At 45.7% G+C, this 72,089-nt stretch overlaps 2 protein-coding genes and 1 long non-coding RNA gene across 5 annotated transcripts; 2 read left to right on the top strand and 1 right to left on the bottom strand.

Annotated features, from left to right (window-relative positions):
* Positions 1-5,050: 5,050 nt before the first annotated feature.
* Positions 5,051-22,294, top strand: LOC103638408 (uncharacterized). Its single transcript, XM_035962827.1, has 5 exons — positions 5,051-5,350; positions 15,715-15,838; positions 18,535-19,026; positions 19,129-19,212; positions 22,148-22,294. Exons 1-5 carry the CDS (start codon positions 5,051-5,053, stop codon positions 22,213-22,215), a joined length of 1,068 nt encoding a protein of 355 aa, XP_035818720.1. The 3' UTR covers positions 22,216-22,294.
* A 3,517-nt stretch (positions 22,295-25,811) lies between these two features.
* Positions 25,812-30,346, top strand: LOC103638407 (uncharacterized). Its single transcript, XR_002265056.2, has 3 exons — positions 25,812-27,077; positions 27,180-27,263; positions 30,200-30,346. It is a non-coding gene; the product is annotated as an uncharacterized lncRNA (long non-coding RNA).
* Positions 30,347-42,586: 12,240 nt separating this feature from the next.
* LOC103638405 (golgin candidate 2) lies at positions 42,587-44,836 on the bottom strand. Of its 3 annotated transcripts, XM_035962543.1 has the most exons (7): positions 44,584-44,836; positions 44,401-44,479; positions 43,806-43,909; positions 43,670-43,729; positions 43,138-43,195; positions 42,868-42,923; positions 42,587-42,718 (listed from the first exon to the last, which is right to left on the bottom strand). In XM_035962543.1, exons 3-7 carry the CDS (start codon positions 43,893-43,895, stop codon positions 42,602-42,604), a joined length of 381 nt encoding a protein of 126 aa, XP_035818436.1. In that variant the 5' UTR covers positions 43,896-43,909; positions 44,401-44,479; positions 44,584-44,836; the 3' UTR covers positions 42,587-42,601. The 3 variants fall into 3 exon arrangements, with proteins under 3 accessions (XP_035818436.1, XP_008659555.3, XP_008659556.3); XM_008661333.3 differs by lacking the exons at positions 44,401-44,479; positions 44,584-44,836 and having other exon boundaries at positions 43,806-43,930; XM_008661334.3 differs by lacking the exons at positions 44,401-44,479; positions 44,584-44,836 and having other exon boundaries at positions 42,596-42,714; positions 43,806-43,930.
* Positions 44,837-72,089: the final 27,253 nt, after the last annotated feature.

Below are 72,089 nucleotides of genomic sequence, written 5' to 3' on the forward strand. Positions count from 1 at the left end.
CATGTGGCCACTTCCCTCTAGGTTGATTGAAGATTAGCTTCATTATTCCTGTCTTTATAATGTCATTTGCTCTTTCTACCAATCCGTTTGATTATGGATGTCTTACTCATGCAAAATGAATCTTCGTGCCAATTTGGTCACAGAAATCTTTGAACGTTTCAGCATCAAACTGTGGTGGAACCGCCCGAATTATTCCAGCTTAAGTGCCCAAGTCGCACCCTTAAGGGCAGCAACACACTTAAACAGGAATAACCCGTCAGTCCCTCGGATCTAGTCCGATAAAGCCACTTATCCAGGATCGAATACCACTAGCTCACACGAAGGTGAGGCACAGAGAAATACAATAAAACATAATACCACAAATTTAATAAGTATCATTAGTGATTACATTATCGGAGTTTCAGAAATAATAATCATAAATTTTAATGCAACGGAAATAACTAATGGAGAAAACCGAGTAACATGGCGAAGCCTAGCCACGCTACTCCTCCTGGTCCTCTCCTGCGGAAGCAATAACCCACTTGACCGTCTATCCCAGTGGCAGGGATGGAGGCCAAGTCACACCAGCAACCAATCATCCTAAGGAGTACCTGCAAAAATTGTGCCACAAGCAAGGCTGAGTATACTAATACTCAGCTAGACTTATCCGGTGTGAGGAGTCTACTCCTCTACCTCTAGACATGCAGTTGTTTGGCTGAAGGGTTTGGTTTGCCAAAAGCACTAGCTGAGTCTAAAATCATGTTTTAGCTTTTCAAGTTTTAGTATGATCATTTTTAACTAGATGTGTACCTAGCTAATCATACATGGTATCAAACATTTTTAGCAATCAACATCGTTTTGCCAGTCACCTCATTTTCACTTATTACTCAATGCAGTACAATGGATCAAGAAGTTTCATTAGCTGCGAGAAGCAGACGATTCGAATCGAGTTTTTATCCTTGCAAGGTAAACCTAAACACACGACGTGGCGAGGCACTCCGTCCCCACACACATCAACCGTCCCCATCGATTCCCTAGCAACAGAAAGGGGCTCACCGCCTTGGCGTACAATGCCTCACTGACCCCGACTGCCGTCGTGCAGTGACCGCACTTGTACCCACCATAACCGGAATGGGAGACCACGTCTCAGGTCGCGTGAGGAGGGCAATCTGCGGGCAGGTTCACTCAGGTACTAGGCTTACCGATTTACCATATTTCTCGGCATGTGTTTAGTACGTTCAAACGCTTGACACATGTATCCGCACGTTAATCCTTATTCCAATTTCATCTCGTAGACCACACGTCCCCATGGACCCGTGTCCACAGACCATCACCATTCTCTTATCAAAGTGGATACAACCAATTTCTGACCTCGCGCGAGTGCTAGAAAAATCACTCGACTTCTACCGAGATCCCTAATTATTAAAGCAGCTACTCGACCTAGCATACTAGTATACATCTCAAAGGAATCCTGAGTTCATGCAACTAGGGTTTCAGGCAACTCCTACACTTAAGTGTACAGTACAAGCCTACAAACATTAAGTGTAGTAAAATAGCATATATAAACGGTTATGCATAAAACCAGGGCTTGCCTTTAATTTAACACTTAGGTAGTGTTTGCTGGGGGAGGTGCTCGCTTGGCGAGCATCCACTGGTTAAGTCCATCCTTCCTTGGGTCGTCCACCGACTGCATCTTGTGGTTGGCACCACATCAGTTGCTCGATCATCATCTCTCGGTCCTAAATGAGATGCAAGATGCATATGTATGAATATAATGAAAGTAGCACAAGTCATATAAATACATGGTAGCGAACTAACACTTAATTGTAAGACACCGTAAACAACCACACACTAACATTAGTCATTACACGTTATCGACGTTCAACATAACACCATTAAAAAGACGACAACATTTCATATATTTACGCAATGCGACTACGACATTACAAGTACACGCATTTACTACGCTCACCTGAATCGTTCATTTGTTCTCCTATTGACCACACAAGAGCAACCAAGACAACGTAAGTTAAATAGGACCTAGGCATCAATGTCTATGAAACTCCTATATCACAATCAACTGGAAAGAAACATATAAAACATGACACACATGCGTTATTAAGCTTAGTCATGGCAAGTCTAAATTAATTTAGTGCTAACCAACCATTTTTAGCCAAAAAGAGTGAACTAACGATTAAATGAGCACATGCATATTTTTAGGACAGCTGTACAGCAGTCACTTGTTTTAATCATAACTTTTCAAAGATTAATCCAAAAATAGCAAACTAGGACTTTCTGGAAAGCTTAAAAAGTGCTCTACAACATTGGTATTGTCATCACAGCACGATTAAACACTTAGCAATGTCGAATTGTGCAAACACAGCAGCTCTATCTAGATTTGGACAGATGCAGACTTGCAACTTCAAAAATTCACAACTGAAGATTCAGACATCCAAACAAAGTGATCTTAGACTTTCTGGAAAGCTAATAAAATGTTATACAAATTATTTATAAACATCCCTGGCTGGTTTAGCATGTATCAAGGGTAAAATATACTATGAAGGCTGTGCTGTCCAAAACTGGACAGATTCAGTCTTCACACTTCAAACACATGTAACTTAATCTTCAGACCACCAAAAAGAGTGATCTAAGACTTTTTGAAAAGCTTAGCAAAAGTACTACACAACTTTTATAATCACCAAGGGGTGATTCCATGTTGAACTGAATCAAACAATTCAGTTTTCGAAATCTGTTCTGTCAGTGGACAGAACACAGCGACCAGTTTGTAAAATACATAACTCCTAAACTGTCATGCCTATAGTTATGAAATTTTAACACAAGCAAGATAAGAAAAACATCTACAACTTTTTTATAACGACCATGAACAGATTGTAACATTAACTTAAGCAAACAATGCAGTTTCTGAAATCTGTACAGAATTTGGACAGATTTAGTTACTGAATTTGTGAACAGCACAACTTCTAAACGATCAGACTTATGGCTATCAAATTTTAACACAAGTAAGATAATAAAGTTATCTACAACTTTTCTATATGGCTTTTCTATAGAAAACATTATTTAGTTCATTAAACAGACAGCACGGCGAAAACAGCGTGTGCAGTCTAAAACAGCAACAATTAAATGTCAACTCCTATATCATTCAAGGATTGCCATGTTCTATAGACTTGAATTATTCTAACACTTTACAGTTTTTTTAGAGTTAAAACAATCAAATTAGGACCAACAAGTAGATTTACTAATTTTATACAAGTTATTTTGTGCGCTAGAATTACCGTACACCATCAACAACTATATCGATTGCGCCCTTCACACACTAATTTGCATTTTCACTTAGACATCTCATGAACACTACAAATTTTTACTCGTGAACATAACCATACACATTTAGACTACAACAAGCAATTTATTGCGATTACGCACTTAACCAAACCATCTAAAAATTTGGCTAACTAGAGCAACGACATAGCCGCTAAATAACATACACGTCGGCTTGCCTATTATCGTCGCAACCCGAGACACAACATATACTACAACATTTTTATAAACACACAGATTCACAAGTATTTTCGTACATCGACCAATTTATATGAATCGTAAACCACTAATCTCTAACTCGAAACCATCATGCGCTTACTTCCCAAATCATGAACACATAACGCGTATTGACCCGACTCAAGATATAGAGGAAGCGATGACTACTTTGGTATGTCACCACCTCTCTATATAAACCAAAACAATTTCTACTATCGACTAAGAGTTCTAAGTATTAAACATATTATTACTTTCCACACGCAAATAATCCTCAACTTAACACCAGTGACACCGATGGATTTTTACTAAACTCATCGTGCGCATAACCTCGTCTCGCATGCAACCATATTGTGGCGTGCACTCGAGACACTTCAATCAACGTGGCGCGACCACTAATATGAACTCCTACACTCACGTCTTAATAACACATCCTCCACGCAAACTAGCATTTTCTAAACTACTCGTCACATTACTAAATATATCCCCTATATAATCACGAATCTCATCACATTGCATAAAACAATTACACTTTTCACATAAACACATATCGATGCATTTCCCAAAACATAATCCGCATTTTGTAACTTAGTTTTTCGCATCAAACAACGCATCGCATAATTTTCCTATCAAAATATAAAAACATCCGAGTTCTTTTCTACTTTATTTTCTTCTATACACGCGTTCATTCATACAATTATACTTTCACGCACATATTCACACCATCGATTGAATCGTAAATAAAACAAAAGCAACCTGGTCGGATCGGTGAGTCGCATGTGCTGTCCACCGGCTAGCACTTTGTCGCATCGGCAGAGCATGAGGCACGACACCGATAGCTAGCTGCACACAACAACGTCGATTTACTGACTTAGTCATTTCATCGAGCAAGAGAAGCGAGTGACAGCGAGGAGCTCACCGCGGATCGACGGCATCGTGACGGGGACTACGCAGATTGACGGCAAAGCAAGACGCGGAGACGTCGAGGTTGCACGGATCGACGACGTGGCTACTCTCGATGCGGAGGGGATCTGGGGCTGCTGCTACAGGCTTGCTGCGGCATTATGTCGAGCACGCCAAGGGCGCGACGCAAAGGAGATCCACGTGGCTGCGCGAATTAGCGTCGCGGCTGCTGCGCGAGGTACGCCAGGGAGGCAGCCATGGGAGTCCTGGACGCGACGTGACCAAATCACAGAGTGTCCGGCACGGCTGGAAAAAGCGACCTGTGGGGAGGGTGCTCGACTGGAGCAGGGTGTGCGCGTCGGGCGCGCAGCCCTCAGAATGAAAGCTGGTGCTGGGGAGGAGATGGAGCAGAGCTGAGGCGTGAGGAGGGAGGGGTGCCACTGGGGATTGCGCGCGGGTCTAGCCTCCTGAGAATGGCGAGCTCGAGCTGTGAGCCAAGAGGACGCGCGAGGCCATGGGAGGATGGGCATCGGGCTCTGTTGTTGTGGGGAGGAGAAGTTGCAAGGGAGGGGCACGTCCATGGTAGTGAATAAGGGAGCTTGGCCATGTGGGAGCTCGGATGGCGTCCATGGTGAGGGGCGCGGTCACCAGGGCTCCATGGACGAGCAGGAGCAAAGGGAGGAAGATGGCCGGAGAGGAGCTTGAAGCTGATGCCCCGATGGCTGTGAAGGCACGAGCAAGGGCGCGCGCCGACCATGGGAAGCTCCTGTGTCGAAGGGAGGAGGGGCACAGCGAAGGAAGGGCACCTGCTCGCGTTCGGACCAGAGGAGGTCCCTGCGAGAAGGAGGTGGAAGAAGGGCGCCGGTGGTCTGCTGCTAGCGTGAGGGAGCAGTGGAAGAGCTGTCCTGGATGGAGCTCGGTAGAGGGAGGAAGAAGACAGGGAGATGCCAGGAAATGCTTCTGCGCTAAGGAACACTTCTGCTCTAAGGAACGCTGGCTGCTGGTTGATTTAATGTGGTAACGCTGGCGCTCTATTGGTCGGGATGGGGCGGTAGCCATCCACTGGCCTGCTGCAGCCATTAGCGCAGAGAGTGGCGACAAGCCACTAGCCAGCATGGGCGGTGGTGGCAGACTGCCTGCGCCACGCGGTGGCGCTGTCGGCTGTGGCGTGCGGGCACAGGGAAGAAAACAGACGCTGATGACATTGTTAAGGAGCTAAATAAACTTTATTTTATTTCTTTGAAACAAGAGCTCCCGCGGAATTTATTTCTACGGAGAACAGAGCGAATTAGAGTTCCGACGAATGGAAGGTTGAGCGATTAATTCGGCCGAGAGTTTGATTTGACTTCGCTCGGCAATAATTCCCTACGCATGATTCGAAAATAAATTGTCTCAGGATATGACCGGCTTTCGGATTTATGATAGAAAGAGACAAAGCGCGATATTTAAAAATCATTGTCGAGGTTGATTTTCAAATTTGGATCGAACACATAGGTATTAAGCCGAGTCGGATAAAAATTGATTAGAGGACGACATATTGAGTATTCCGTGCGAGAGTACGGACTCAGATTAATTTTTGGACATAGATCGAGTATCGAGAAATTGGATTCGAACACAGCTTGACTAGCAACTGTTGAGCGCTTGATTAAATGAGTTTTGAACGAGATTTATAAATCGAGAATGATTTTTGAGTTTGCGTTTGCGTCGAGAATAAAAGTTTTTAACAGGCTCCAAATTTGGCCTTTCTCGGGATCATTTAACTCAAAAATTCGAGGGCACTTTTCATGAGTAACTTGATAAACAGAGATAAACACGATTGATAAGTAGAAATTTCCACTGATGATAAGAGTTAGGGACAAATGTCACGACATAACACAAAATAGACACCTGGGGTGTCACACAAACTGTGTTTCATTGTCCACAGTTATGGCCTTCGGCACGCCGAAGCGACAAACAATATTCTGCTAGAAGAAATTTTGGATTGTGGCCGAAGTTATTGTAGCCAAAGGCTTTGCTTGAATCCACTTAGAAAAATATTCTACAACCACCACAACATACTTCAAATTACCTTGTGCTGGTGGAAGTGGACCTAACAAATCTAGGCCCCATCTTTGTAATGGCCAAGTAGGTTGTATCAGATGCTTGAGAGACGAAGGTTGCTTCTGATCTCTTGCACATTTTTGACAATTCTCGCACTTTTGAACTAGCTCTGCTGCATCCGAAGCTGCCTTCGGCCAATAAAATCCTTGTCTAAACACTTTTCCCAGTAAGGGCCTAGACCCAATATGAGATCCACACAGACCTGCATGTATCTCCTTCATTAATTCTATACCTTCGATTCTGGATAAACTCTTGAGGAGTGGAGAACAGACTCCATGTTTGTATAATTCCCCTTCTATTATCACATACGGTCTTGTCCTTGCTTCCATTATCTTATTATAAGCTTCGTCATCCGAAAGACAATTACCTTGGAGGAAAGATATAATTTCAGTCCTCCAATCTTCACTATGTACAGGGGAAATTGCAAGCACTGCTCTCTCCATAAGTTCAACCGAGGTGCTTTTATTGTCTCAAAAAATACTTCTGAAGGTAGAGGGAGCCCCTGTGCCGCTGATTTGGCTAACAGATCTGCATGCTCAGTTTCTCCTCTTGGAATATTCTTGACGGAAAAACCTTCCAAAGAAGCCTCCAGCCTTCGAACTGTATCCAGATATTTTTCAAGCTTCGCATCTCTTGCCTTACTACTTTTGTCTACATGACCAGAAATGACTTGAGAGTCAGTTTTAAGGATTGCCATTCTTATTCCCATTGCCTTTAACTTCCGTAGCCCTAAAAGAAGAGCTTCGTATTCAGCAATATTATTTGTACAACTGAAGTCAAGCCTTGCTGCATAACATGTTCTGACTTTAGAAGGCGCAACTAGGACAGCAGCCACTCCTGCACCGAAGGTTCCCCAGGAACCATCGCAGAACACTGTCCAAGCTTCGGCGTCTTTATTTGTTTCTTCTTTCTGAGCCCCTGTCGTCCAATCAGCAATGAAGTCTGCTAACGCCTAAGACTAAATTGAGGATCTATGTACATAGTCAATACTGAATTCGTTAAGCTCTGCAGCCCATTTTCCAATCCTTCTAGTAGCTTCTCTATTCCTCATTATGTCCTTCAGAGGCTGTGATGAAGGAACAATTATGTGATATGCTTGAAAGTAATGCCGAAGCTTCCTGGAGGCCATTAACACAGCATACAACACCTTCTCCAATTCTGTATGGTTTCTCTTTGATAAACTTAGAACTTCGGATACGAAGTATACTGGGGCCTGCTTTTTGATTTGGCCATCTAACTTCTCCTGTACAAGCGCCGCAGTAACTGCAGAGTGAGAAGCTGCTACATATAGGAGTAATGGAGCCCCTGGCGAAGGTGGAGTTAGAGTTGTCAGATATATCAAATATTGCTTTAATTCTTCAAAAGCCTTTTGCTGAACCGGACCCCACTGAAAAACTTCGGCTGGCTTTAGAATTTCAAAAAACGGTAAATTCCTCTCTGCTGATCTTGATATGAACCTATTCAAAGATACAAGCCTTCCTACCAATCGTTGAGCCCCCTTTTTTAAATTTGGTGGCTCCATCCGAAGGATAGCTTCAATCTTGCTCGGGTTGGCATCGATTCCCTTCGTTGATACCAAACATCCAAGGAACTTGCCCTTCTTCATTCCAAAAACACACTTTTCTGGATTTAATTTCAGGCCAGCTTGCCTAAAATTGGCAAATGTCTCTTGCAAATCAGCAATGTGATTTTCTTGCTTCGTGCTTTTGACTATGATATCATCAACATAGGTCAATACATTCCTGCCTATTTGAGAGTGAAGGACCTTGGTTGTCATTCTGCTGAAGCTTCCTCCAGCATTCTTGAGTCCCTCAAGCATCCGAAGATAGCAATAGGTGCCACTGGGAGTTATGAAGCTAGTCTTCGGCTTGCCTTCCTTCTTCATGCAAATTTGATGATAGCCTAAGTAACAATCCAGTAGACACATGAGCTCTGAAGAAGCTGTTGCATCTACAAGAGAGTTTATTCTTGGTAATGGGAACTCATCCTTTGGATAGGCCTTGTTGAGATATGTGAAATCAATGCATATTCTCCATTTACCATTGGCCTTCTTCACCATAACAGTGTTGGCTAGCCATTCTAGGTATTTCACCTCTTCGATGACACCGGCACTAAGAAGTCTCTTCACTTCGTTGTGAGCACCTTCAGCTTTGTCTTCAGACATCTTCTGAAGCCTTTGTTTTCTTGGCCTGAAAGATGGATCCACATTGAGTGAATGTTCAATAACATCTCTGTTAACACCACAAAGATCATTGGCTGACCAAGCAAAGACATCTTTGTTGTTGAATAAAAATCTTAGCAAAGTCTTCTCTTGGTCATCAGATAGCTGAGACCCCAGCAGTACCCTTTGTTCTGCTATATCTTCACATAGAAGCATAGGATTCGGCTGATCCCCCGAAGCAGCCTTCTCTCTTTTGTATTTATACTGCTGACAAGCTTCAGCTCCATCTATGTTATGGATTGCCTTTGAATCTATCCAATTACCTTCAGCCCTTCTGGCAGCTTCTTGACTCCCATGGACAGCAATGGGCCCTTGTTCCGAAGGTATCTTCATGCATAAATATGCTGGATGAAGTATTGCTTCAAAGGCATTAAATGTCCCTCGACCAATGATTGCATTATAGGGGTACTCCATGTCGACAATGTCAAAGACGACCTGTTCGGTTCTTGTGTTGTGGACGTAGCCAAAGGTAACAGACATTGTGATTTTACCAAGTGCGACAATCTGCCTTCCTCCGAAGCCACAAAGAGGATGTGTAGCATCATGAATCTTGTCCTCTGGCTCTTGCATCTGTCTAAAGGCCTTAGCAAATATGATATCCGCTGCACTGCCTTTGTCAACCAAAACATTATGGACCAGAAATCCCTTGATGATACAAGATATGACCATAGCATCATTGCGAGGGTAATCTTTGAGCTGAAGGTCCTCCTGGGAGAAGGTGATTGGAATGTGGGACCACTTGGACTTGATGAAGGGTCCTTGCACCCCAACATGCTGCACTCTTCTTTGCGCTTCCTTCTTTTGCTTCTTGTTGACTGGCTCTGAACACAAACCACCCGTGATTGGGAGCACCAGCTTCGTAGCCGAAGGTGGTACAACTTGGTTGCTGAACGAAGCCATCAGCTCAATTGTGGAAGTGAGTTCACCGGAGGTGGGCGCCAATGTTGGGGACTTGTTCTCAAACGCTATGAATTAAGAACAAGGCAACATAAAATGTTAATGGTTAAAGACCTTCGTGCTTCGAAGCATTATCTCCCTTAGGATATAATGATTTTCAGACGAAGGTCATGAAGGACGTACCTTCATCATCTCAATGTATAATAATGGAAGTAGAAGCATATGAAACATGAGAAACATTATGAACAATCATATGACATCCTTTATATTTCTTTATTATCATATCATAAATATAAACAATATTAAATTACATTTGTACATTCAGCTTGATAGAAGGCAAAAGTCCAAGCGTGACGCACGAATGAATACAAGTCAGCATGAACAGTACGGGGGTACTGTTCACCTATTTATAGGCACGGGACGCAGCCCGATCAAAATTACATTTATGTCCTTGATGACTTGTTACAATCATGACACAAATTATCATGGACTGATCGGTCTTTTCCCCTTTAAATTGGTGCAGCCCTTCGTCTCAAGGCATGTCACTATGCCGAAGCTCCCAGGACCATAGCTTCAGCGTGTACCTCACGCTGTGTTTGCTTATATACCGATCCTTCGAAGGTGTTTCTGCTTAGAGGACCTTCGGCGAAGAAGCAGGCCCCCAACAAAATACATAACAACAATCTACGCATTAAAAGAAAATTCTAGGAACGAGAATCATTAATTTTGGAGTTATAGGTTTTAAGATATGAAGTTCTGAAGGTTTTATGTATTTAATACAAGATTAAGTACTAGATAAATTTTAATGTGCCTTTCATACCAAAACAGTGGCACTAATGGGTAGACAATAATATTAAAAAAATTAGGAAACTAGGATGGACCAATTTGGAGTTCATATGAATTTTCTACAAATTAAACAAGTTTTTGCACTTAAATATGTACTAAAAATTATTTTCTAAATAATTTTCCTGGTTTTATCAATTATCTAGACTGCGCACTGATTTCTGGAAAGCGCAGGGGGTCTGGCACAAGATTCCATAGACTCAGTCTCTCCGTGATGAGGACCGCGGGTTTATTTCCCTATTCCCCGAGGGCCCTTTAACAAAATGCACCCACGAAGGGTATAGATCAATACTGGCCGTTGGATCTGAAATGTGCGCACCAGATTAAAACAACGCCCACGCGAATCGGTACATAATCCCGGTCATCGGATCCAAATCCTACGGATCGGATTCGATCACAAAAAAATAGGTATTCTGGGTCTGATCCGTCGTCTGCCAGCGATCCTACGGTCGCGATATGATCGTACGAAGGGGTATCCTAACTTCTAATCCGGACCGCCCAAGACACATCAGGCGGTCAGCAACCCTTCTTCCCCTCCTCGCGGCAGAAGAGCGATGGCGCGGAACACCGGCGCGGCGGGGCCATTAACGGTCGCCCAGATCACAGAATTAACGCGCTAAGCTTTGAATCGATGAGTGAAACATGATGCCCTACTCTAGAAGAACGCGAGGAATGGATACTTACTCCTCCACGCTATGAGGTCAGACACGGCGACAGTGGGTGGTGATTCCGCAAATCCGACGAGCAATCAGATGGACGCCAATCAACTGCTCGAGTGGACACCCACACCAACACTATCCCCGGCTTCTGTTTAACCCCCCCCCCCCCCCCGTGAACACAAATTGAGGCCCGAGCGATGAGAACCACGACAATTGCAGAGGCGGCGGCGAGGTCGCCGCGATTCGCTCTCCCCCCTCGGTTCTACGGCACTGGTGGCTGAGTAAGGTAGACACAAGGTGCCACGGACGGGTTGACTATTTTATACCCGCAGGAATAGTCAATGCACGACGCCGCCCACCCAAGATCTCCGGCGAGAACGACACGACGCGCGCGGGGTTCGTTGCGCCGATGTAGAGTTGGTATGGACCCGGCTGACGCTGCTATGGCGGCCCCACAGATCAGTGATACGACACGGCAAAGGATGCCACGCCGAGACGCTTGCAACGTGGGCTCGCAATTCATTGAGCGGAATAGTTACGTGGACGCAGAGAGATGGCTGACCAGTGGTCCCCTGTTGTCGGCGCCACCTGGTTAGATGGGCTGGCGCGCGGGTAAATGGCTATTGGGCCGAATAGGGTGTCTTAGGCCCAGTTAGGTCTTTTTCTTTTTTTATTTTTTTATCTTTTCTCATATTCAATTTGAATTCAAATTTTAAATTCAAACCTAGTGCCAAACTTATCTAAAAATTATATTGCGAAATTAGAAGTACCAATTTTTGAAATATAATTATATATATATTATTTATATTTTCATATCCATGTCATAATTGTTTTAAATGCACAATCAAACAAAATCCAATATGATGCAATGGTTTATTTGTGTCTTAGTAAAGATTTACTCCTTTTTAAACATGAGTAGTCACATGTGATGATAATTAGAGATATACACACATATAGAGGAAATACCTCTCTTTTTCCCGTTTATATTATTTCTTACAAATTACAAGTTGGGTATTACAAATCCTACCCCCCTTAACAAGAATATTGCCCTCGAGATTTAGGAAGGACTATGGAAAATATGAGGAAAATCTATGCGAAGCTCTTCTTCTCTCTCCTAGGTTGCTTCATCTTCTCCATGGTGACTCTATTGCACTTTGCACATCTTTATAACCTTATTTCTTGTAACTCGAGTGAGAGTGTCGAGAATCTTGATCGGGTGTTCTGTATAGGTCAGATCATCTTGAACACTAAGGTCCTCCATTTGTAGCTGTTCCTCATGTACCCTGAGGCACTTCTTTAGTTGGGACACGTGAAAGACATCATGTACATCTGACAGGCGATCGGGTAGTTCTAGCTGATATGCAACTTATTCCACTAGCTTTAAGATCAAGAAAGATCCAATGAAGCGAGGGGACAACTTTCCTTTAACTTTAAATCTCCTCATACCCCGGATCGGTGACACCTTCAGATACACGTGATCACCCTCCTTAAACTCCAGTAGTCTTCTCCGAGTATTAGCATAACTCTTCTGCCTTGATTGTGCAATTCTCAAATTCTCTCTTATCATTCGAACTTGTTCTTCTGCCTCTTGTTTAAGTTCAAGCCCAAAGAACTGTCTTTCTCCAATCTGATCCCAATATAGAGGAGTCCTGCACTTCCTGCCATATAAAGCCCCAAATGGTGACATCTTCAAACTGGCCTGATAACTATTATTATAAGAGAACTCCGCATATGGTAAGCTCTTATCCCAACTACCACCATGTTTAAGAGCACAAGCTCTTAACATATCCTCCAGCACTTGGTTAGTCCTCTTGGTCTGCCCATCAGTTTGAGGACGGTAGGTCGAACTAAAATTCAATTGTGTATCCAAGCTCTCATGCAACTTCTTCCAAAACCGAGAGGTAAACTGTGATCCTCGGTCAGACACGATCTTCTTAGACACTCCATGTATACAAACTATCCGAGTCATATACAATTCTGCTAGCTTGGCTCCCGTGTAATTAGTCCTCACAGGTATGAAGTGAGCCACTTTTGTCAGTCTGTCCACAATTACCCAAATAGAGTCATATCCTGCCGGAGTGCGGGGTAGTCCAACAATGAAGTCCATACCAATTTCTTCCCATTTCCACTCGGGTACCTTCAATGGGTGCAATAGTCCAGCTGATCTTTGATGTTCGGTCTTGACTCTTTGACACACATCACACTAAGCCACGTGTGCAGCAACATCTCTTTTTAATCCATACCACCAGTATTTCTGCTTCAAATCCTGATACATCTTAGTGCTACTAGGGTGGATAGAGTAATCACAATTATGGGCTTCTTTCAATATAGTCTCACGAAGGCTATCAATCTCCAAAACACATATCTGATCCTTGAACCACACAGTGCCTTGCTCATCCTCCGTGAATTCTGGACCTCTACCTTCAGTAATCAGATCCTTAATCTCTTGAATTTTAGCATCACCAACCTGACCTTTACGAATTTGTTGCTCCAAGGTAGAGTCCACTTCAATGGTGACTCCTTCAGTGTGAGCATCTATCCCCAGGTTAAGTCTCCTGAAATCCTCAACAATCTCATCGGGTAGCTGGGCAACAATAGCGGAATGAACGTGCTTCTTCCGACTCAAGGCATCTGCAGCCAAATTCGCCTTGCCCGGGTGATAGTGAATCTCCAAATCATAATCCTTAATGAGCTCCAACCAACGGCGTTGCCTAAGGTTGAGATCCTTCTGAGTGAATATATACTTCAAACTCTTATGATCTGTGTACACTTGGCACTTAGTTCCCATAATGTAATGTCTCCATATCTTAAGTGCGTGCACAACAGTTGCCAGTTCTAAGTCATGAGTGGGGTAGTTCAATTCATGTTTTCGCAACTGACGAGATGCATAGGCAATCACATGTCCTTCTTGTATAAGCACACATCCCAAGCCTTGGCCACATGCATCACAATAAATGTCAAATCCCCTCTGTAGATCTGGCATAACCAACACTGGTGGTGACATCAATCTCTTCTTTAATTGATCAAAGCTTTCTTGGCACTTCTCGTCCCACTTAAACTCTCTTCCCTTCTCCAGAAGCGAGGTCATAGGCTTAGCAATCATAGAAAATCCTTCAATAAATCTCTGATAATATCCTGCAAGTCCCAAGAAACTCCATACCCTAGTAACTGTAGTAGGTATGCTCCACGCCATTATCTCCTTAACTTTAGCAGGATCCACTAATATCCCCCCATTAGAAATGATGTGTCCAAGGAATGGCACCTCATCAATCCAGAACTCGCACTTGCTAAACTTGGCGTAGAGTTGATTATCTCGTAGTTTCTGTAGCACCAATCTCAGATGTTCCTCATGATCACTATCACTCTTGGAATAAATAAGAATATCGTCGATGAATACAATGACGAATCTGTCCAAATACTCCATAAACACCGTATTCATAAAATTCATAAAATAAGCTGGTGCATTAGTTAATCCAAACGACATAATAGTGAACTCATATAATCCATATCGGGTTGAGAATGCCGTCTTAGGGATATCTGATGGTCTAATCTTCATTTGATGGTAACTCGATCGGAGATCAATCTTTGAGAATACCCTAGCACCTCTCATCTGATCAAATAAATCCTCAATGCGGGGTAACTGATACTTGTTCTTCACAGTAACATCATTAAGGGACCTATAATCCACACACATCCGTTGTGATCCATCGTTCTTCTGTACAAATAGTACCGGTGCTCCCCAAGGTGAGGAACTCGGACGAATGTACCCAGCCGCTTGTAACTTTGTTTACTGCTTCTTAAGTTCTTTTAATTCTTCTACGGACATTCTGTAGGGGCGTTTAGAAATAGGAGCAGTCCTAGGTAAGAGATCAATGACAAACTCAACTTCCCTCTTCGGTGTCATCCCTGGCAACTCCTGTGGAAAGACATCTGGAAAATCCCTAACCACACGGATGTTGTCACCAACAAACTCCTCAGCTATAAAGAACATCACACGTCTAGAAGAGGTGGTTATTGCAATTTGAACTTTAAATATTTCTCCTTTAGGGCTGGTGAGTTCTACGGTACCCCTACCACATAATATAATGGACTTTGCCTTCCTTCACCATGACATACACAGGATCAGATCTATACTGCTTTCCTCTAATACTATAGCGGTAGCCCAGAATTCTCTTCCCATAATTGTTAATGTCAATCTATGTGTCATGTGATTTGCATCAATAGGCCCTTTAGGTGTGATTACTATCATTGGTTTTCTCATATTTAGCAGTGGTATCTCATTTGTGTTGGCATAACGAGTAGACATAAAAGAATGTGTAGCACCAGAATCAAATAATATTGTTGCAGGAATTGCATTAATATAAAACATACCCAGTGCGATGTCAGCACCATCAGGAGTAGCATTTGCGCTGACTTGATTAACACTCGCTATAGAATATCCCTTGCCAGGAGTCTGTTGCTTGTTCTGAGCTGGTGTACCAGAATTCCCCACCGGACAAGCATTAGCATAGTGCCCAACCTGACTCCACTTGAAGCATGTAGGGTCGGTCTTCTGTCCTGTAGGCCTCGTCGGGGTGGCAATGGAGGCAACCTGATGAGTGGGAGGTGTCCGTGGAGACCCCTGTGGAGCGTACTGAGCTGGACGTGGTCCTCCTCCTGGACGAGTTGGTGTACCCTGTGGTGAAACGTAGCAAGGACGAACACTGCTGCTACCTTGCCCTTGTGAGATTGCCTTCCTCTTCAAGTCTCCCAATTGAACACACTTGTGTTCAATAGCAAGAGCCTTATCAAGCATCCTCTGAAATGATGGAAATGTATGGGCAACCAATGCATATTGTAGCGGCCCATTGAGTCCTTCTATGAAGTGCTCTTGCTTCCTTTCATCATCTGCCACCTCATCACGAGCATATCTTGACAACTGGATGAACTTGTCACGGTACTCGCTGACAGACATGTTGCCTTGCTTCAATGATAGAAACTCCTTCTTCTTGATCTTCATCAATCTAGCTGCAATGTGGCAGTTTCTGAACTATGTACTGAATTCCGCCCAAGTAATAGTGTCAGCAGCATCATGGGCAGCAACATAAGAATCCCACCAGTTAGCAGCAGGACCTGTCAGACGACCAGAAGCATAAAGAACTTTCTCCGGGTTAGAGTATTGGGCGATGTTTAGCATCTTCTCAATTGACTTCAACCAATCATCAACATCTAGTGGGTCTTGCGAACTGGCAAAGGTCGGGGGCTTGTGACTCATAAATTCCAGGTGCTTGTCCCGGGGTGGTACTAGTGGTGGTGGAGGAGGCAGTGGTGCTTGCTGTTGTTGTTGCTGTTGCGCCCTTCTCTCCTGCCGTATCTCCTCTCGCACCTGGTGCATTTCCTGGCGTATCTCCTCTTGTTTCTGGCGCATCTCTTGGCATTCCTGCTGCATCTGCGCATGCATATCCACCATGGTATCTGCCATCTGTTGCATCATCCTCATCTAAGTTGCAACTGTTGGGTCAACTCCGACTGGTGGAGGCGGTGGTGGAGGATCCATCTCTGCTGGTTGTGGCTGGGGTTGTCTAAATATCCTCCAAGTGTGTCGATTGGGAGGTAGATCAATTCCACCACCCTTCCTGGTATTGACCATCTGAGTTAGAAACATATGGTAAGAAAGAAAGGATTATAGACAAGGCAGGTAATTACGAATCATGTTACTTTGGGGGATTTATTAGCTAAGTGTGTTGCCTACTAAGCTAATTCATTACCTTATGGTGGTACATGCTAAGATGCCATATATAATATTTCAATCAATCAATGAAGCAAATCAGACATTTATCATCAGAACAATCATCCAACATTTTTTTAAATATAGAAAATAGTTTTGATTTTTGTCTTAGGCCTCCTATCTCTTACGAAGGTCATAATTGTAGGATTCCAAGGTGTGAAATCCATCTTGTCTCAGAGTAGAAAAGGTAAGAATGATCAGAGTAGAACAGTAGAAGGTGAGACAGGATCAAGATAAGTATAGAAAGAATCAGAGTGAGATAAGTATACAATGAATCAGAGTAAGGTAAGTAGGTAAGGGTTTTATCCATTTCTATCTAGGTTTCGTCCTATAGTTAATATTTCCTCTGATACCACTTCTATCACACCCGGGCTTCAAGGAACAAAGCTGAGTGCATCTCATATATGTGACACCCCAGGTGTCAGTTTCGCGTTATGTCGGGAGATTAATCCTAATCTCGGATGCTCAGTAAAAATTTCTCTTTCTCGCTCGTGTATGTCTCTGATTATCCAGATTATTCCTTCACATTTCACCGAATTTGGAGTTATTCGATCGCGAGAAACAGCCAATTTTGGAGCGTGTTAAAACTTTTATTCTCGGAACGAATGCAAACTCGATGGTCAATCTCGATTTATAAATCTCATCTGAAGCTCTTTAAATCAAACTCTCGACGACTGTTATTTGATCTGAGCCCTAGTCTAATTCCTCGAACTTCGATCGATGTCTGACTATTTTAATCTGAGTCCGTACTCTCAAACGGAATGCTCAATATGTCGTCCTCTAATCAATTTTATCTGACTCGGCCAAATATCTCATGTCCGAACCGAATTCAAAACCCCGTATAGACAATGATTTTAAAATATCACGATTCGCCTTCTCTGACTAAAAATCCGCAAGCCGGTCGTATCCCAAGGCAATTTATTTTCGAACCATGCATGGGTAATTATTTTCGAGCAAAATCAAATTAGACTCTCGGCCGAGTTAATCACGCAATCGTCCGCTCGTCCGAACTCTAGTTCACGCTGTTTTGCGTACAAACGGATTCCGCGGGAGCATTTTTATTCGGGAAAATAAATTAGCGCGACCCGAGTATGTGTTTGGGCCAAATCCAGCCCAGCCCACTAGGCCCACTAAAAAAACCCTAACCCTAGGGCTGCTTCTATAAATAGGGGTGCTCACTTGGAAATTTTCCACTCCCACCCCTCTATTTTCCCTAGCCGCCACAACCCTTCTCCCTCTCTTCTACTTCAGCCGACGCACACATTTTCGTTGTCCCCTTCTCCCACACGACAGCAAGCAGGGAGCTCGGCTCCTCCTCCTCGCCATGGTGCTCGGCACGCCTCCCCACAACAGCAGATCGCCGCTGCCCTCTCTCCCATGGTGGCCTCCCTTGTGACACCTCCCCCTGTAGGGCGTGGGGAGCCTCCCTGCTCGGCCACACCGTCGGCTGGCCATGGCGCCTCCTGCAGTCTTCCCCACGCTATCTTCCTCCTTCCCCGTTGCTGTCTTCACCAACACTCGCCCTCCCATGGAAACCAGCAGCCATGGCGTCCCCCTTCCCAAGCTTCCTTGCCGAGCAGCAGCTTCCCCAGCGCCCCCTCTCTCCCATGGCTGAGCAGCAGCTCTGCTTGCCCCCTCCCATGGCACCTCCACCTCCCTGCGTGCCCTCTGCCCTTCTTCCTCCCCTGGCCGGGCTACTACGCAAAGCAGCGGCAGCAGCTTCCTTGGACGGCACCCAGAAATTCCAGCAGAGCTCGCCCTATTTTTTTTCCTCCTTGGCCGAAGTTTCCCCCTGCTGCTAGCTCAGCAACCATGGCGAGCAGTCCCCGGCAGCGAGCTCCTCCCTTGCCTTGCTGTCGGACGTTCCTGCCACTACCTCGCTCCATCGTCGCGCAGCGAACTCCATCGCCGACCTGCGCAGCAAGCTGCGCGCTGCAGCAGCAGCCATGAGATCCCGTCCGTGTCGCCAGCGTCGACCCGATCTGCGCAGCGGTGCCGGTCCACCGCAGCAGCCCCATGCTGCGCCGTTGATCTGAGCGGTTCGACTGTCTCCGCGTCTCGCTTCGCCGAATCGGCGCAGCGCCGACGTGTCATCGTGGGAACCCGTGGTGAGACCCCGCTGTCCTGCGCTTTTTGTGTTCGATTAAAAGGCCGCACCAATGAATCACATAATAAATTGTGTAATGATTGTGTATGTCATTTAATCGCAGCCCTTGTCGACGTCACGCCTTGCGCATCGCTCGTCGGCAAAGAGCCCAAACTAATGGCATGCATGCGCGGCATGAGTCGGCCAGGTTGTTCGCCTTGTATGATTGCGATTTATTTTACTTACGTATTCGGTCGATGATGTGCCTGCGTGTTTATATGCGTGTGAAAATAAATTGTATGAATGAACACGTATATAGAAGAAAATGAAGTAGAACAAGAACTCGAATGTTTTTATATTTTTGGTAGGATCACATTTGCGGTTAGAGACAAAGAGGTTGTTCGATGCGCGCGATTTGTAGTTTGTCTAATTATGTTTTGGTTGATGTGGAGTACATGGGTGTTTAATTATGTGTGGGTATAAAAATGTTTTGGGTTATATGCAGTGGCAAGGTCGCATTCACGTTTTGGTAAACAAATGTGTCGTATTGTTTTATGTGATGAGTAAGTCTGGAAATACAAGTTATATGAGGATTGAATTAGTACACGTATGTGCGTGTGAACTGTGGTGTATTTTAGTAGTGGTGGCGTAAGATAATTGATTGAGGAGTGCGGGTATATGCCGTAATATGGTTATACTCGCGACGAGGAAAGATGTATGTATTGTGTAACACGACGCTTAGATCGCTAATATATAGTCGTGCGAAGTATGCTCATAATGGTTGTGTGATTAAGGAGTGATGTAGTGGCAAGCGAGAAGTAAGTTTAGTATTTTTTTACATGGTTAGTTGATAGCCTCTATCGGTGTTGTCATGATTTTTGTGGTGTGGCAATGTGATGCTTCGCTTTATCAATCAATACATTCTATGCCCATGGGATAAATAAATATCTTGTTGGTTGATTAGAGGTCTTATATGAGCGTTATCGCAGCCCAATGATTATTGGAGGCGAGTCGCGTTCATGAGTCAATCCTTGCTAAAATTGAAGAACAGTCCGATAACATATGCACATGGGTGCTGTAGGTCCTTCAGTAGCCAGTGTAAGTCTTATGGAGTTTTATGCCATGTTCTAATGTCTCTATGTTAGACCTCCTAAAATATGGTGTTTTAAGTGACTTGTGTGTTGTCCAGCTTAAGTTGAGAAAAGGTTAAGAAACATTAATTAACCTGCTCCCCCCCATGTTTTGAGTCGCAATGTCTAAAATGGTTTGCTAAGTTTTATGTTGTGTTAGCCAACTCATGTAAGTAGGAGTCGGTTGTGTAAGTGAGTGTGATATATATGTTGTGTCTCGGATTGTGGTAATAATAGGCAAACCGATGTGTATGATGTATAGCGGCCTAGGTTGTTGCTTTGGTTAACCAACTTGCTAGATGGCTTTGGTTAAGCTCGTAGTCACAGTGATTTGCTTGTTGTAATCCAAATGCGTATGTTTATGGTCGCTGATGAAAAGTAGTAGCGCTCATGTGATGTCCAATTTAAAACGCAAATTGTTGGGTGATTATCGTAGAGAATGCGTTGTTAATTGGTTGTAGTGATTTTAGTGCACTAAATGATTTGGATAAAATTTGTAAGTCTACTTGTTAGTCCTCATTTAATTATTTTAACTCTAACAAATGTCAAAGTGTTATAATAATTCAAGTCTGTAGAACGCGGCAATTCTTGAATTGTATAGAAGCTGAAATGTATTGATTGCTGTTTTGGGCTGCACGTATTGTTTTCGGTGTGCTGTATGTTTGATGAACTAAATTGTGTTTTCTGTAGATATGTGCTATAGAAAGGTGGTAGATAACCTTATTATCTTGCTGGTGTTAAAATTTGACAGCCATAGGTCTGACGGTTTAGGAGTTAGGATTTTTACAAATTCAGTAACTGAATCTGTCCAAATTCTGTACAGATTTCAGAAACTGCATTGTTTGCCTAATTTAATGTTACAATCTGTTCATGGTCATTATAAGAAAGTTGTAGACGCTTTTCTGATCTTACTTGTGTTAAAATTTCATAAACACAGGCCTGATAGTTTAAGAGTTATGAATTTTACAAACTGGTTGCTGTGTTCTGTCCTCTGTCAGGACAGATTTCGAAAACTGTAATGTTTGATTTGATTAAACCTGGAATCACTTCTTGGTGATTATAAAAGTTATGTAGTGCTTTTGCCAAGCTTTCCAAAAAGTCTTGGATCACTCTTTTTGGTGATCTAAAGCTTAAGTTATGAATGTTTCAAATATGAAGACTGAATCTGTCCAGTTCTGGACAGCAAAGTCTTATAGTGATGTTTATCCTTAGTTAAATATTAAATCACCTTGAGATGTTTATGAATGATATGTAGACAATTTTATTACCTTTCCAGAAAGTCTAGGAGCACCTTGTTTGATTGTCTGAATCTTCAGTTGTGAATTTTTGAAGTTGCAAGTCTGAATCTGTCCAAATCTGGACAGATCTGTTGTGTTAGCATTTTTAACCTTGCTAAGTGTGGAATCTTGTTGAGATGAAAATACCAAAGTTGTAGATAACATTTTAAGCTTTCCAGAAAGTCCTAGTTTGCTATGTTTGCATTAATATTTGAAAAGTTATGATTAAAACAAGTAGCTGCTGTGCTGCTGTCCTAAAAATCTGCACGTGCTCAAATGAATATTTAGTTCACCATTTTGGTTAAAAATGCTTAGTAGCACTTAACAGACATAGACTTGTGATGACTAAACTTAGGTTAACATGTGTTCCATGATTAATGTGCTTGCTTGCTGTAGTTGATTGTGATAGAGGGGTCCATCAACATTGATGCATAGGTCCTCTGTTAAACTTGTGTTGAGATGCTTTTGTGCGATTAATATAAGAACTAATGAAAAGTCGTAGTAACTAAATAAATGCTTGCACTTGTGATGTCGTGTTGCGTTGGTTAATTATAGGTATTAATCGTCGTCCTTCCAGTGGTGTGATGTTGTGCGCTCGATGAAGTATAGATAACTAAAGCTAACATGTGGTTGTCTGCGGTGTTTTCTCATTTAATATTTATTTCGTCGCTGTGTCTTTGTATATCTTGTGTTACTTTCATTATATTCATACATATGCATCTTGCATCTCATATAGGACCGAGAGATGGTGATCGAGCAACTGACGTGGTGCCAACCACAAGCTGCAGATGGAGGACAACCTAAGGAAGGATGGACATAACCAGTAGATACTCGCCAAGCGAGTACCTACCCCAGCAAACACTATCTAAGTGTTAAATTAAAGGCAAGCCCCGGTTTTATGCATAACCGTTATATATGCTATTTTACTGCACTTAATGTTTGTAGGCTTGTACTGTGCACTTAAGTGTAGGAGTTGACTGAAACCCTAGTTGCATGAACCCAGGATTCCCTTTGAGATGGATACTAGTATGCTAGGTCGAGTAGCTGCTTTACTAATTAGGGATCTCGGTAGAAGTCGAGTGATTTTTCTAGCACTCGCGCGAGGTCAGGATTTGGTTGTATCCAGTTTTATATCATAATGATGATGGTATGTGGACAACGGTCCATGGGGATGCGTTGTCTACGAGATGGAAATTGGAATAAGGATTAAGGTGTGGTACCGTGAGTCAAGCGTTTGAACGTACTAAACACATACCGAGAAATATGGTAAATCGGTAAGCCTAGTACCTGAGTGAACCTGCCCGCAGACTTTACCTCTCACGCGACCTGAGACGTGGTCTCCCATTCCGGTTATGGTGGGTACAAGTGCGGTCACTGCACGACGGCAGTCGGGGTCAGTGAGGCATTGTACGCCAAGGCGGTGAGCCCTGATCTGTTGCCAGGGAATCGATGGGGACGGTTGATATGTGTGGGGACGGAGTGCACCTACATGTCGTGTGTTTAGGTTTACCTTGCAAGGTTTAAAAAACTCGATTCGAATCGTCTGCTTGTCGCAGCTAATGAGACTGCTTGATCCATGCTGCTACATTGAGTAATAAGTGGAAATGTGGTGACTGGCAAAAGATGTTGGTTGATAAAAATGTTTGATACCATGTATGATTAGCTAGGTACACATCTAGTTAAAAAGGATCATACTAAAACTTGAAAAGCTAAAACATAATTTTAGACTCAGCTAGTGCTTTTGGCAAACCAAACCCCTCAGCCAAACAGTTGCATGTCTAGAGGTAGAGGAGTAGACTCCTCACACCGGGTAAGTCTAGCTGAGTATTAGTATACTCAGCCTTGCTTGTGGCATAATTTTTGCAGGTACTTCTTAGGTTGATTGGTTGATGGTGTGACTTGGCCTTTATCCCTGCCACCGGGATAGATGGTCGAGAGGGTTACTGCTTCCGCAAGAGAGGACCAGGAGGAGTAGCGTGGCCAGGCTTCGCCATGTTACTCGGGTCTTCTCCGTTAGTTATTTCCGCTGCATTAAAATTTATGGTTATTATTTCTGAAACTCCGATAATGTAATCACTAATGATACTTATTAAATTTGTGGTATTATGTTTTATTGTATTTCTCTGTGCCTCACCTTCGAGTGAGCTAGTGGTATTCGATCCTGGATAAGTGGCTTTATCGGACTAGATCCGAGGGACTGACGGGTTATTCCTGTTTAAGTGTGTTGCTGCCCTTAAGGGTGCGACTTGGGCACTTAAGCTGGAATAATTCGGGCGGTTCCGCCACAGCTGGTATCGGAGCGAATACCATCATAGAGAAGTCAATAAGTCATGAATACCATCTTTTTAAAAGTAAAACTTGCTTAGAAACCAATGTTAGATAGATCGTCAGGACGATAAGGATAGACCTAGGACGTGAAGCCTTAGGAAATAGATGGGTAGCTAGGTGGCTAGTTATTTAGGCCATAAAGGCTACTACTACTATTAATAGGGATGTTGTAAAAGCACCCGAAAAATTAGTTAGGTCTGAGAAGACGACTAGAATAAGCATGCATCATGATTGTCGCATTATAATTGTCTCTTGTGCACCAACCTGCTTCTCTCACCTTTATTCCAATAATAGAAACTTGTGAATAATGTGATGTACTGCTATGTTAGAAATGCCTTACCCCGTGTCAGGTTGGTAAGTCTTGTTAGTTCGTGCTATGTGTTTGTCTTGTCTTGCTATCTAGGTGGTATTGTGATTGTTCAACCCTTGTTGCAAAAAAAAAGTGTTGTTTGTTCTGCTCATGAAAAAGACCCCCCGTCCAAACAACCTTGAGTTTCGCAAGTGAAACCTCCAAAAAAAATCATGCTTGTGTTGGTATTTTTCTTGCCCTTGTGTGTTTTACACTTGAAATTGCACCTGCACAACTTATAGACACCCACAGCTTAACCGTTAGACCAACCTAAGTCTCCCTGTGCACTTGTTGTGTCAAAAAAAATTTTCTTTGGTGTCTAGTTGCGCAAACCCTATCAAGGCCATGTTTCTTCCCATAGATCCTGTCCCGAATCTTCATAACCTTTCTGGTGCTCGTCCTAAGCGACCTCATGCGACTACCTCTCCTTTCACATGGCTCTGGTAATCCTTTTTCTTATGAATCATGTTGGCTTTATCATCCGAATCTCGGGATCCCCTATTGATTCTGCCCCGTTATCTGGTTATCTGCTATAACCCATTCTCAAGTATCGGATGTTGATCTGCCTAAATCTCTCAATTCTGATAATTCTTATACTCGTTCTTCGAGGATCATGACGTTGTTTTATCAATTTTATCTTTAAACGGCGTATCCATTTAGTTCAATGGATGTTGCTGTTATCTTTGGATCTCTCATGTCTCTAAAAGCTTATCAATCTCAATCTCATGGTTGGTTCATCCTCCTATTAAATATCGTATCAATCTTTGGTTGATAATCCCCGTGATGATCATAAAATAGTTCTCTGAGTTAAAGAAAATTCTCATGTGATGCTCTTTTGTCTGCAATCTCTGCTTCAACTCCGGTCACATTCTTATTTTCTGAGCCATACTCTCATGGGCTCCATCTATCTGTGCTATGTGAATTTCTTATTGGTTGCGTTTGGTAATGATGTCATGACTAACGACTGATGGTGCCACGACGAGACCGAGAGCCTACTATGGTGCACACATGGTTGGGCTGCTCGGCACGCGCTGGTATCGTGGTTAATAGTTGTGATCCATTACGAGACTATACTGATGTGCCATCATTTGTGGACCCTCTCTCGGAATGATCGCTGCATTTTTTCTCGATATGTCGCGATATTCTATCCAAATCTGTCTTCAGTATCTTGTCAGATACCCTCTCATAAATTTGCATCTATCTTCAGTCTGGGAGTTACATGCTTCTCCACCCTTAAATATCCTCATTCGAATCTCAGGACGAGATTCTTTTTAAGGGGGGAAGGCTGTGACACCCCAGGTGTCAGTTTCGCGTTATGTCGGGAGATTAATCCTAATCTCGGATGCTCAGTAAAAATTTCTCTTTCTCGCTCGTGTATGTCTCTGATTATCCAGATTATTCCTTCACATTTCACCGAATTCGGAGTTATTCGATCGCGAGAAACAGCCAATTTTGGAGCGTGTTAAAACTTTTATTCTCGGAACGAATGCAAACTCGATGGTCAATCTCGATTTATAAATCTCATCTGAAGCTCTTTAAATCAAACTCTCGACGACTGTTATTTGATCTGAGCCCTAGTCTAATTCCTCGAACTTCGATCGATGTCTGACTATTTTAATCTGAGTCCGTACTCTCAAACAGAATGCTCAATATGTCGTCCTCTAATCAATTTTATCTAACTCGGCCAAATATCTCATGTCCGAACCGAATTCAAAACCCCGTATAGACAATGATTTTAAAATATCACGATTCGCCTTCTCTGACTAAAAATCTGCAAGCCGGTCGTATCCCGAGGCAATTTATTTTCGAACCATGCGTGGGTAATTATTTTCGAGCGAAATCAAATTAGACTCTCGGCCGAGTTAATCACGCAATCGTCCGCTCGTCCGAACTCTAGTTCACGCTATTTTGTGTACAAACGGATTCCGCGGGAGCATTTTTATTCGGGAAAATAAATTAGCGCGACCCGAGTATGTGTTTGGGCCAAATCCAGCCCACCCCACTAGGCCCACTAAAAAAACCCTAACCCTAGGGCTGCTTCTATAAATAGAGGTGCTCACTTGGAAATTTTCCACTCCCACCCCTCTATTTTCCCTAGCCGCCACAACCCTTCTCCCTCTCTTCTACTTCAGCCGACGCACACATTTTCGTTGTCCCCTTCTCCCACACGACAGCAAGCAGGGAGCTCGGCTCCTCCTCCTCACCATGGTGCTCGGCACGCCTCCCCACAACAGCAGATCGCCGCTGCCCTCTCTCCCATGGTGGCCTCCCTTGTGACACCTCCCCCTGTAGGGCGTGGGGAGCCTCCCTGCTCGGCCACACCGTCGGCTGGCCATGGCGCCTCCTGCAGTCTTCCCCACGCTATCTTCCTCCTTCCCCGTTGCTGTCTTCACCAACACTCGCCCTCCCATGGAAACCAGCAGCCATGGCGTCCCCCTTCCCAAGCTTCCTTGCCGAGCCGCAGCTTCCCCAGCGCCCACTCTCTCCCATGGCTGAGCAGCAACTCTGCTTGCCCCCTCCCATGGCACCTCCACCTCCCTGCGTGCCCTCTGCCCTTCTTCCTCCCCTGGCCGGGCTACTACGCAAAGTAGCGGCAGCAGCTTCCTTGGACGGCGCCCAGAAATTCCAGCAGAGCTCGCCCTATTTTTTTTCCTCCCTGGCCGAAGTTTCCCCCTGCTGCTAGCTCGGCAACCATGGCGAGCAGCCCCCGGCAGCGAGCTCCTCCCTTGCCTTGCTGTCGGACGTTCCTGCCACTACCTCGCTCCATCGTCGCGCAGCGAACTCCATCGCCGACCTGCGCAGCAAGCTGCGCGCTGCAGCAGCAGCCATGAGATCTCGTCCGTGTCGCCAGCGTCGACCCGATCTGCGCAGCGGTGCCGGTCCACCGCAGCAGCCCCATGCTGCGCCGTTGATCTGCGTGGTTCGACTGTCTCCGCGTCTCGCTTCGCCGAATCGGCGCAGCGCCGACGTGCCATCGTGGGAACCCGTGGTGAGACCCCGCTGTCCTGCGCTTTTTTTGTTCGATTAAAAGGCCGCACCAATGAATCACATAATAAATTGTGTAATGATTGTGTATGTCGTTTAATCGCAGCCCTTGTCGACGTCACGCCTTGCGCATCGCTCGTCGGCAAAGAGCCCAAACTAATGGCATGCATGCGCGGCATGAGTCGGCCAGGTTGTTCGCCTTGTATGATTGCGATTTATTTTACTTACGTATTCGGTCGATGATGTGCCTGCGTGTTTATATGCGTGTGAAAATAAATTATATGAATGAACACGTATATAGAAGAAAAATGAAGTAGAACAAGAACTCGAATGTTTTTATATTTTTGGTAGGATCACATTTGCGGTTAGAGACAAAGAGGTTGTTCGATGCGTGCGATTTGTAGTTTGTCTAATTATGTTTTGGTTGATGTGGAGTACATGGGTGTTTAATTATGTGTGGGTATAAAAATGTTTTGGGTTATATGCAGTGGCAAGGTCGCATTCACGTTTTGGTAAACAAATGTGTCGTATTGTTTTATGTGATGAGTAAGTCTGGAAATACAAGTTATATGAGGATTGAATTAGTACACGTATGTGCGTGTGAACTGTGGTGTATTTTAGTAGTGGTGGCGTAAGATAATTGATTGAGGAGTGTGGGTATATGCCGTAATATGGTTATACTCGCGACGAGGAAAGATGTATGTATTGTGTAACACGACGCTTAGATCGCTAATATATAGTCGTGCGAAGTATGCTCATAATGGTTGTGTGATTAAGGAGTGATGTAGTGGCAAGCGAGAAGTAAGTTTAGTATTTTTTTACATGGTTAGTTGATAGCCTCTATCGGTGTTGTCATGATTTTTGTGGTGTGGCAATGTGATGCTTCGCTTTATCAATCAATACATTCTATGCCCATGGGATAAATAAATATCTTGTTGGTTGATTAGAGGTCTTATATGAGCGTTATCGCAGCCCAATGATTATTGGAGGCGAGTAGCGTTCATGAGTCAATCCTTGCTAAAATTGAAGAACAGTCCGATAACATATGCACATGGGTGCTGTAGGTCCTTCAGTAGCCAGTGTAAGTCTTATGGAGTTTTATGCCATGTTCTAATGTCTCTATGTTAGACCTCCTAAAATATGGTGTTTTAAGTGACTTGTGTGTTGTCCAGCTTAAGTTGAGAAAAGGTTAAGAAACATTAATTAACCTGCTCCCCCCCATGTTTTGAGTCGCAATGTCTAAAATGGTTTGCTAAGTTTTATGTTGTGTTAGCCAACTCATGTAAGTAGGAGTCGGTTGTTTAAGTGAGTGTGATATATATGTTGTGTCTCGGATTGTGGTAATAATAGGCAAACCGATGTGTATGATGTATAGCGGCCTAGGTTGTTGCTTTGGTTAACCAACTTGCTAGATGGCTTTGGTTAAGCTCGTAGTCACAGTGATTTGCTTGTTGTAATCCAAATGCGTATGTTTATGGTCGCTGATGAAAAGTAGTAGCGCTCATGTGATGTCCAATTTAAAACGCAAATTGTTGGGTGATTATCGTAGAGAATGCGTTGTTAATTGGTTGTAGTGATTTTAGTGCACTAAATGATTTGGATAAAATTTGTAAGTCTACTTGTTAGTCCTCATTTAATTATTTTAACTCTAACAAATGTCAAAGTGTTATAATAATTCAAGTCTCTAGAACGCGGCAATTCTTGAATTGTATAGAAGCTGAAATGTGTTGATTGCTGTTTTGGGCTGCACGTATTGTTTTCGGTGTGCTGTATGTTTGATGAACTAAATTGTGTTTTCTGTAGATATGTGCTATAGAAAGGTGGTAGATAACCTTATTATCTTGCTGGTGTTAAAATTTGACAGCCATAGGTCTGACGGTTTAGGAGTTAGGATTTTTACAAATTCAGTAACTGAATCTGTCCAAATTCTGTACAGATTTCAGAAACTGCATTGTTTGCCTAATTTAATGTTACAATCTGTTCATGGTCATTATAAGAAAGTTGTAGACGCTTTTCTGATCTTACTTGTGTTAAAATTTCATAAACACAGGCCTGATAGTTTAAGAGTTATGAATTTTACAAACTGGTTGCTGTGTTCTGTCCTCTGTCAGGACAGATTTCGAAAACTGTAATGTTTGATTTGATTAAACCTGGAATCACTTCTTGGTGATTATAAAAGTTATGTAGTGCTTTTGCCAAGCTTTCCAAAAAGTCTTGGATCACTCTTTTTGGTGATCTAAAGCTTAAGTTATGAATGTTTCAAATATGAAGACTGAATCTGTCCAGTTCTGGACAGCAAAGTCTTATAGTGATGTTTATCCTTAGTTAAATATTAAATCACCTTGATATGTTTATAAATGATATGTAGACAATTTTATTACCTTTCCAGAAAGTCTAGGATCACCTTGTTTGGATGTCTGAATCTTCAGTTGTGAATTTTTGAAGTTGCAAGTCTGAATCTGTCCAAATCTGGACAGATCTGTTGTGTTAGCATTTTTAACCTTGCTAAGTGTGGAATCTTGTTGAGATGAAAATACCAAAGTTGTAGATAACATTTTAAGCTTTCCAGAAAGTCCTAGTTTTCTATGTTTGCATTAATATTTGAAAAGTTATGATTAAAACAAGTAGCTGCTGTGCTGCTGTCCTAAAAATCTGCACGTGCTCAAATGAATATTTAGTTCACCATTTTGGTTAAAAATGCTTAGTAGCACTTAACAGACATAGACTTGTGATGACTAAACTTAGGTTAACATGTGTTCCATGATTAATGTGCTTGCTTGCTGTAGTTGATTGTGATAGAGGGGTCCATCAACATTGATGCATAGGTCCTCTGTTAAACTTGTGTTGAGATGCTTTTGTGCGATTAATATAAGAACTAATGAAAAGTCGTAGTAACTAAATAAATGCTTGCACTTGTGATGTCGTGTTGCGTTGGTTAATTATAGGTATTAATCGTCGTCCTTCCAGTGGTGTGATGTTGTGCGCTCGATGAAGTATAGATAACTAAAGCTAACATGTGGTTGTCTGCGGTGTTTTCTCATTTAATATTTATTTCGTCGCTGTGTCTTTGTATATCTTGTGTTACTTTCATTATATTCATACATATGCATCTTGCATCTCATATAGGACCGAGAGATGGTGATCGAGCAACTGACGTGGTGCCAACCACAAGCTGCAGATGGAGGACAACCTAAGGAAGGATGGACATAACCAGTAGATACTCGCCAAGCGAGTACCTACCCCAGCAAACACTATCTAAGTGTTAAATTAAAGGCAAGCCCCGGTTTTATTCATAACCGTTATATATGCTATTTTACTGCACTTAATGTTTGTAGGCTTGTACTGTGCACTTAAGTGTAGGAGTTGACTGAAACCCTAGTTGCATGAACCCAGGATTCCCTTTGAGATGGATACTAGTATGCTAGGTCGAGTAGCTGCTTTACTAATTAGGGATCTCGGTAGAAGTCGAGTGATTTTTCTAGCACTCGCGCGAGGTCAGGATTTGGTTGTATCCAGTTTTATATCATAATGATGATGGTATGTGGACAACGGTCCATGGGGATGCATTGTCTACGAGATGGAAATTGGAATAAGGATTAAGGTGTGGTACCGTGAGTCAAGCGTTTGAACGTACTAAACACATACCGAGAAATATGGTAAATCGGTAAGCCTAGTACCTGAGTGAACCTTCCCGCAGACTTTACCCCTCACGCGACCTGAGACGTTGTCTCCCATTTCGGTTATGGTGGGTACAAGTGCGGTCACTGCACGACGGCAGTCGGGGTCAGTGAGGCATTGTACGCCAAGGCGGTGAGCCCTGATCTGTTGCCAGGGAATCGATGGGGACGGTTGATATGTGTGGGGACGGAGTGCCCCTACATGTCGTGTGTTTAGGTTTACCTTGCAAGGTTTAAAAAACTCGATTCGAATCGTCTGCTTCTCGCAGCTAATGAGACTGCTTGATCCATGCTGCTACATTGAGTAATAAGTGGAAATGTGGTGACTGGCAAAAGATGTTGGTTGATAAAAATGTTTGATACCATGTATGATTAGCTAGGTACACATCTAGTTAAAAAGGATCATACTAAAACTTGAAAAGCTAAAACATGATTTTAGACTCAGCTAGTGCTTTTGGCAAACCAAACCCCTCAGCCAAACAGCTGCATGTCTAGAGGTAGAGGAGTAGACTCCTCACACCGGGTAAGTCTAGCTGAGTATTAGTATACTCAGCCTTGCTTGTGGCATAATTTTTGCAGGTACTTCTTAGGTTGATTGGTTGATGGTGTGACTTGGCCTTTATCCCTGCCACCGGGATAGATGGTCGAGAGGGTTACTGCTTCCGCAAGAGAGGACCAGGAGGAGTAGCGTGGCCAGGCTTCGCCATGTTACTCGGGTCTTCTCCGTTAGTTATTTCCGCTGCATTAAAATTTATGGTTATTATTTCTGAAACTCCGATAATGTAATCACTAATGATACTTATTAAATTTGTGGTATTATGTTTTATTGTATTTCTCTGTGCCTCACCTTCGAGTGAGCTAGTGGTATTCGATCCTAGATAAGTGGTTTTATCGGACTAGATCCGAGGGACTGACGGGTTATTCCTGTTTAAGTGTGTTGCTGCCCTTAAGGGTGCGACTTGGGCACTTAAGCTGGAATAATTCGGGCGGTTCCGCCACAATATATGCACCAGAGAAGACAACACATATAATAACATAGTGCATAGAGATAAATGTCATAAATATCATAAATGTACTTATTACATAGTGGAAGTCTTACAAAAATAAATATTAAAATAAAGCGAACTATATATTATTCCCTGGCACCACAAAGCTGACTAGGAAACGCCACCTAGATCAAGTCGAAAGCCTCAGTGTTAGGCGGCTCCTCTTCGACCACCTGTTCTTCTCCTGTGGGGGGTGTGAGGTAGCAAGGGTGAGCTCACACAAGTTCATCGCTCAACAAGTTGTGCGGAATAATGTGTATGAACTCACCAAAGGTGGGAGTTCATGTGAAGTGTAAGGCAAATCAATGTAATAAAAGCTGAAGCTGATCATTGCTTTTATAAGTTGGTCAAAATTTTATTAGCAGTTACTAAGTGTAAGTAAATACCAAACCATAGTAATAATAAGTAAAAGTAATAATAAAATAATCCTAGATGCAATGAAATGACAATTTGACTTTAATTTCATAAATTAATAATGTGAGTGTCCGAGCCGCTGATGACCGTGAGCATGGCTAGTATACCAGTTTTACACTCTGCAGAGGTTGCACATCTTTACCCACAAGTCGTGTTACCCATTTGCTACAGAGTTGATCAGACCCCATACACCTCTACCAAGGAAGCGAGGCAGGGTACCACTACGAGGCCTTTACAAAGTTCCACTAGCTTCAGAAAACCCGCTACAGTTGATAGGAAGCTCCAGTGCAGGAATCCCTCGCCTGTCCGCCATCGCAGCAAAATCAACCCAAGGACCTCCCTACACTAACCACTCCTCTACTGCTCTTGCCCCTTTCGGGTAAGGTAGTCATACACTAGCTTTCCTAGTTAATCAGCCAAGGGCATCCCATTAAACCCTTGTGGTAGCACTGTTTTCCCGGGTGGTTCTCCATGTTCCCATTAACATAATGATCTTATCATGAATAGTAAATAATAAACAGATAATAAAAAGTGTAATCATGAGTAATAAATATCTCTATACCCAAAACAACATAAAGCAATAGCATGTACTACCCAAAAATTCAGTAGTAAAACCAGTGGTGAAACAAGGTATAAAGATAGTCAAAATCTAGGGTAACCTATTGGATCCCATCAAAATTAACCTATGCAGATCATTATGATTAATAAGAACATGACTGGGTAAAAGAAGTGATCAAGGACACAACTTGCCTTCAACGAGCTCCTGCTCAGCAACTTCTATCTGCTGAACACCAGGATCCTCAGTGACTTGCTCGTCTACTCGCATCAACACAATACATACATAGTATAGCAAAAATTAACATCACACCAAACATGTAAATAAAATATATAACAATAATCTACGCATTAAAATAAAATTCTAGGAACGGGAATCATTAATTTTGGAGTTATAGGTTTTAAGATATGAATTTCTGAATGTTTTATGTATTTAATACAAGATTAAGTACTAGAAAATTTTTAATGTGCCTTTCATGTCGAAACAGTGGCACTAATGGGTAGACAATAATATTACAAAAATTTAGGAACTATGATGGACCAATTTGGAGTTCATATGAATTTTCTACAAATTAAACAAGTTTCTGCAATTAAATATGTACTAAAAACTATTTTCTAAATAATTTTCCTAGTTTTATCAATTATCTGGACTGCGCACTGATTTTTGGGAAGCGCAAGGGGTCTGGCGCAAGATTCCACAGACTCAGTCTCTCCTTGATGCGGACCGTGGGTTTATTTCCCTATTCCCCGAGGGCCCTTTAACAAAATGCACCCACGAAGGGGTACAGATCAATACTAGCCGTTGGATCTGAAATGTGCGCACCAGATTAAAACAATGCCCGCATGAATTGGTACATAATCCCGATCATTGGATCCAAATCCTACGGATCGAATTCGATCACAAAAAAATATGTATTCTGGGTCTGATCCGGGCCGTCTGCCAGCGATCCTACGGTTGCGATACGATCGCACGAAGGGGTATCCTAACTTCTAATCCGAACCGCCCAAGACACATCGGACGGTCAGCAACCCTTCTTCCCCTCCTCGCCGCAGAAGCGCGGCGGCATGGAACACCGACGCGGCGGGGCCATTACCGGTCGCCTAGATCACAGAATTAACGCGATAAGCCTTAAATCGATGAGTGAAACATGATGCCCTACTCTAGAAGAACGCGAGGAATGGATACTTACTCCTCCACGCTATGTGTCGGGTTAATTAGGGGTACCCCCAACACTCCTAAACTCGGCTCGCAATCACCATCAGCGCAAGCCGCAGAGACTGATGGGCATGATTCAGGTCAAAGCTTCGTCCACTCAAGGGATGCGATCTCGCCTCGCCTGAGCTCAGCCTCGGGCAGGAACAGTACTCCTAGACGAATCCATGCCTCGCCCGAGGACCTCCTCAAGCAACGGGCGCACCCTCGACTCGCCTGAGGCCCAGCTCGGGCAGGCTTCGTAGTGAAGCAACCTTGGCCAGATCGCCTCGCCAACCGACCGTATCGCAGGAGCATTCAATGCGAGGATCACCTGACACCTTATCCTGACGCACGGTCCTCAGTCGACAGGGCCGAAGTGACCGCAGTCACTTCACCCTTCCACTGATCGACCTGACAGGAAACCAGCGCCGCCTGCCACGCTCCGACTGCTGTGCCACCCGCCAGGGTGAGGCTGACTGCAGCTGAGTCTCGCCTCGCCCGACCTTGGGCCTCGGCCTCAGGAGAAGTCTCCGCCTCGCCCGACCCCAGGGCTCGGCCCCCGCCTCGGCCTCGGAAGATGGACTCCGCCTCGCTCGACCGCAGGGCTCGGCCCCCGCCTCGGCCTCGGAAGATGGACTCCGCCTCGCCCGACCCCAGGGCTCGGCCTCGACCTCGACCTCGACCTCGGAAGATGGACTCCGCCTCGCCCGACCCCAGGGCTCGGCCTCGACCTCGACCTCGGAAGGTGGTCTCCGCCTCGCCCGACCCCAGGGCTCGACCTCGACCTCGACCTCGGAAGGTGGTCTCCGCCTCGCTCGACCCCAAGGCCCAGCCTCAACCTCGACCTCGGGCGGAATCGCGTCCTCACCCGACCCTGGCCTCGGCCTCCGGAGGAGTCTCCACCTCACCCGACCTTAGACTCGGACCCACCACGCCGCAGGGGGTACATCATTACCCTACCCCTAGCTAGCTCAGGCTACGGAGGAACAAGACCGGCGTCCCATCCAGGCTCGCCCCGGTAACAAGTAATGATGGCTCCCCATGCGTGTCCATGACGACGGTGGCTCTCAGCCCCTTACGGAAGCAAGGAGACGTCAGCAAGGTCCTGACAGCCCCGACAGATGTGCTTCTACAGGGCTCAAACGCTCCTCCAACGGCCACGACACCGCGTACATAGGGCTCTAGCACCTCTCCGATCGCCACATTGGCATGTACATAGGGCTCTGGCTCCTCTCTGCCGGACACGTTAGCATATTGCTACACCCCCATTGTACACCTGGACCCTCTCCTTGCATCTATAAAAGGAAGGGCCAGGGCCCTCATACTCGTCGCGCGGGACTCCCTCTCTCCCTCGCGAACGCTTATAACCCCTACTGCAAGCGCACCCACTCTGGCGTAGGATAACACGGAGCCGAGGTTTTTCCCCCTTCGTGTCCCGTCTTGCGCCAACCCATCTGGGCTGGGGCACGCAACGACAATTTACTCGTCTGTCTAGAGACCCCCCAGGGTCGAAACGCCGACAGTTGGCGTGCCAGGTAGGGGCCTGCTGCGTGTTGACGAACAACTTCCCGTTGAGTTCCAGATGGGTAGTCTCCAGCGACCTCTTCAGCCCAGGACGCTGCTCCGTTTTGGGAGTCTCGAGTTCATGTCCCTCGACGGCAGCTACGACATGGTACTCCTTCCCCCGCAGCGCGACAGTGACAACGACGGCCGTCAGCCCGCCCGGCGGCGGCGGACTCGGCGACGTCTTCCCCCCTTGGCGGAAGAGCAGCATTCGGGTTTGTCCCATCGCGTTCCTCGCCGCAGGAGGAGGAGGCGGGGCAACCGTGGCCAAGCAGGAGGCGGCACCTCGTCGGCTGTCGAGCGAGTCGACGACACCGGCACCCCAGCAGGGGACATATCGGGCATTGACCTCTCGCCTGAGACGACGGCGAGCGTCGTTTCCCCGCAAAGTGCCAACCCCAAGCGGACAGATGACGCCAGCACTCTCGCGGAGGACTTGCTGGGCGTTTGCCTCGTACCTGAGATAACGGTGCAGTCCGTCCCCGACGCGACTTCGTCACCGTCCATCGATCGAGAGGTACCGTCCGTTTTCCACCCTGTGCCTTTTAGATTCAGCTTCGATCCACCAAGCGACTCCGCTTCGGTGAGCGCTTTCATAAAGGCATATCCTAACCTTCCGGGGTACCATATGTGGTCAACCTGGGACCGACTGATGGTCGTCTCGACCTACGGGCCCCCGGGTTTCGAGGAGGACGACGAGCCCGACTTTGGTTGGGATTTCTCTGGGCTTGGTAATCCTAGCGCCATGCGAGACTTCATGACCGCATGTGACTATTGTCTCTCTGATTGCTCTGATGATGGCCACAGCCTTGACGACGAAGGTTGTGGCCCAAGTCGTGAATGTTTCCACGTCGATCTAGGGGGTCACGACAAAGGCAACCACCTTGGTATGCCAGAGGACGATGATCCCCCTGGGCCTGCGCTTCGCATTGACATCCTGCGGGAGCTAGCTGTGGTCCCAGTCCCTGCGGGGGGTCAGGACACACAGCTCGAGCAAATCCGCGAGATGCAGGCCAAGCTCGACGAGGAAGCAGGACAACTTGTGCAGCTCCGGCAAAACATCGAGCAGGAGTGGGCAGGCCGAGCACTAGCCGGAGAAGCGCATCATCAGGCCCAGGACGTTCAGCGCCGTATCGCTGACGATGCCAGGGCAAGGCTGCCCCCGGCTTCCAGTGGGGTCGGCCAGAACCTGGCTACAGCGGCAATACTACTAAGAGCGATACCGAAGCCATCCACCACCGAGGGGCGGCGTATCCAGGGAGAACTCAAGAATCTCCTAGAGGATGCCGCGGTCCGACGGGCCGAGAGCTCTACCTCCCGAAAGCAAGGGTACCCCCCGGAGCATCGCGTCGCGACTTCCCGATTCATGCGAGAAGCCTCGGTCCACACCGGGCGCACGCGGGACACGACGCCTGCGGCCCCGGGCCGCCTCGGCAACGAGCATCGCCGCCACGACCGTCGAGCCCGCCTCGACGAAAAGGTGCGCCGAGGCTACCACCCCAGGCATGGGGGACGCTACAATAGTGGGGAGGATCGGAGCCCCTCGCGCGAACCACCTGGTCCGCAAGCCTTCAGCCGGGCCATACGACAGGCGCCGTTCCCGACCCGGTTCCGAGCCCCGACTACCATCACCAAGTACTCGAGGGAAACAAGGCCAGAACTGTGGCTTGCGGACTACCGGCTGACCTGCCAGCTAGGTGGAACGGATGATGACAACCTCATCATCCGCAACCTCCCCCTGTTCCTCTCCAATGTCGCTCGGGCCTGGCTGGAGCATCTGCCTCCTGCGCAGATCTCCAACTGGGACGATCTGGTCAAAGCCTTCGCTGGAAACTTCTAGGGCACATACGTGCGCCGTGGGAACTCCTGGGATCTCCGAAGCTGCCGCCAGCAGCTAGGGGAATCCCTGCGGGACTACATCCGGCGGTTTTCGAAGCAGCGCACCGAGCTGCCCAACATCACCGACTCGGATGTCATCGGCGCGTTCCTCGCCGGCACCACTTGCCGCGACCTGGTGAGCAAGCTGGGTCGCAAGACTCCCACCAGGGCGAGCGAGTTGATGGACATCGCCACCAAGTTCGCCTCTGGTCAGGAGGCGGTCGAGGCCATCTTCCGGAAGGACAAGCAGCCTCAGGGACGCCAGCTGGAAGACGTCCCCGAGGCATCTGCCCAGCGCGGCACGAAGAAGAAGGCCAAGAAGAAGTCGCAAGCGAAACACGACGCCGCCGACGTAGATCTTGTCGCTGCCGCCGAACACAGGAACCTTCGGAAGCCTCCCAGAGGGGCCAACCTGTTCGACAAGATGCTCAAGGAGTCGTGCCCCTATCATCAGGGTCTCTTCAAGCACACCCTTGAGGAATGCGTCATGCTTCGGCGCTACTTCCATAAGGCCGGGCCCCCGGCGGAAGGTGGCAGAGGCCATGACAACGACAAGAAGGAGGGCAACAAGGCAGAGGAGTTACCCGAGGTCCACGACTGTTTCATGATCTACGGTGGACAAGTGGCGAACGCCTTGGGTCGGCACCGCAAGCAGGAGCGCCGAGAGGTCTGCTCGGTGAAGGTGGCGGCGCCAGTCTACCTAGACTGGTCCGACAAGCCCATCACCTTCGACCAAGGCGACCACCCCGACCACATGCCGAGCCCGGGAAAGTACCCGCTCGTTGTCGACCCCGTCATTGGCAACGTCAGGCTCACCAAGGTCCTCATGGACGGAGGCAGCAGCCTCAACATCATCTACGCCGAGACCCTCGGGCTCTTGCAGATCGATCTGTCCACGATCCGGGCCGGTGCGGCGCCCTTTCACGGGATCATCCCCGGGAAGCGCGTCCAGCCCCTTGGACAACTCGATCTGCCCGTCTGCTTCAGGACCCCCTCCAACTTCTGAAAGGAAACCCTCATGTTCGAGGTGGTCAGGTTTCGAGGAACCTACCACGCGGTGCTGGGGAGACCGTGCTACGCCAAGTTCATGGTCGTCCCCAACTACACCTACCTCAAGCTCAAGATGTCGAGCCCAATGGGGTCACCACCGTCGGATCCACATACCGACACGCGTACGAATGCGACGTGGAGTGTGTGGAGTACGCTGAGGCCCTCGCCGAGTCCGAGGCCCTCATCGCCGACCTGGAGTGCCTCTCCAAGGAGGTGCCAGATGTGAAGCGCCACGACAGCAACTTCGAGCCAGCAGAGGCGGTTAAGTCCATCCCTCTCGACCCCAGCAACGACGCCTGCAAGCAAGTCCGGGTCAGCTCCGAGCTCGACCCCAAATAGGAAGCAGTGCTCATCGACTTTCTCCGCGCGAATGCCCATGTTTTTGCGTGGAGTCCCTCGGACATGCCTGGCATACCGAGGGATGTCGCCGAGCACTCGCTGGATATCCGAGCTGGAGCCCGACCTGTGAAGCAGCCTCTGCGCCGTTTCGACGAAGAAAAGCGCAGAGCCATAGGCGAGGAGATCCACAAGCTGATGGCTGCGGGGTTCATCAAAGAGGTATTCCATCCCGAATGGTTAGCCAACCCTGTGCTTGTGAAAAATAAAGGTGGGAAGTGGAGGATGTGTGTAGACTACACTGGTCTAAACAAAGCATGTCCGAAGGTTCCCTACCCTCTGCCTCACATCGATCAAATCGTGGATTCCACTGCTGGGTGCGAAACCCTGTCATTCCTCGACGCCTACTCAGGGTATCACCAAATCAAGATGAAAGAGTCCGACCAGCTCGCGACTTCTTTCATCACACCTTTTGGCATGTACTGCTATACTACTATGCCATTTGGTTTGAGGAATGCAGGCGCGACATACCAAAGGTGCATGAACCACGTGTTCGGAGAGCACATCGGCCGAACGGTCGAGGCTCACGTCGATGACATCGTAGTCAAGACGAGAAAAGCCTCCGACCTCCTCTCTGACCTTGAAACGACATTCAAGTGTCTGAGGGCGAAGGGCGTGAAACTCAACCCTGAGAAGTGTGTCTTCGGAGTCCCCCGAGGCATGCTCCTGGGGTTCATCGTCTCCGAGCGGGGCATCGAGGTCAACCCGGAGAAAATCGCAGCCATCACCAACATGGGGCCTATCAAAGACTTGAAAGGAGTACAAAGGGTCATGGGATGCCTTGCGGCTCTGAGTCGCTTCATCTCGCACCTCGGCGAAAGAGGCCTAACCTTGTATCGCCTCTTAAGGAAGACCGAGCGCTTCTCTTGGACCCCCGAGGCCGAGGAAGTCCTCGAAAACTTAAAGGCACTCTTTACGAGTGCGCCCATCTTGGTGCCCCCCACTGCAGGAGAAGCCCTCTTGATCTACGTAGCTGCAACCACTCAGGTGGTCAGCACCGCGATCGTAGTCGAGAGACGAGAAGAAGGGCATGCACTGCTTGTCCAGAGGCCGGTCTACTTCATCAGCGAAGTGCTATCTGAGACCAAGATCCGCTACCCGCAAATTCAGAAGCTACTGTACGCAGTAATTCTGATGCGGTGAAAGTTGCGACACTACTTCGAGTCTCATCCTGTGACTGTGGTGTCATCCTTCCCCCTGGGGGAGATCATCCAGTGCCGAGAGGCCTCGGGTAGAATAGCAAAATGGGCGGTGGAGATCATGGGCGAGACAATCTCGTTCGCTCCTCGAAAGGCCATCAAGTCCCAAGTCTTGGCAGACTTCGTGGCTGAATGGGTCGACACCCAGCTACCAATAGCTCCGATCCAACCGGAACTCTGGACCATGTACTTCGATGGGTCGCTGATGAAAACAGGAGCAGGTGCAGGCCTGCTCTTCATCTTGCCCCTTGGGAAGCACCTTCGCTACGTGCTGCGCCTCCATTTCCCGGCGTCAAACAACGTGGCCGAGTACGAGGCTCTGGTTAACGGGTTGCACATCGCCATCGAGCTAGGGGTTTGGCGCCTCGACGCTCGTGGCGACTCTCAGCTCGTCATCGACCAAGTCATGAAGAACTCCCACTGCCGCGACCGGAAGATGGAGGCCTACTGCGACGAGGTTCGGCGCCTGGAAGACAAGTTCTACGGACTCGAGCTCAACCACGTCGCCCGACGGTACAACGAGACCGTGGATGAGCTGGCTAAGATAACCTCGGGACGGACAACGGTTCCCCCGGATGTCTTCTCCAGAGACATACATCAACCCTCCTTCAAGACCGACGACACGCCCCAGCCTGAGGAGGCCTCAGCCCAGCCTGAGGCACCCTCGGCCGCCGAGGGTGAGGCACTGCGTGTCGAGGGAGAGCGGAATGGGGTCACGCCTAATCGAAACTGGCAGACCCCATACCTGCAATATCTCCACCGAGGAGAGCTCCCCCTCGACAAAGCCGAAGCTCGGCGACTAGCGCGGCGCGCCAAGTCGTTCATCTTACTGGGCGATGAAAAGGAGCTCTACCACCGCAGCCCCTCGGGCATTCTCCAACGATGCATATCCATGCCGAAGGGCAGGAGCTATTGCAAGAGATACACTCGGGGGCTTGCGGTCACCACGTAGCACCTCGAGCCCTCGTTGGGAACGCCTTCCGACAAGGCTTCTACTGGCCCACCGCGGTGGCCGACGCCACTATGATTGTATGCTCCTGCCAGGGGTGTCAATTCTACGCGAGACAGACGCACCTACCCGCTCAGGCCCTGCAGACAATACCCATCACTTGGTCGTTTGCTGTGTGGGCTCTGGACCTCGTCGGTCCCTTGCAGAAGGCACCCGGGGGTTCTCGCACCTGCTGGTCGTCATCGACAAAATTCTCCAAGTGGATCGAGGTCCGACCTCTAACCAGCATCGGGTCCGAGCAGGCGGTGGCGTTCTTCACCAACATCATCCATCGCTTTGGGGTCCCAAACTCCATCATCACCGACAATGGCACCCAGTTCACTGGCAGAAAGTTCCTGGACTTCTGCGAGGACCACCACATCCGGGTGGACTGGGCCACCGTGGCTCACCCCATGACAAATGGGCAGGTGGAGCGTCACTACAAGAAACTGGTTAAAGAACGTGGGTGAAAAACCGTCGAACTTAATGTAATAGGCCGTCGAACTTACCATAAGAACGTGGGTTTACCGACGAATATAGCCGACGGCGATTTTTGGACGAACTTAAAGAAGTAAGTTCGACGGTCCCCACGTTCTTAAGGTTAAGAACGTGGGTACCGTCGAACTTAACATTAAGAACGTGGGTACCGTCGAACTTAAGGTTAAGAACGTGGGTTTTTAAGTTCGACGGGGGCCGTCGAATTTTTTCCCATAAGTTCGACGGCACCCACGTTCTTACATTTAAGTTCGACGGGGCCACGTGGCCGTCGAACTTATGGGTCCTGCGTGGGTCGGCAATGGCTGCCCATTAAGTTCGACGGTACCCACGTTCTTAACCTTAAGAACGTGGGTACCCACGTTCTTAACTCTTTCCAGAAAAAAATAAAAAAATACATAAATGAAAAATTAGACACACATAATATCACATGTAACACAGAATATCACATACAATACAGATTTCAAACACGTGGATATATGTTCATATCACAAATTCACACAAGTTCAAATACATAAGTTCACAAAGTCACATAATTAAGTCCAAATACATAAGTTCACAAATTCACATAAGTTCACATCCATAGTTCACATTTGTAGTTCACAAGTTCAAATACACAAGTTCAAACATTAGCTCCATCGCTCTCGATCAGGACATCGGATTGTTGTTCGTAGCTCCACCACTAGAATTGAGACATTTGTCCGCAAAGTTATCGTGAGGGGGAGGAGTCACTTGATGAGAGCCGGAATCCTACAAAATAAACCAAAATTCTCATAAATATACAACTGGCATTAAATCACAAGTACACAAAGATATTAATTATGCGTGCAAGAACAGCTGAACCAAAAAGATCATCTACAACCTATATATATTCATTCTTGCATTGGTCGATATATAAATTGTAGCCAGCACTAGCCTCACTTTAATGTTATACCACAGTACAATGACCAAGACACTATGATATATGGGAGATCAATAAGGCAGACTAATAATATCCAATTGAGCTTATAGTTATAAAAAAATCCTGAATCAATACTACCATTTGTAAATAAGAATTAATCAATACATGAGGTCAGTCATACACGGGAAAACCTACCTTGTCCTTCAAGCTCACAATTCTGTCACATGTCAGAGTGTATTCTGCATCAATAATTTCTTCCTCCAGCTTGAACCTTCTCAAAGATTCTATCTAGACAAAAGTTAACACATATTACAAATAGATAAGGTAAAGAGACATGTTTTCGAGGAGTCAATAGTTCTACTAAAAAAGGCTCAATTAAATATTATATCAGTTGAGTGGAATGAAAAGCCACTGGCAAATGTAAGTTGATTGCTTACTTCATCAACCGGAGGGGCACTTGTCTTTTGTATCTTTGTTAGCTTTCTTCTGTATTCTTGTTCATGGAATGGTAACAAAGGTCACATACCAAAAAAAAGTGCTATTAGTCGAAACCAAAAAGAATGGCATGTCATACTTAAATAGGTTCAAGAAGAAAACAAAATAAGTCAGCATAATATAGCGTTGGCCTAAGAACGAACTAAAAGTGCTTAAAAACACAGTAAACTCTAAGCCAGAGAGCCCCCAAAAGAAGGTCATGGTCAACTTACTATCTTGAGCAAGTTTCTTCAATTCAACTTCCTCTCGAAGCTGCGCCACTTGATCTACCTATTCAAATATCAAGAATAAACAGTTTTCAGTTTAACAATAGAGCATTGTATAATTTGTGAAACACCTATGGATTATGAATCACATTCAACGCATAGCTAGCAGTTGTTATGGTAAAATATCGGACTCCAGCAATACGAAAGCAACAAAAAATAGTTAATTACATTTGTGCACAGAACTGCAGTGCAAGGTCACTCTAGACTAACCCATTATTCCATTGCCAGAATGTATCAATTTTGTCTAGTCATAGCATTGTGGACCACATGTTAAGGTGTAGGCTCTTGAAAATGTCAGCATTCTCTAAACTTGAAGGGAAGAATAAAAACCCATGCTTTCAACTATCTATGCATAGTCACATCTATAGTTTGCCTCTACATCTGCTGTCGACTCAGAGCAGGGCAGTCTGTAGATTATCCATTGCTTCTTATCTTAAGCCCAAAAACATAATATACGATGGGGGGAGAGAAAACATACTTGAACTTCCAGATTCCATTGTTCCCTGGCAAGTGACTTTGCAAGCTCACCGTTTGTAACCTGTGAAAACCCTCTTTAAGAGCATTGCTAAGACCTGTGAAGATTGGGTAGGGGTCGTTTGTAGACAGGCATATACCTCAAGTCTAGCCAAACGTGCAAGGGCTTCCATTCTAGTGCTGTGATGTTTCTGTTTCTCTATCTCCACTGCTTCCAATGTTTCAATCATACTAGTCTGCAACTCTGAAGCTTGAAACATGTTGAACAAGAAGCTGATAAGGAATCACTACTTTCTAGAAACCATCTCACCAGGATACTTGTGTGTAGAAATGGTTTTGCAAATGAATACTTGAATCTGCCTTATAAGTACTTCAGATGAACTTACAGTTCCATAACCAATGAAATATGTGCGGGATTTTGAGCTCAAATGCAGTACAGAATATGGGCATATTCTGAGATTGGGCAGATTCTGAGCGGATTACTAAAATTATTACTAAAATACTACCCGCTAGCCGCTGTGAAGTGTTGATCAACTGATAATGTGGCCCAGCAAGGAAATTATATGATACTACTTCATTTGACATAGAGGTCAATAGCTCATCTATTTCCTATCTGGCTGCACTTCAGTTGGCCTCATAATTATGCTCGTTGTGAATGCTAGCAGCTACAAGAAGTTGATATCAAACAACAAAACGGCTTCATTGTAGCAATGAACGTATTCAACTGGAACCTACCGTTGCAAATTCAGCACAGCCATGGCTGAAACCTTTTAAGTAGAAAGGCGTAGCTTCTGATAGACACCATACTATGAAGCTGAATGGAGACAAATTAGGATAGAAAACAAAATACGAAGAGCTTAACATATTCTTAGTTTAGAAGTGCTAAATAAATTAAGACAATGCCAAGCATGCATATACCTGAGAGAGTAAAGATTAGAGGATATATGACACTTGTGGTCTCGAGCTTATTCCAGTGATGCACCCTTGGACCATTCCCTTGATTAAAAGTTAAATAATGCAAAACTTCATTTGCATTCATATATATTAGGAAGTTGCTTGTGATTCATCCATGTTTTTTACCTGCTCAAAAGGCCCCAGTTTCTTTGATATGATGCTTCTTATCTGTTGAAGAATAGCCAATAGAAAAAAGATCTGTTCACATGTCTCAATGGACAAGAAAAATAAAAGACTAAGAGCGTCATTAACAAGAATTACTTACACAAGGTGTGACCAACATGCTTAATATTACACTGCTTGCGGCATGATATGGGACCTTAAACACAATGCACAACATGAAACTTAGAACAAACGATGCCAAGTGTCATTCATGATGTTGAACCAACAATGATTTTATCCTACGCCACAAAAACCAATGTGTTAAAATATAGCAATGACCTCTTGAGAAAAGGACATATGTGCTGCAATTTACTGTACATCTAGGAATAGCCACAACTGTCATCTTATGTGGTGTGTGTGTCAGATGAAAGAAATTTTTTTGTCAATTACATAGTAGTTATGGCACTATATATGGATTTATGTTTCTCCAATGGTAAGAACTAAGAACAAATGATGAAATGAAATGACGGGCAAGATTCTTGCATCCATTGCAAACATCGTCGAAAAATAATCCTCCAATAAGTGACAGTGTTACAGTGCCAATATTCAGCTAATGTATATGCACCAAACTGGGTCTCTGCTCTGGTGACAACCAAAGAAAAATAGCAGCAAGCAATGACTCCAGTTGCAATCACAAATTCGTCACGTACTAAATACAAGCATTGAGGTCATAAAGGTCATTGGTCACATATTCACCTTCAAGCTTCCCCAAAGCTGGCTTGATAAAATCGACAATCTCAGAGTGCAAAGCAGCAGTGCTAGTGCTAGCAGCAGTTTTGTCCGTGCACCAAGAAAAATTCCCATGAAAAAGGAAGTTTCTATCTGACTCATGTAATAACTTATTTTCTAAGAATAAAAGAGTACAGATGGACGAATCAAAATTGTGTGGAGAAAACAGAACCTTGTATTTTCAGGCACTTCAGTCAGTATTTCACTTCGAAGTTCTGCAAATCTGAAAATTCCACCGTGCTGAATACTCAATCAATTCTTCAACACTTCTGCTAGGACTCGAGAGAAGGAAACCCCTGATTGCCCACGCAAACTTCGGCAGCCATCATGTTCTTTTTCTAGTTTATTATGAGCATTTAGAGCACCTGCCAGCACAAACCCTTTGGACAAAAAATTGGTCCCAAATGATTCTCTTTCCTCGTTTGTGAAGCCTGCACTTCTACGATTTCCCTGGAAAACAGGTATTAAAAATGGGTTAAAGACCATGTAGAAAAGATAGGTGAAGTAGCTAAAGCAAAACCGGTAATGTTTATCACATATTCCAATCTGATGGAGGGCACCGACATATACATATAGATATGAGCAACAAGGAGTACAGGTTGCTAAAAGAACGACACCATGACAATGCAATGTAAGGTTTATCGGTTTCTTGCAACTTTGGGCAACAATTTTCTCCACTCTTCAAGCTTTCTAATAAAACTGGATCAGAAATCTCAGATCTAACATGGGTCCAAAACCACGGCTAAACTTCTGTCATTCTACTCTATTACTGGGATCAAGGTGTTTGTAGCATAAAACAAACCGCCAAATAAGGATACAATTAAGTGAGAGACTAAAAAATTACGATACAGCATAAAGAAATTCAAATAGATGGTTACTCACAGCAGGGTCATGTATATCAATCTCCTGATGCGCACAATTAAGGTCACCAGTTAGTATGACAGGCTTCGATTTCTCTAATTCCTGCACAATCATAAGAGACATGTATGGTCATCTCAAAACTTAGCAGCATGAGATACAATGTGTCGTGCTTTGATCACTACTGAAGTCCGTAAATGGAGGTGAAATTGTATTTGAAAAAATCATGCATATTTCAGCAGCATGGTATTTTTTGCACAGTACAACAACCGCGAAGAATGCAAAAGCCAGGCAAACCAAATGATTAGTGGAGGCGCCACCGCTTCCGCCTGACCGGACGGACAGACTAGTGACCACCGCATCGTCTGCGGACTGCCTGCGAAGGTGCCCGCTGGTGCTCTGCGACCTTTCCTAGAGGAAACCGTAGCCGAATTTTTCCATCCCTCGGATAATTGAACATAGTTGTGTTGACGGTAGGCCATGTCAAAATCTGGTGGTTGGAGCATCACGACTGTCAACTACTACTAAAATAAAATGCTAGTGCAAGTATAGCAGGACTATAACACGCGTACTGTAGCTCCGCTCTGCTGAACGCAGCGGCGGCTTCTCCAGAAATTCCACGGTCACTTCTCGTGTTCTAGCTTCTCGGGCGAGCAAGACTCACTGAGAGCCACAATGCGGCTGCGGTGTTTGGTTCGGACCTAACAGTGGCCTGCCTGAACTGAAAGCCAGCAATAGCCTGCTTAGTGCTTACCCATGGGAGGAGACCGGCTGACCTGCCCGTCGTCAAAGTCCTGACGGCCTTGGACTTGGACCTTGGCAACACCCGTTGTGGGAGACAAGACAAGAGGGCGCGGGGATGTGGCGCGCGCGCACGCCACGGAGGATCACGTGCCGAGCTTTGCTGGTTTGGTTTCGTGAGCGCCGGTGCGGATGAAGCCACATGGAATGGAATTAGCGAGCGCGGTGGCTGGCGGCGGCGCGGTGGAGTGCGTGCGGCAGTGGGCGAGAAAGAAGAGAGTCGTATGGGCGGGCTGGGGATTTAGGTTTTTGGGTTAAGTTCGACGGTGTCCACGTGGCCCACGAACTTAATATAAAAACGTGGGTACCCACGTTCATAATACGATAAGTTCGACGGTTTTAGCTAGTACGCACGAATTTAAACTAAGAACGTGGGTACCCACGTTCTTCAACAAACCCATGAACTTAACTCAATTAAGAACGTCGGTACCCACGTTCTTAAATTAACCCACGAACATTTATTAGTTTCTTGTAGTGCGTGCCAATGGCATGATTCTGCAGGGACTTAAGCCGAGCATCTACAATGACCTCAACAAGTTCGGCAAGCGGTGATGAAGTCTATGGGGCCGAGGCTATCTTGCCCACAGACTTAGAATACGGTTCCCCGAGGACAAAGGCGTACGACGACCAAAGCAACCAGACCAGCCGAGAAGACTCGCTGGACCAGCTGGAAGAAGCTCGGGACGTGGCCTTGCTACACTCGGCGCGATATCAGCAGTCTCTGCGATGCTACCACGCCCGAGGGGTTCGGCCCCGAGACTTGGTGCTTCGGCTGTGGCAAGACGCCCGAGGGCGCCACAAGCTTACTCCTCCCTGGGAGGGGCCCTTCATCATCGCCAAGATTTTGAAGCCCAGAACATACAAGCTGGCTAACAATCAAGGCGAGGTCTACAACAACACTTGGAACATCCGACAGCTACGTCGCTTTTACCCTTAAGATGTTTTCAAGTCGCTCATATACCTCATTTTCTATACATACACAAATAAAGTATAACCGTCAAGGAAGGGTCAGCCTTGCCTCGGCAAAGCCCGACCCTCCCTCGGGGGCTAGAAGGGGGGACCCCCTCTGCGTCAAAATTTTCCTCGGAAAATTTTTCTACTAAAACGACTTTCGTGCTTTCCGACTATATCAATAGCAGAACGAGTAATAGCGCACGTAAGCGGCAAGGCCGACCGAGCCGAGGGACTCCTACGCCTCCGGGATACGGATACCTCACTCATCACCTTCCGTGAAAAGTAACTCTCGCTCGGATAAATGATTCTGTTACCGACGAACAAGTCTTGATACTCGAAACAAGAGGAAAGGAAACGCAGCTTTACAACACGACAATGATATGTTTGGGCCTCGGCGGCCGCGAAAAACATACGCACACTACAGACAAACTCTCCCTGCAGGTTCATACATCAACAGAGGGAGCAGCAGCACCCTCGGCGTCGTCTCCACCTTCGGCGGAATCTGGCCCGGCCTCGGACGGTGACGCGGGCGAAAGGATCTCCACCTCAAAGGAGGAGGCCAGCACCAAGCTCGGGCCATCATAGCCAAGGTCTCCGTAAGGGTCTCGGCCCGGGCAGACACCTCGACCGGCCGCTCCGTAGCCTCAGCCAGCTGTCCCTCGAGGACATCAGCCCGGCTCACGGCCTCGGTAGCGCGACTCCAGGGTCGGTCCCGCTAGCGGACGACCTAGCCAAGCTCCAGCTGCCGCTGCTGCACCTCCTCGGCCAGGGAGGCCACGTGCTCCCGGGCCAACGAAGCTTCTTCTCGAGCCGACTCGGCCTCTGTCCATGCTGACACCGCTGTCTCCGGCTCCGGCTCATCACAGAGAAGCCGAGGGTTCTTTAACTGAGCAAGAGAAGCCTTGCGTGGCAAGGCCGACCGAGCCGAGGGACTCCGACGCCTCCGGGATATGAATACCTCACTCGTCACCTTCCGCACAGGGCAACTCACACTCAGTTAAGCGGTTCAGCTAGCCGACAGGCGAGTCCTAGTGCTCGAAATGAGGAAGAAACCCGGTATTACACTAAAATACCCGGATGTTCAGGCCTCGCCAGCCACAATGAATACACACCGGCACTCAAGGTGCCATTACAAACGGAACTCCGGTTCCACTACCGCGGGTATGAACAACCTCCACATCGGAGGGCCCATGGGACGACAAACTCCGGGTGGCTCGCCGCCGACCACTGCAGCAGCATCAACGACCTCCGTCTCGGACGGCAAGAAAGCTGCAGCGACGGCCTCAGGGCAAACGTTGCTGCGACAAGGCCCTCGCCAACGTCCCCACTCGAGGGACGAGGATAAGCCGCCAAGGCCAAAGAGTCGGAGGTCTGACCGCAGGTGGCGCCGACGATCTCGTCGGCAGAGAAACCTTCTATGGCTGCCACCACCTCAGCACCGACGACGGCAGTCACCTGCCCACCAACATCGCACCAGCGAGCACCGGTCGCCCCAAAGCGCACCGGCAGGTCCTCACTCACGTCCTCGCCGCAAGAACGGGAACGGGACCGTTTCAGAACACTAGTACCGCCCTCGTGGCGTACGACGTGTTGTGAGACCTTCCGGTGTGGCCGGCCATAGTCGCCCGGACAGAGGACAGAATGCTGCACCCTAGCGAGGCAGCAGCAGTCCGCCCCCTCCGCCAGACCGGTGAGCGCCCTCTCCCCTAAATGCTGAAGGAGGAGGTGGCCCGCCGGCCCATGCGGGAGGTGGAACCCTGGCTCAGCTCGCCCCCCCCCCCCGCCACAGCAAGGACGATGAAGATCCTTGAAGCTAAGGGCGGGGCAGAGGCCGCAGCCCCGACTTGCTTCTTCCCACCATCGAACTGGTGGTCACCATCCTGGGTGACCATCGGTGAGGGAATGCAGCCGGGCAGCCTGATGAAAATCCTTGAAGCCAAGCGATGGCTGAAAGGTGCCAACCTCCGCAAGGTTGCGCTCCTCCAATAGCAGCAAGACAAAAGCAACACGGGCGCACCCCATCCGGGGGCTCGGAAGGTGGAGGGATGCGATGCATGAGGGGAGTGCGAAGACATGGCTACCACTCGGGGGGTCGATCCCTTTTTAAAGGCGGCTCTCCCCACTCACGTCCTCAGGCGTCACGGACTAAGTCTTCACCAAAGTGCTCCAGGGTCCTCCCCCTACGACACGGGGGCTGGGTCCCACACGTCATGCAAGCTGGCCCAGAACAGAAGAAGCCAAACCGCCGCGCGCGGAGCGTGTAACCGCCCCGCGGTTACAAGCACTCCTCCACCCTCGCCGAAACCAACGGTTGAAAGGACAGACCGCCATGAAGGTGGCGTGCAACCGCACCACGGAGACGCGCCCCTTCGACTTCGACGCATCCAGCATGGAGGCCCAGGCCCACACATCATGAAACCAGCGCATCGGTTACTACGTGCGAAAAACTGCACCGCCACTTGCGCCAATGCCGCGCCTTCTCGACTACGGAACCGGTGCCGCGACTCGAGGCAACCCTACGCATGGCCCAACAGTGCCAACCGAGCACATCGGTCACGGGTCAGTCAGCCGCAGGAGGAGGCGCCATGGTCGATATGGCCAAAAGTGGGCCGGCAGTAATGGCGGCAGCAAGCGAACGGAAGCAGCAGTCAAATCGTCTGTGTGACGGAACCTCCCAAGTAATTAGGCCCACCTACAGTTGTCCTTGTCCAACAGACATCAGACAACCCTGTAGATGTTCCTAAATTACTTGACAAGTTCGGTATCTTCTTTTCTCACCTTTCCAGGAACGTTTCACCCGTCTTGCAGACATTACAGCACATCGGAGATATAGGAATGCGGAAGCGATTACATAAACTTTACATTTATTTAGAAAGTAAGATCAAGTTACTTATTACAGACCAGAGCTATAAAACGAGTGCTGAGTAGTATTATTACACATACCAAGGGAGGTAAAATCTCCTCCCGATAGTTTTAAACAAAAGTCCTAATGGAGGACCAAGTCCTCCCGCGGCTTCACTCTTGTTTTTCTTCCTTGGGAACCACCTTGGAGCAAAAGCAACAAAAATTTGTAGCTTCCTCACCTAAAAACAACGGAGGGATAAACCCTGAGTATGGAATTACTCAGCAAGTCTTACCCGACTAAAGAAAAGACTCTCAAGGGTATGCTGGCTTAAGGGTGTCAAGGTAAGGCTTTTCAATAATCAAAGACTCTGTTTTGCAAAAATGCTTACTAAAGTGGATCCTTAAAAATCCAGTTTTATTTGTCAAGTTGAGTAAGATTACCTGCAACTAGAGTTCTTTCTACCCTAGTTCAATCACTTGTCCGGCACTAGCCAATTTCTTAACAAAACCATCATCTTTAGTGGATTTCTACGTGTAAGTCAGTGACCAAGTCTTCATAACCACGAAGGTACGGCGATCCAAATCGATTATACTCAGCTGAGGATCTCCAATCACACGACATATGTAGCACTTAACCCTTGCATATGTCAACCCGCCACCGGGGTTCTTAAGACCAGATCAGGTTCACGCAAACCGAGAGCACAGGTACACCACCGTCCAGCCTCTTGCCACAGAGGGTACACGCTACTCTCGCCACCGCTCCACGCCTATTTCGTGTTATCTTATTCTGGCCTTAGTCTGCCCGAGGCAAGGCTTACCCATGACGAGGCATGTGACCTGTTAAAGGGTCCTCGGTCATCAAGCCTACATCGAGACGGTCCTTAATCGACTCAGACGGAGACACTACACCGAGACTCTCTTCTCGTGCAAGTCACCCGCCCGGTCTCAGCTTAATCATTTAAACCCAAATCTTGGTACCTGGCAGAGGTACATCTTTTCCGATGTTGAACCCATCATGGCCATGATGGATCCACCATCAAATTTTATTTTCGAAAACAACCCTCCCACTTTGCCAAACATCTTTTGTAAAACAAATCCTTTTGTTTTTCTAAAGCAATACTAAGCATAGAAAAACCTTTTTGTAAAACAGGGTTTCAAGGAAGGTAATCAAGTTCAAGGAAGGTAATGCAGGAATTGTTTAAGCATTCAACTCCTATCACCTAATGCAGCAATCAAGTGAGAAAGATTTTAAAAACATCAAGGAAGGTGGCAAATGCACCGGGGCTTGCCTTCGTTAGTAGGTGAGTCAGGCTCGGTCCCGCAGATATCGAAGTAGAAACAATTCTCGGCCTGAGAATCCGAAGGTGGTGGTGTCTTCTCTTCGGTCACTTCAATCTCTTCTTCGTTTTCTAAATATAACCATATAGGTATATATATAAGAATGAATGCCATGTAATGCTCATGAGAGTGTGAAGATAATAAAGATTTATTATCTAAGTCTTGAATACAACTTTCCTTCACGCAACTCCGAGAACATAGGGTTTCCGGAGTCAGTAAAGGAGTTCAAAGGGCAGGGGGGTTTTAGGTTCTAAGTATCAGACAAGGTCCAAATCAACCCAAATTCTACCCAAGGCCTCTAAATAATGTATAAAACTCATATAAAAAGTTTGGACATTTTTGGAATTACTATATGTTTTCTAAAAATCCAGAACTAATACTTTAAACTACTTAAAATGCCTTAAAATTCCTTATTTCCTCTAAAAATCATAAAACTATTTTTATTAAATTCTAGGGAAAATAAGAAGCCTAGGAAAATTGGTTTCACAATTTTATGATTTTTCTACAATTTTTAATAGATTTCCAAATTTCTTCTAAAAAAGAAAAAGGAAAAGACTCAACAGTATTGGGCTCAAACTGGCCCAAGCGGCCCAACTCCACGCAGAAGCGCGCCCGCGCACGCGCGCCTGCAGACTTTGCACGGAGACCCCCACGGTTTTGAGTATCCCGAATCGAGTCCAAAACACTATTTAAATAGTCGCTGACATTTTACACAGGGGTCCCCCAACTTCTGTTTCTTCACCAGATAAACCCTTGACGTCGAACGGCGTTGCGCAGAGCTCCGGCGAGCTCGCGCACCTGCCAAATCGCTCCAAGACCGGCGCCCCCAAGCGACTTACCCCGAATTGAGTCCCTCCCAAGCATTTCCTCCAAACCAATTTCTGAATTACAGCCCTACAGCGCCCTGCCCACGGTGACCGCAAGCACTACGGCTAACCCAGCGCGTTCCTGGTGATTGGTGACGGTTTAGTTCAATTGGGCGGGTCTATGAGCATCACGGGTATGTGAGATCACTCAAACGAGGGAGCAGAAGGTTTGAACTGACCTCAATTGCACAGGCCACGGCGAGGTTGGTTTCACGGCGGCGGAAACTATGATTGGGGGAAGTGAGCGATTCTCCGGCTATGGTGGCTAATTGAGGGTGTAGGCGGGTGCTACGGCTTCGCAATTTAGAGATGAAGTGTTGTGCTCAGTTGATTTGAACGGAGAGGGTGAGGAGGCGATGAATTTATAGGCGCAGTAAGCCACTGCCATGGCCATGGTGATAACCATTGCCGGTCTTTGCTGGCGATCAACGGCGGCGTCAAGCGATAGCCATTCTTACGGGCTTGCCACGTCCCCGCCACGACAGTAACGCAGTCACATTAGTGCGGCGTGGATGAACGGAGGGGAGCGGCGCCGATGACCGGACACGGCCGAGAGGAGGGATGGCCGCGTGGCAGCCGGAGTTAGTGCCCTCCACCACGACGATCTTACCCGGAGCAAAAAGATCTTCGCCCAGAGATGCTCGTCATCCGGTCATCACGACCCCGGCGCAAATCGTGGCGCGGACAGGTCGTCGGCGGTGAGAACAGCCGCGCTGGCGGTCTGATCTAGTGCAGACACTGTATCATCAGAAGTTCTATTCAGTGCACCTGATAGTCAAGATTTAGGGCAGGTTTTCTCCAAATTTTTCATGGCAACTCACCCAAAGCTCTGCAGAAAAGTTGGAGGGCTACAAACCATCTACAATTTTGCCATAGCAGCAATAGCCAAATTCCTATTGAATCAAGCTTGAATTCATGCCCAAAGTCACTGCAATTGCACTGTCAGTCTGAAATTCAGACTTTAACAACCTCACAGCCTGAATTTGAGTGTGATTATCTCCAAATTCTTCATAACAACCTTGCTTACACTCTTAAGCAAAATTGTTCTCCTATAATTGGGCTACAATTTTGATGTGGCGACCTAGGGCAAAAAATCCTATACTTTGAAAGTTACAAAGCCCCAAAATTGAGCCCTCAACACTGAATTTCAGACTTAGTATAGAACTCAAATGAGGTCCATTTTGCAATTAAGTCCAAAATCCAATATTTGGCTTACAAGCCCACACATTTGTGAACCAAATGACTTAAGATACCTTACTTTGATAGTTTTTTGCACTTTAGTCCAAAAGTGGACTAATTTTGCACATAGGTCCCTAGGGTTTGGATTTAGGGTTTTCCAGGGTTCCAATTAGGGTTTCTAGTATCCTAGGGTATAAATGTGATTCAACTTTATTTTTGGGAACATTTTATACTATTTCTCCTAAAGCTTTTAGGTTTTCTCAACTTGGGTTATGTTTTACCCCTTTAATCCCTATTTAGGGTTAAGTTCCCTATCCAGGGTTCTATTTGCAAAACACTAAAACAATACAACTTGTTTGAAATTTTTGCCTAGTGAATGCACTCTAGGTGTGTCAAACATATGCAATGCCAATGTTTATGATGCCATGCTTAAGTTTTAGTTACAGTAACACCAGGGGTGTTACATCCTTCCCCCCATAAAAGAATCTCGTCCCTTGATTAAAAATCCTAGGGTAAGTAATGGAAAAGGAAACGCGACATACTTTTTTTTCCTTATTTTTGGTATAAGGCAGGGGTGGTTTGGGAATCACTCCTTTATTACAACAGCTATACATGCTTTACAAATTACAAGAGGCTAAAAAGCCTGGGAAATTCTTATCTAAAAAGTCTTGAGTTTCCCATGTAGCCTCATCTTCGGAATGCTGGTTCGACTGTATCTTGTAGAACTTGAGAGTTTTTCTCTGGGTAACCCTGTCCTTTTGATCCAAGAGTCGAATAGGGTGCTCAGAATATGTCAAGTTCGGTTCAAGGACAACATCTGTTACTTCAACGGTTCGATCAGGAATCCGAAGACACTTCTTCAATTGGGACACGTGGTACACATTATGCACAGCAGACAATGTTTCGGGTAACTGGAGTCGGTATGCCACTGGCCCATATCTTTCCAGAATAAGAAAAGGACCAATATATCGTGGTGCAAGTTTTCCCTTAACCCCGAAACGCTATACACCCTTCATTGGTGAAACTTTTAAGTAGACATAGTCTCCCTCAAGGAAATATAATGGCATTCACCGTTTGTCTGCATAACTCTTCTGACGAGCTTGGGCTTTCTTCATATTATGAATTATTTTCTGAACCTTTTCTTCAGTTTCTTTTACCATGTCAGGCCTGAAGAAGTACCTTTCACCAGGTTCAGACCAATTTAGCGGAGTACGACATCGTCGTCCATATAAAGCTTCGAAGGGTGCCATCTTGATACTTTCTTGATAGCTATTATTATATGAGAATTCCGCTAAGGGCAAACATTCATCCCATTTGTGTGAGAAGTCCAGGACACATGCTCGCAACATATCTTCGAGTATTTGATTAACCCTCTCAGTCTGTCTACTCGTTTGGGGATGATAGGCCGAACTGTGGAGCAGCTTAGTACCCAGGGATTTATGGAGTTCTTCCCAGAATTTGGATACAAATTGTGGTCCACGATCCGACACTATAGTCTTTGGAACACCGTGCAAACTGAGAATGCGAGCAATATATAATTCCGCATAGGTAAGAACTGGGTAATATGTCTTGACTGGGAGAAAGTGAGCAATCTTTGTAAGTCGATCAACAGTAACCCAGATAGAGTCATACCCTTTTGCAGTCCTGGGCAATCCCACAATAAAGTCCATACTTATGTCTTCCCATTTCCATGTCGGTATTGGTAGTGACTGTAATGGACCGGAAGCTTTCAAATGTATGGCTTTGACACGTCTGCAGGTGTCACATCTAGCCACATAGCGTGCAATTTTGATCTTCATCTTTGTCCACCAGTAATGCTGCTTCAAGTCTTGGTACATCTTAGTGCTTTCGGGATGAATAGAATAGCGGCTAAGATGTGCTTCATCAAGAATTTGCTGGCGGATCTCTTCATTCTTCGGCACCACTATGCGGTTATTAAACCATACAATGCCTTGATCATCTTCTTTGAAACATTTGGCTTTTCCAGCTCTTAACTTCTCACGAATGTGTTTCATACCCTCATTATCCTTTTGAGCATCAATTATCTTTTGCAAGAGAACTGACTCAAGCTTTAGCTGATTCAGAGTTCCTTGTTGGACCATTCCCAGGTTTAGCTTCTCCATCTCTTGACATAAAGTGTTGTCAGAGGTCTTCACCGTAAGACAGTGACAGGAAACCTTACGGTTTAGTGCATCTGCCACAACATTGGCTTTGCCTGGGTGATAATGAATTTCCAGTTCATAGTCCTTAATAAGCTCAAGCCATCGCCTTTGTCTCATATTCAATTCTGACTGGGTGAAGATATACTTCAAGCTTTTATGGTCTGTATAGATATGACAGACATTACCCAGCAGATAATGACGCCAGATCTTTAGGGCATGAACCACCGCAGCTAACTCCAGATCATGAGTAGGATAATGTTCCTCATGTCGGCGTAACTGCCTTGAAGCATATGCAATTACTCGGTCTTCTTGCATTAATACACAGCCGAGTCCACTGCCTGAGGCATCACAATATACATCAAAGGGCTTGGTGATGTCCAGTTGAGCCAATACCGGAGCAGTGGTTAATAATGTCTTCAATTGTTCAAAAGCTTCATCACACTTTGAAGACCAATTGAACTTAGTATCATTCTTCAATAAACTTGTGATTGGCTTCACAAGCTTAGAAAAATCTGGTATGAATCTGCGGTAATATCCCGCTAGTCCAAGGAAACTTCGGACCTGATGAATAGTGGTCGGGGGTTTCCATTCCAAAATGTCCTTGACTTTGCTGGGATCTACCGCAATTCCCCTGGCAGACAGTACATGTCCCAAAAATTGGATTTCCTCCAGCCAAAACGCGCATTTGCTGAACTTGGCATATAACTGATGTTCTCTCAAGCGCGTTAACATGATCCGTAAATGTTGTGCATGCTCCTCTTCATTCTTGGAATTGTGGCGGAACTGCCCGAATTATTCCAACTTAAGTGCCTAAGTCCCGCCTTAGAGGCTAGACCACACTTAAATGGGAATAACCCGTCAATCCCTCGGATATAGTCCGACACGGCCACTGACAGGATCAAGTACCACAATCTCACTCGATGGTGAGTCACAGAGCAAATACAATAAAGCATAAAACCATGCATGAAAGAGTATTAAATTATTACATCATCATAGGAGTTTTGCAAAGGTAGTCATCATTGTTCGAAGTGCAGCGGAATAAAACTAACGGTAAATAAACAGAGAGATGGGGAAGCCTGTCCCATCACTCCTCATGCTCCTCCTCAGCCGAGGTAGGGTCCCACTCGACAGTCCAACCCGGTGGCAAGATGGACGGCCAAGTCACTCCAGCAACCATGTCCTCCAGAGAACCTGTAAAATTATGCCACAAGCAAGGCTGAGTATACTAATACTCAGCTAGACTTACCCGGTGTGAGGAGTCTACTCCTCTACCTCTAGACATGCAGCTGTTTGGCTGTGGGGTTTGGTTGCCAAAAGCACTAGCTGAGTTTCTAAATCAAGTTTTTAACTTTGTCAAATTAAGTGTGACTCTCTTAAGGCTAAAGATGTACTATCTACTCATACATAGTAGCAAACATTTTTAGCAATCAACATCTTGTATCATCTTAGCACAATTCCACTTATTACTCAATGTAGCAGCATGGATCAAGCAGTCTCATTAGCTGCGAGAAGCAGACGATTCGAATCGAGTTTTTTATCCTTGCAAGGTAAACCTAAACACACGACATGTAGGGGCACTCCGTCCCCACACATATCAACCGTCCCCATCGATTCCCCGTCAGCAGATCAGGGCTCACCGCCTTGGCGTACAATGCCTCACTGACCCCGACTGCCGTCGTGCAGTGACCGCACTTGTACCCACCATAACCGGAATGGGAGACCTCGTCTCAGGTCGCGTAAGGGGATATGTCCACTGCCAGGTTCACTCAGGTACTAGGCTTACCGATTTACCATATTTCTCGGCATGTGCTTAGTATGTTCAAACGCTTGACTCACGGTACCACACCTTAATCCTTATTCAAATTTTCATCCCGTGGACAACCAATCCCCATGGATTGTTGTCCACAACCAGCATCATTATGAGAAGAAAGTGGATACAACCAATTTCCTGACCTCGCGCGAGTGCTAGAAAAATCACTCGACTTCTACCGAGATCCTAATTAATAAAGTAGCTACTCGACCTAGCATACTAGTATTCATCTCAACAGGATTCCTGAGATCATGCAACTAGGGTTTCAAACAACTCCTACACCTAGGTGCACAATCAATCCTACAATCATTAAGTGAAGTAAAATAGCATAAATAACAGGTTATGCATAAACCGGGGCTTGCCTTCCAAGGCTGTGGCAGGCAGATCCTCTGGTGCAGACTCGGGTGCTGGATCCGGGGCTACCTCCTGAGCAGCTCCTTGCTCCGGCACGAGGACATACTCTCCGTCAGCAAGGTTACAGTCTATCGAATGCAATGAACATGTATGTCATGATTATGCAGGATTTAATAACATTATGCTAAAAAGAAACTAAGTCAAGAAGTAACTTAGGGTTTCTTAGTCATGCGGGGCTTCCAGTGGGTTATGCTTATTACTTTTTAGGCTTAGGTTTTTATTGAGGATAAATACATAGTGGATTTGTATTGTCTTTATAGATTTCAGTGGACAATTTACAAGGGTTTTAGGATGACACTAATTTCCATTATTCATTTTTCTTTCTTTAATTTCTATTTATGAATTCTAGTGGGGGTTTGAACTACAACAGTAGCTTAATTTTCTCCAAAAATTCTGTAAAAATTACAGTGGGTTGCCATTTGCTATTCTAGCCTGTTTTAAGAATTTGAGGCTCAACATATAAAGGCTATGCTTAAGACAAAAATAATAAAAGTTGGGTAAATGGGCCACTTTGTACTACAACTCTTACTTAGAGGCGGGTTCTGTCCTAAAGGTTATTTTTCTTGGCATCTAACAGTAAAAATAGGCTTCTGTGTCAAAAATCACAGAAAGCTAAGGGGTGGTTATTTAGTTATGATTTTCTAAAGTTTAATGTCAAAAAGGCACTTTCTACTACATTGTTATTTGAAAAATGTCAAACAGCAGATTTCATATTTTTCCTAAGTTCTTAATAACAAAAAATTAACTATCCCAAGGGTGGGGGTGTTTTCATTTTGGGGTTATTTTTGTAGGGTTTTTCTAAGTTTTCCTTGTTTTATTCAAATAAAAGGTATCCTACTTATTTTATACTAAACCAGGGTATGATAGATTTTTCCAGTGAACTACATTGAATAAGTACCCTAACAAAAATAGGGGTGCCCTCTGGTTCAGTATTTAATTCACCTTTTCTATTTTTCTTAACCTTAAGCATATTATAAAATAAGTGGTAAAAACTAACTTAATGGATTGGACAGAGAGGTTTAACATTTTTAAACAGGTCAGTAGGTAGATATAAACTTCTCCAAATTTTTCTAACCCTAGTCAAATAATACAACTATTTTTCTTTCTATTATTGAGCTTTTGGCCAAAACTAACATTAAATCAGAGCTTTAAAGTTTTCTATAGTACATAGGGGTTTTATATTTTTCTTAAGTAGGTTACATTATTTAGAGTCTGACAAAATTGGTTTGACCAAATTTGGATGAATTAAACAGAAGTTATGAATTTTTAAAGTCTCTGTTCAATTTAAAAACAGAATTAATAAGAGTTTCCTGGAAAAACAGTTTACACCGAGGTCCCTGGGTTTAAACTAAATCAATCCTCGCAGTTCTACCCTTGCACCACTATTCCCCTGGGTCGCTGACAGTTCAAAAAGCCCCCTGACCTTCTCTTACTCTCACCCGCAGTCCTTCCCCCAATGTAAACAGTACCCGCGAGAAAGAAAAGGGTGGCGCGGCTTACCGGCGGCGAGATGGGTCCGGCGAAGGGCAGGGTTGGCTCGGGGAGGCTCTGGCGGTCACAGCGATGTGCGGCTCGGTGGCGGGGATGGCCGGAATCGCTCGGTCCACGTGCGCAGGCGGGTGTTCTCGTCCGCGGCAAGTGTACCGGCCAAATCACGGCGATCTGGTTCAATCCAAGGGCACGGTGAGCTTCACGGGGTAACGTAGAGACTGTGTGTGCAAGGAATCGGAAAATGGTTGAGCGGATTACCTGATCCACGTACTCCGGTGGGGTTGCGAACTCCGGCGACCGTGGACTGGCCTCTCCGACGAAGCAGGCTTCGATTCCTCGCTCGGGGAGCTTCACTGGGGCGTGCACACTCGCCTCAGAGGGTTGGACGGGGTTGGGGAAGGCTGGGCTGGCCGGTCTACGGCGGAAGTGGCTCGGATGGCCGCGGACACGCCGCGCACGGGCAAACGGCGGTGAACTGAGCTCCAGTGAGGCTTGAGGGTGTGCGGAAGAGTGCAGTCGACGCCCGAGTGGGCTTTATAGGCGCGGGCGCGGGCCATGGCGTCGGCTGGCCGTTTGGCGCGACGCGGGGCACGCGGGGGCGCGCGCGGGCGTGCTCTGGCGAGCTCAGAGCGCGTCGAACACGTGGCTCGTTGCTTCTACCCGTGTTCTTCCCTCTGCTGAGCGGCCAAAACGTACGAATCTTACCCTATCGCCTATGGGAGATCTCTTCCCTACACCTAGAGCTACCTAGTTCATGTGAGTTCCAAGAGTAGATGTGGTCGGGTTAGAGAGATATGAGGGTGGGAAGTTGGCTGTGTCAGACATGTCCAAACCGAGACAAAAATGGTGCCAAGTCGTGTCAAACGCCCTAGGGTAGGTGTCACCTCTTTCCAGGGCATTCTAGTGTTAATTTGGCGCCACTTTGTCAATTGGGTCGAAGTGTTTTGAATTTTGGATTAAGGTGAACATGTGGGATCTTGTTCAAGGGTTAGTTTTTATACTTAGGCAAATTCTGAATTTTTCCCTTGTGCTCAACCTTTGGTGAACTTTTTGGGGCTTTTCTGAAAACTTTTTGGGGGTACTTCCTTACTATTATTTGTAGGTTATGAAGCATATTACAACTTTTATATTTGGCCCAAGCCATGATCATAAGGTTTACATGACCTTTTGATCCTAGCTTCAATTAGGGTTCCTATTGCCCAAGAGGGGTTTGCTTTAGGGTTTTGGGAAATTCCCCACTTAGATGTGCATGACAAGCTAGGGCATGCTATCCAAGATGGTTTGCACTTGCTTAGGACCTTGAATTCCAAGTTTGATGTACCTTACCCATATCAATCCTCATGTCATAATAGGTTAAAAGGGGTAGCCCTGGGTGGACACCCTGGGTAACACCTGGGGTGTTACAGGAATATATCAAAATATCGTCAATGAAGACCACCACAAACTTGTCCAACTCGGGCATAAATACCGAGTTCATCAAATACGTGAAGTGGGCAGGAGCATTTGTCAATCCGAAAGACATTACCAGATATTCAAATAATCCATACCGCGTAGTGAAGGCGGTCTTTGGTATATCTTCGGGCCGAATACGGATCTGGTGATAGCCCGATCGGAGATCAATCTTTGAAAATACCCTTGCTCCAGTCAGTTGATCAAATAAAATATCAATCCTTGGAAGAGGGTACTTGTTTTTGATGGTGACCTCATTCAGGGGTCGATAATCCACACACATCCGTAAAGTTTGATCCTTCTTTTTGACGAATATGGCTGGACAACCCCACGGCGATGAGCTTGGCCGGATAAATCCTTTCTCAAGCAGATCTTGTAATTGAATCTTCAATTCTGCCAACTCATTAGGAGGCATTCGGTATGATCTTCTAGATACTGGAGCCATACCGGGCTTCAACTCAATTACAAAGTCTACCTCCCATTCAGGTGGTAGCCCGGGCAAATCCTCGGGAAAGACATCAGGAAACTCACATACTACTGAAATATCCTTGATTTCCGGTATAATGGCTTCATAAGCTCTGCTAGTAGCTTTGGTTGGAATGGGGATAGGCAAAAGAATTTCTTCCTGGTTATGACTCAACCTGATAATTCTCTGATCAGTGTTGAGAGTTGCTTTATGTCTGGCTAACCAATTCATACCCAAAATGACATCTATATCTTGGCCTTTCAGAACGATCATATTAGTAGGAAAGTCCCGTCCGGCCAAGGTTACGGGCACTTGATAGGCCACTTCTCTAGTAAATATTTGTCCCCCTGGTGAGTGAATTTTAAACCCCTCTTTTGATTCATGGCATGCAATGTGATGTTGTTCCACAAATTTCTTTCTAATGAACATATGCGAAGCACCAGAATCAAAGAGAATAACTGCTGGATGATTTGCCACAAGAAACGTACTCATCATTACCGGCTCACCGTCCGGTGTAGTGGCCACTTGTGTATAATATATGCGTCCCGTCTTCTTTGTATTTTTGCCCATATTATTTCCCTTGCTTTGAGATGAATTCCCCGATCCTTGCTGATTATTCGTCTGGTTCTGCTTGGGATAGGGGCAATCTTTGATGAAATGCCCAGACTTGCCACAATTGAAACATCCGGTTGAAGAGCTGGGCAAAGCAGGGAATCGAATGCCTGGGGCACCCGGCTGACTTGGGGCAGTGGGGGCATTATTGGGACGAATAATTATTGGCTGCTTGAAAGGGAAGGATGGTGTACGTGAACGATTCTGGTTAGAAGACCGGAGAATAAACCGTTGCCTCTTTACCGGGCCCTGACTAGGCCTATCACCTCCAAATCCCTTAGATTTTCCGACACCTGCATACTTTGCTTCCACAGCCAAGGCTGTACTAACAGCTCTTCCATACGTAAGATCTATGCAGGTTGCCATTTTTCTCTGCAGTCGATCATTTAGACCTCTCATAAAGCAATTCTTCTTCTTCAAATTAGTGTTCACTTGATCGATTGCATATTGTGACAAATGATTGAACTTATTGAGATACTGATTAACAGTATCTCCTCCTTGCTTTAGCTTCATAAACTCTTCTTGCTTCATGTGAAGAACACCTTCTGGTATATAGTGCTCACGGAAGGCCACCTTGAATTCTTCCCAAGTTATCTGATGATTGGCCGGTTGAACGGCCACGAAATTTCCCCACCAAGTGCTGGCAGGGCCGCGTAGTTGCTGGGCTGCAAATAAAGGCTTCTGGGTCTCCGAACAACGTAGAAGTCCGAATTTTTGTTCAATCACACGAAGCCATTCATCGGCTTCTAACGGATCTTCAGCTTTAACAAACAAGGGTGGACGTGTCTCTGAGAAGTCCAGGTAGGAAGTTTCGCGGGGGCCCTGTTGATAACCCCGCCCACCTTGCTGCTGGAGCTGTTGGCCCACCATTTCTCTCAGAAAGCGGGTATTATCAGTAGTCGCATTCACTAAGGCGGCAATCGCCTCGGCTAGTGTGGGAGGAACAAGAGGTGGATTTGGGGTAGACTCCCTCCCACTGGAAGTTCCAGCTGCATCCTGTGCTCGAGTCCTGGACGGCATATGTGGCAACAACATTTGGAAACAATATGATATGCCAAAGAAAAACCATCCGTTTTACATTACCAAAAGTAATGTTACAGACTCAGACTCTTACAACAGGATATATTACCTATTATACAATAGCACTACCTATTATACAATAGTACAACCTACAATACACTACTGCTACTTCTACTACACCACTATTTCTGCTTCCCATTGCTTTTGGCGGCCTCGTCGTCGGGTTTGGGAGACCATTCGTCGACCAGCCTCATGGAAGGAGGGGGCTGAAAAAGGTCTAACTCACCACCAAGCGCGTGTCCTGCAACATGCGAGGGTCCGGCTTCCAACTCAACAGGATGCATAGGTTCACTGGGATGCAGTTGCGAATACAGTACATAGACTTCCTCATGTAAAGTATTGCAATAGACCTGCAGGTTGTCGACAGCTGAGCTAAGTTCCTTGACTCGGGCTTGAGCCCTTGCCTCCTTAGCTCAAGCCAGCAAACGGGACTGAACTGCCCAGTCGAGCGGCAAGTCCCGATCAGCAAGCTGATCCCGCAGGCGGCGGATGTCACTTCTTAATTCATTTATTCTATCTCCATCCGCAACCCACATGTTGGTCCTGCGTTGCAATTCCATTTGAAGTTGATTTACTCGTGCTTCAAGATCCCCTATTGGATCATTGCTCCCGCTGCTACTATCCTCATGTCGAGGGGCAAGTTGATGCCGGGGCACACCGATTGGGCCAGTTGACTTGCGCGCCGTTTTCCTTGTGCGCGGCGGCATCTTTCTAAGGGGGAAAATTTTATTAGTATAATTCTTAGCATGATGCATGTGTAATTACAGAATCAACCTTAGTTGATTCAACCTTCTATACATTGCACTCTTCCTATCTGGTCTTTAAGATAAACTCTTCAGAATTACTTAGATAAAAAAGGGAAAAGATTTTATAGATAAGCCTTTAGAAAATCTTTTGAAGATGCCTAATAATATCTGCAGAGAAGGGCTATGCTCCGATACCAGCTGTGACGGAACCTCCCAAGTAATTAGGCCCACCTACAGTTGTCCTTGTCCAACAAACATCAGACAACACTGTAGATGTTCCTGAATTACTTGACAAGTTCGGTATCTTCTTTTCTCACCTTTCCAGGAACGTTTCACCCGTCTTGCAGACATTACAGCACATCGGAGATATAGGAATGCGGAAGCGATTACATAAACTTTACATTTATTTAGAAAGTAAGATCAAGTTACTTATTACAGACCAGAGCTATTAAACGAGTGCTGAGTAGTATTATTACACATACCAAGGGAGGTAAAAACTCCTCCCGATAGTTTTAAACAAAAGTCTTAATGGAGGACCAAGTCCTCCCGCGGCTTCAATCTTGTTTTTCTTCCTTGGGAACCACCTTGGAGCAAAAGCAACAAAAATTTGTCGCTTCCTCACCTAAAAACAACGGAGGGATAAACCCTGAGTATGGAATTACTCAGCAAGTCTTACCCAACTAAAGAAAAGACTCTCAAGGGTATGCTGGCTTAAGGGTGTCAAGGTAAGGCTTTTCAATAATCAAAGACTCTGTTTTTCAAAAATGCTTACTAAAGTGGATCCTTAAAAATCCAGTTTTATTTGTCAAGTTGAGTAAGATTACCTGCAACTAGAGTTCTTTCTACCCTAGTTCAATCACTTGTCCTGCACTAGCCAATTTCTTAACAAAACCATCAACTTTAGTGGATTGCTACGTGTAAGTCAGTGACCAAGTCTTCATAACCGCGAAGGTACGGTGATCCGAATCGATTATACTCAGCTGAGGATCTCCAATCACACGACATATGTAGCACTTAACCCTTGCATATGTCAACCCGCCACCGGGGTTCTTAAGACCAGATCAGGTTCACGCAAACCGAGAGCACAGGTACACCACCGTCCAGCCTCTTGCCACGGAGGGTACACACTACTCTCGCCACCGCTCCATGCCCATTTCGTGTTATCTTATTCTGGCCTTAGTCTGCCCGAGGCAAGGCTTACCCATGACGAGGCATGTGACCAGTTAAAGGGTCCTCGGTCATCAAGCCTACATCGAGACGGTCCTTAATCGACTAAGACGGAGACACTACACCGAGACTCTCTTCTCGTGCAAGTCACCCGCCCGGTCTCAGCTTAATCATTTAAACCCAAATCTTGGTACCTGGCAGAGGTACATCTTTTCCGATGTTGAACCCATCATGGCCATGATGGATCCACCATCAAATTTTATTTTCGAAAACAACCCTCCCACTTTGCCAAACATCTTTTGTAAAACAAATCCTTTTGTTTTACTAAAGCAGTACTAAGCATAGAAAAACCTTTTTGTAAAACAGGGTTTCAAGGAAGGTAATCAAGTTCAAGGAAGGTAATGCAGGAATTGTTTAAGCATTCAACTCCTATCACCTAATGCAGCAATCAAGTGAGAAAGAGTTTAAAAACATCAAGGAAGGTGGCAAATGCACCGGGGCTTGCCTTCGTTAGTAGGTGAGTCAGGCTCGGTCCCGCAGATATCGAAGTAGAAACAATTCCCGGCCTGAGAATCCGAAGGTGGTGGTGTCTTCTCTTCGGTCACTTCAATCTCTTCTTCGTTTTCTAAATATAACCATATAGGTATATATATAAGAATGAATGCCATGTAATGCTCATGAGAGTGCGAAGATAATAAAGATTTATTATCTAAGTCTTGAATACAACTTTCCTTCACGGAACTCCGAGAACTTAGGGTTTCCGGAGTTAGTAAAGGAGTTCAAAGGGCAGGGGGGTTTTAGGTTCTAAGTATCAGACAAGGTCCAAATCAACCCAAATTCTACCCAAGGCCTCTAAATAATGTATAGAACTCATATAAAAAGTTTGGACATTTTTGGAATTACTATATGTTTTCTAAAAATCCAAAACTAATACTTTAAACTACTTAAAATGCCTTAAAATTCCTTATTTCCTCTAAAAATCATAAAACTATTTTTATTAAACTCTAGGGAAAATAAGAAGCCTAGGAAAATTAGTTTCACAATTTTAGGATTTTTCTACAATTTTTAATAGATTTCCAAAGTTCTTCTGAAAAAGAAAAAGGAAAAGACTCAACAATATTGGGCTCAAACTGGCCCAAGCGGCCCAACTCCACGCAGAAGCGCGCCCGCGCATGCGCGCCTGCAAACTTTGCACGGAGACCCCCGCGGTTTTGAGTATCCCGAACCGAGTCCAAAACACTATTTAAACAGTCGCTGACATTTTACACAGGGGTCCCCAACTTCTGTTTCTTCACGAGATAAACGCTTGACGTCGAACGGCGTTGCGCAGAGCTCCGGCGAGCTCGCGCACCGGCCAAATCGCTCCAAGACCGGCGCCCCCAAGCGACTTACCCCGAATTGAGTCCCTCCCAAGCATTTCCCCCAAACCAATTTCTGAATTATAGCCCTACAGCGCCCTGCCCACGGTGATCGCAAGCACTACGGCTAACCCAGCGCATTCCTGGTGATTGGTGACGGTTTAGTTCAATTGGGCGGGTCTAGGAGCATCACGGGTATGTGAGATTACTGAAACGAGGGAGCAGAAGGTTTGAACTGACCTCAATTGCACAGGCCACGGTGAGGTTGGTTTCACGGCAGCGGAAACTGTGATTGGGGGAAGTGAGCGATTCTCCGGCTATGGTGGCTAATTGAGGGTGTAGGCGGGTGCTACGGCTTCGCAATTTAGAGACGAAGAGTTGTGCTCAGTTGATTTGAACGGAGAGAGTGAGGAGGCGATGAATTTATAGGCGCAGTAAGCCACTGCCATGGCCATGGTGATAACCATTGCAAGTCTTTGCTGGCGATCAACGGCGGCGTCAAGCGATAGCCATTCTTACGGGCTTGCCACGTCCCCGCTGCGACAGTAACGCAGTCACATCAGTGCGGTGTGGTTGAACGGAGGGGAGCGGCGCCGATGACCGGACACGGCCGGCAGGAGGGATGGCCGTGTGGCAGCCGGTGTTAGTGCCCTCCACCACGACCGATCTTACCCGGAGCAAAAAGATCTTCGCCCAGAGATGCTCGTCGTCCGATCATCATGACCCCGACGCAAATCGCGGCGCGGACAGGTCGTCGGCGGTGAGGACAGCCGCGCTGGCGGTCTGATCCAGTGCAGACACTGTACCATCAGAAGTTCTATTCAGTGCACCTGACAGTCAAGATTTAGGGCAGGTTTTCTCCAAATTTTTCATGGCAACTGACCCAAAGCTCTGCAGAAAAGTTGGAGGGCTACAAACCATCTACAATTTTTCCATAGCAGCAATAGCCAAATTCCTATTGAATCAAGCTTGAATTCATGCCCAAAGTCACTGCAATTGCACTGTCAGTCTGAAATTCAGACTTTAACAACGTGACAGCCTGACTTTGAGTGTGATTATCTCCAAATTCTTCATAACAACCTTGCTTACACCCTTAAGCAAAATTGTTCTCCTATAATTGGGCGACAATTTTGATGTGGCGACCTAGGGCAAAAAGTCCTATACTTTTAAAGTTACAAAGCCCCAAAGTTGAGCCCTCAACACTGAATTTCACACTTAGTATAGAACTCAAATGAGGTCCATTTTGCAATTAAGTCCAAAATCCAATATTTGGCTTACAAGTCCACACATTTGTGAACCAAATGACTTAAGATACCTTACTTTGATAGTTTTTTGCACTTTAGTCCAAAAATGGACTAATTTTGCACATAGGTCCCTAGGGTTTGGATTTAGGGTTTTCCAGGGTTCCAATTAGGGTTTCTAGTATCCCAGGGTATAAATGTGATTCAACTTTATTTTTGGGAACATTTTATATTATTTCTCCTAAAGCTTTTAGGTTTTCTCAACTTGGGTTATGTTTTACCCCTTTAATCCCTATTTAGGGTTAAGTTCCCTATCCAGGGTTCTATTTGCAAAACACTAAAACAATACAACTTGTTTGAAATTTTTGCCTAGTGAATGCACTCTAGGTGTGTCAAACATATGCAATGCCAATGTTTATGATGCCATGCTTAAGTTTTAGTTACAGTAACACCAGGGGTGTTACATCCTTCCCCCCATAAAAGAATCTCGTCCCGAGATTAAAAATCCTAGGGTAAGTAATGGAAAAGGAAACGCGACATACTTTTATTTCCTTATTTTTGGTATAAGGCAGGGGTGGTTTGGGAATCACTCCTTTATTACAACAGCTATACATGCTTTACAAATTACAAGAGGCTAAAAAGCCTGGGAAATTCTTATCTAAAAAGTCTTGAGTTTCCCATGTAGCCTCATCTTCGGAATGCTGGTTCGACTGTATCTTGTAGAACTTGAGAGTTTTTCTCCGGGTAACCCTGTCCTTTTGATCCAAGACTCGAATAGGGTGCTCAGAATATGTCAAGTCCGGTTCAAGGACAACATCTGTTACTTCAACGGTTCGATCAGGAATCCGAAGACACTTCTTCAATTGGGACACACGGAACACATTATGCACAGCAGACAATGTTTCGGGTAACTGGAGTCGGTATGCCACTGGCCCATATCTTTCTAGAATAAGAAAAGGACCAATATATCATGGTGCAATTTTTCCCTTAACCCCGAAACGCGATACACCCTTCATTGGTGAAACTTTTAAGTAGACATAGTCTCCCTCAAGGAAATATAAGGGCATTCGCCGTTTGTCTGCATAACTCTTCTGATGAGCTTGGGCTTTCTTCATATTATGAATTATTTTCTGAACCTTTTCTTCAGTTTCTTTTACCATGTCAGGCCTAAAGAAGTACCTTTCTCCAGGTTCAGACCAATTTAGCGGAGTACGACATCGTCGTCCATATAAAGCTTCGAAGGGTGCCATCTTGATACTTTCTTGATAGCTATTATTATATGAGAATTCCGCTAAGGGCAAACATTCATCCCATTTGTGTGAGAAGTCCAGAACACATGCTCGCAACATATCTTCGAGTATTTGATTAACCCTCTCAGTCTGTCCACTCGTTTGGGGATGATAGGCCGAACTGTGGAGCAGCTTAGTACCCAGGGATTTATGGAGTTCTACCCAGAATTTGGATACAAATTGTGGTCCACGATCCGACACTATAGTCTTTGGAACACCGTGCAAACTGAGAATGCGAGCAATATATAATTCCGCATAGGTAAGAACTGGGTAATATGTCTTGACTGGGAGAAAGTGAGCAATCTTTGTAAGTCGATCAACAATAACCCAGATAGAGTCATACCCTTTTGCAGTCCTGGGCAATCCCACAATAAAGTCCATACTTATGTCTTCCCATTTCCATGTCGGTATTGGTAGTGACTGTAATGGACCAACAGCTTTCAAATGTATGGCTTTGACACGTCTGCAGGTGTCACATCTAGCCACATAACGTGCAATTTCGATCTTCATCTTTGTCCACCAGTAATGCTGCTTCAAGTCTTGGTACATCTTAGTGCTTCTGGGATGAATAGAATAGCTGCTAAGATGTGCTTCATCAAGAATTTGCTGGCGGATCTCATCATTCTTCGGCACCACTATGTGGTTATTAAACCATACAATGCCTTGATCATCTTCTTTGAAACATTTGGCTTTTCCAGCCCTTAACTTCTCACGAATGTGTTTCATACCCTCATTATCCTTTTGAGCATCAATTATCTTTTGCAAGAGAACTGACTCAAGCTTTAGCTGATTCAGAGTTCCTTGTTGGACCATTCCCAGGTTTAGCTTCTCCATCTCTTGACATAAAGTGTTGTCAGAGGTCTTCATCGTAAGACAGTGACAGGAAACCTTACAGCTTAGTGCATCTGCCACAACATTGGCTTTGCCTGGGTGATAATGAATTTCCAGTTCATAGTCCTTAATAAGCTCAAGCCATCGCCTTTGTCTCATATTCAATTCTGACAGGGTGAAGATATACTTCAAGCTTTTATGGTCTGTATAGATATGACAGACATTACCCGGCAGATAATGACGCTAGATCTTTAGGGCATGAACCATCGCATCTAACTCCAGATCATGAGTAGGATAATGTTCCTCATGTCGGCTTAACTGCCTTGAAGCATATGCAATTACTCGGTCTTCTTGCATTAATACACAGCCGAGTCCACTGCCTGAGGCATCGCAATATACATCAAAGGGCTTGGTGATGTCCGGTTGAGCCAATACCGGAGCAGTGGTTAATAATGTCTTCAATTGTTCAAAAGCTTCATCACACTTTGAAGACCAATTGAACTTAGTATCATTCTTCAATAAACTTGTGATTGGCTTCACAAGCTTAGGAAAATCTGGTATGAATCTGCGGTAATATCCCGCCAGTCCAAGGAAACTTCGGACCTGATGAATAGTGGTCGGGGGTTTCCATTCCAAAATGTCCTTGACTTTGCTGGGATCTACCGCAATTCCCCTGGCAGACAGTACATCTCCCAGAAATTGGATTTCCTCTAGCCAAAACGCGCATTTGCTGAACTTGGCATATAACTGATGTTCTCTCAAGCGCGTTAACACGATCCGTAAATGTTGTGCATGCTCCTCTTCATTCTTGGAATATATCAAAATATCGTCAATGAAGACCACCACAAACTTGTCCAACTCGGGCATAAATACCGAGTTCATCAAATACGTGAAGTGGGCAGGAGCATTTGTCAATCTGAAAGACATTACCAGATATTCAAATAATCCATACCGCGTAGTGAAGGCGGTCTTTGGTATATCTTCGGGCCAAATACGGATCTGGTGATAGCCCGATCGGAGATCAATCTTTGAAAATACCCTTGCTCCAGTCAGTTGATCAAATAAAATATCAATCCTTGGAAGAGGGTACTTGTTTTTGATGGTGACCTCATTTAGGGGTCGATAATCCACACACATCCGTAAAGTTTGATCCTTCTTTTTGACGAATATGGCTGGACAACCCCACGGCGATGAGCTTGGCCGGATAAATCCTTTCTCAAGCAGATCTTGTAATTGAATCTTCAATTCTGCCAACTCATTAGGAGGCATTCGGTACGATCTTCTAGATACTGGAGCTGTACCGGGCTTCAACTCAATTACAAACTCTACCTCCCGTTCAGGTGGCAGCCCGGGCAAATCCTCGGGAAAGACATCGGGAAACTCACATACTACCGGAATATCCTTGATTTCCGGTATAATGGCTTCATAAGCTCTGCCAGTAGCTTTGGTTGGAATGGGCATAGGCAAGATAATTTCTTCCTGGTTATGACTCAACCTGATAATTCTCTGATTAGTGTTGAGAGTTGCTTTATGTGTGGCTAACCAATTCATACCCAAAATGACATCTATATCTTGGCCTTTCAGAACGATCATATTAGTAGGAAAGTCCCGTCCGGCCAAGGT

Source organism: Zea mays, chromosome 9, assembly GCF_902167145.1.
Source record: "Zea mays cultivar B73 chromosome 9, Zm-B73-REFERENCE-NAM-5.0, whole genome shotgun sequence".
NCBI classification, from domain to species: domain Eukaryota; kingdom Viridiplantae; phylum Streptophyta; class Magnoliopsida; order Poales; family Poaceae; genus Zea; species Zea mays.

What these genes read in the sequence shown, in the direction of transcription:
- LOC103638408 (XM_035962827.1), top strand. Translation starts at nt 5,051, where the DNA reads ATGGCGTCCATGGTGAGGGGCGCGGTCACCAGGGCTCCATGGACGAGC. An exon ending in GCTGTCCTGGATGGAGCTCG is followed by an intron (nt 5,351 to 15,714) that starts GTAGAGGGAGGA and finishes TCTGTCCTGTAG; the next exon opens with GCCTCGTCGGGGTGGCAATG. An exon ending in GCGCGGCATGAGTCGGCCAG is followed by an intron (nt 19,213 to 22,147) that starts GTTGTTCGCCTT and finishes CATCTCATATAG; the next exon opens with GACCGAGAGATGGTGATCGA.
- LOC103638405 (XM_008661333.3), bottom strand. Translation starts at nt 43,925, where the DNA reads ATGTTTCAAGCTTCAGAGTTGCAGACTAGTATGATTGAAACATTGGAA. An exon ending in AATGGAATCTGGAAGTTCAA is followed by an intron (nt 43,196 to 43,669) that starts GTATGTTTTCTC and finishes ATATTTGAATAG; the next exon opens with GTAGATCAAGTGGCGCAGCT. An exon ending in GAAGAAACTTGCTCAAGATA is followed by an intron (nt 42,924 to 43,137) that starts GTAAGTTGACCA and finishes TCCATGAACAAG; the next exon opens with AATACAGAAGAAAGCTAACA.